This window comes from Strix aluco, chromosome 14 (assembly GCF_031877795.1).
Source record: "Strix aluco isolate bStrAlu1 chromosome 14, bStrAlu1.hap1, whole genome shotgun sequence".
NCBI classification, from domain to species: domain Eukaryota; kingdom Metazoa; phylum Chordata; class Aves; order Strigiformes; family Strigidae; genus Strix; species Strix aluco.
The window spans coordinates 3,902,647-3,970,149 of record NC_133944.1 but is presented as its reverse complement, the minus strand read 5'-3'; the positions used below and the strand labels follow the sequence as shown (position 1 = coordinate 3,970,149).

At 43.2% G+C, this 67,503-nt stretch overlaps 1 protein-coding gene across 1 annotated transcript; it reads left to right on the top strand.

Moving 5' to 3' along the window:
- The first annotated feature begins 7,828 nt into the window (after window positions 1–7,828).
- Window positions 7,829–38,973, top strand: CRISPLD2 (cysteine rich secretory protein LCCL domain containing 2). The gene is made up of 15 exons (XM_074839684.1): window positions 7,829–7,984; window positions 12,002–12,327; window positions 17,648–17,766; window positions 19,773–19,905; window positions 20,030–20,145; window positions 22,120–22,220; window positions 23,805–23,963; window positions 24,814–24,874; window positions 25,478–25,544; window positions 26,514–26,644; window positions 26,793–26,836; window positions 27,749–27,821; window positions 28,516–28,591; window positions 33,354–33,487; window positions 35,544–38,973. The coding sequence occupies exons 2-15, from the start codon at window positions 12,085–12,087 to the stop codon at window positions 35,596–35,598; spliced, it is 1,512 nt and encodes a 503-aa protein (XP_074695785.1). The 5' UTR covers window positions 7,829–7,984; window positions 12,002–12,084; the 3' UTR covers window positions 35,599–38,973.
- The last annotated feature ends 28,530 nt before the right edge of the window (window positions 38,974–67,503 follow it).

Genomic DNA, 67,503 nt, shown 5'->3' with positions numbered 1-67,503 from the left:
AATCGGATCCCTCCCTTGTCTTATGTGAAATCCCTGCACGGTTGTTCTTTGAGGTGGATGTTGTTTAGTTTGCCTTTGACTGAAACATTCCTTTCTTTAGCAGGTTGACATTTTCATTGAAAACTTTGGTAAAATATTTCCTTGATCAGCTTCTTGTTGCCTTCCCTGCTGCTGCAGATGATTAAAAACCCCTATTAGTTTAATCCCTAATTTGATGATACTGGTGCTATGTGCTTATTGCATCATTGGAGAAGTGTTATAAAAACAGGGCTAATTTTAGCACAGATTGTCAATAAAAGGTTAAACTGCACGTACTGTGACCAAATACTGGTCAATGTTTAAAGGTGACATTTAGGGAGGGGAAAAAAAAGTTTTTCTCTGCAAAGCTGTGGAAATACAGTTAGCCTCATTAATTTTACAGGTACCGTGTTCCAATAAATTCCTTTAGAATTTCTTTAAACTGCTGATTTCATTTTACTGTGAACATCTGTCCAGGTGCAGGTGTTTGGTGGGAAACGGTGTTAGCTTTTTCAAGAGAAGGAAGTAGCCCTGTAAATGCCTCGGGTTTCTGCACGCGCCCACTGGCATGGGCTTCCCTCTTGTGTGTTCTGCCCAAGTCAGTCAGCAGTTAGTCACGTCACGGAAGATGGGAAGGTCATTCGTGGCTGCTTCCCGGGGGGAGGCAGAGGTGGAGGTGATAAGTCATGACTGCGGTTTGCTTGATTTCATTGCGCAGGGCGCTTGTGCTGGATGCGCGGCTCCTCTATCGGAAACAAAATCCCTGCGACTTGCCCGGGTGTTGGATGAGCAGTAAGACCTGTTGCAGAAAGTCCTCCTGGTTTGCCCTCTTGACTTTTCTACCCTCTCATCAGATTGTGGAGAACTTGGCCCTCTCCTGCCTCTGAATTGCTCCTGGTGATGCTGTTCCTGTGTCAGGAGTGAGTGCACCGCTGGGGCGAGGCTGTTTGGGGTGGTCCTGTATTTCCTGCTCAATCTTGGGTGATCTTCAGCTGGATGATCTTCTGTTTCCTTCTTGAATTACAAGGCAGTGTTAACTATATCATGCCACGATCTTGATGCTGAGAAGATGTTAGAGTGTTTTGTCAGTTGTTTGGATATCCAAATGTATAGTTACTTTTCCAGTGAGCAGCAAATTTTATTAGTATTTTCTGATCTGAAAATTGTGACTGAGACACTGTTCTTGATTTTGGTGACTTTCCACCAACTCCAAAACAATTTTCTATCCAAAACTTGTTTTGATTTTGGCCAGTTGCAGGGAAAACTCCTGGCTGCTCACTGGGCAGGGTGCCCTGAAGCTGGGGCTACCAAGACAATGTGCCAGGGGGCTGCCGAAGGGCCGGGGCTTCCAGCATTTCCCAATGCAGGGCCGCCCATGCTGGGAATTACCCCAGAGCTAGTGCTGGTGAGACACTGGTTTTGCTTTGAATTTGAAATCTGGAGGGTGCGGGGGTTGTTCCAAATAGGAAAGCAGATTTTGAAATTACTATTCTGTACTGGTTATTATTCATGTCCTGTTTCTGCATCCTGCTTGAAGTAATTTTCTGTATTGCAGAAATCTTTTTTTTTGTTGTTTTTTTTGGGTTTTTTTCCCCTCTTGTGGCTGTGTTGAGTGTTTACCTGTACTTCCAGTGAATTGTGAAAAGGTGTGTTGCTGGTAGTGTAGTCTTACCATAAAATTGCAGGTGATCAGTAATCAATATGTTACTTGATATTGGGTCCTTGCCATGAACTTTGGTTTTGACTGGACAAGATGTTTGGCTGATGAGTTTTGGCCCATGTTACTCAAAAATTATAGGTTTGAGTTTGCAGGTAGGACATTATATTTAGTAGAAACAAAGTGGACCCCTTGTTGGTCTACTCTTGCACTAACGGTGAGGGATTTCCTAAGCTCTTGCTCTTTACAGGTGTCTTAACCAGTTGTGGATGGGTTTGTAATACAGGTGTATTAAAAATACAGGTATAATACAATCATTTTATTTTGGGGGATGGTTGCTGTTTGCAAGCAGCCCTGCAAGGATTTCCTGGGGCTTAGGAATGTGCATTGAAATGAAGTTTAACTTTTTGCTATCTGAAATCTTGCATTTTGTTATCTTTTTGGAAAGGAAACACTGTGTTAGTCTGTCTTCCTGTGAATAACAAAACGAGTCGTCTTGGTTATGGGTGACGTGTCACCTTCAGAAATGACAGTGTTCGACCTGGAGCAGAACCCTCCTGTGGTGGGCAGTTTTGAGTGGAGTCCAGCACAGCAGAAACAGCTTAAGAAGGGTAAAGTGAGGAGGAGAGGAAGAAATGAAGAGTAGGATGAGAAAGAACGAACTGGTGTACAATTAATGAGATTTTAGTATTCTTTCATTTAGCTGTGCTTACGCTTCTGCTGAGGTTTGCTTAGAGTTGCTGAATATGTGATGGATTAATATTACAGTATTTAAATTACAGTTTAATCACCTGATACAGCTTTACCTAATCTAGGCTTGGTCCTAAGAACATCCTATTTGACATCTTTTGCTATAGGTGTGTTTGGTGTTGAGCGGTGCTGTGTTCCTTCGCAGCCAGGGGAGCTCCAAGGGCTTTTCCTATGTCTTGAGCATTATCTCCTCAGGTAAAAGAATAGAAAATTAGTTTATACCACAATTCAAGTTCTGGTGTACAACCTAGACCTTTCCTGTTCATAAAAGACCTATACAGACATCTTACAGAAGTTGTCAGGATCAGAGAAGATGAGAGGAGTTCCTGCTGCAAAAACGCAATTCAGTCTGTATATTGAGTTCTACATTTCGCTTAACATGAACAGGTTACAAGTGTTATTAGTTATTTTAAAGACATGGCAATGAGTAATTGCCTGTTTAAAAAGCAAGTATTGAAATCCTCTTAGTTTGAAATGGAAGTTGTTCAGATGGTATTCATTTTTTGATTTTTCACTAAGGATATTACAAATGCACTTGTTGCCAAAATCTGTCTTCTGCAGTGTATTACTCAAAGGAGAGAAGAGTAAAAAGTATGTGGCAACAGTCTGATGTGAGCACATAACCACAATTTTTATTTTCTATATTAAACTCCTCCCATTGTTGCAAAACAAAGATTTTGCAGCCTTTTGATTATTTGCTTTGTCTGTGAGTGATTATGTAAAAGAAAAAAAAAACCAGCACCCAAGACAATCCTCCCCCTCCAATACACCATAAATCTGGTGGTTGGTTGCTGGTGTTTTAAATCAGGTTTTAAGAAATGTTTTTTTTAAAAAACGCACATTAAGACGTAAAGTTTTCAAAACTAGAAAATTTGGATGTGCAAGACCAAAAGGCTGTTAGAAAAATCTTACACCGTAAGCCAGGTCTGCATGGGGGATGATTTGATGGGGTGGGGGAGAAAGATTATCAAAAGCACAAGGTATTTGGGGTGGGGTGGGGGTTGTGTGGTTTTTTTAGTTAAGAAAGTGTACTGTTTTCCACAAAATCCCCCCGAGATGATGTCGCTCCCGAGGCGGGCTGGGCCGGGGACGCGCTGCAGCAGAGGGCAGTGGCAGCACACCCGAGTTTTGTGGTGTTACAGCTCTAAAGCTCCCGGGCTGTCGGCAAGGGGTTTATCTCCATAAATGTACTCTAAATCTCTCTGGGTTTGAATAGGAATGAAGAGTGCACCTTTGACATGCAGTGGGTGTTACCAAGATGTTCAGAGTTTCGTGCAACTGTGGGTTTTATTCCAGGCTATTTCTGTTGACCCAAAGGATTTTGAAAATCTGTATTAGCAAATAACCAGATGTAACAGCTACAGAGCTTGTGATTGCAATTCACCTTCTCTGTTCGGGAGTGAAATCTTCAAAAATGAGTGTTGGCTTAATATTTCTTAACTGTTTCAGTCTGCACATCTGTACTGCTTGCTTTAGTATTAAAAAAGTGTGTTTCAACATTTCTCGCTGCAGATGTAACCAGGAAATGTGGTGAGCTGCAATAACAAGGTGAGGGGTTTTGTAGTTTTTGGTTCACGTTTCACTTAGTGCCATCAGTGGTGTCCCCAGCATTTTCTGAAACTACTCTTGCTTGTGTGCTTATTTCTTTGTTGTACCTCAATTTTCACCTGGGCACTCACGAAACAGCGCAGGCTTTGGGAAGTTTTGTGGCGAGTTGTTTTCTTGCGTATCATCAGCAGATTAAACGTTTGGGGAAATGTTCTTTGTTACGAGAAGGAGGAAGAGAAGCTGCAAATGAACCTGGGTGGTCACAGTCCAGGCTGCCCCAAGGAGAGAAGCAAGAAAGAATAAACAGGGGTTCACACTGCCCCAAGGAGAGAAGCAAGAAAGAATAAACAGGGGTTCACAGTGCCCAAACATTAGTTGTGTTGAGGAGTAAATCTGTAAATGTCTGCCTTTCACTCCAGTGATTCAGGATCCCCATGCTGTTAATTCATCTGCTGGAGCAGCTGCTGTGCAATGCCAAGGCAGCAACGTGCCCTGCGGTCAAGAGACTCGTGGCATCTTCGTCTTGTCCCTGCAGGAGGGCACGACAGACACAGCAGCAGCTTCTTGGCCACCTCTACCCCGTGGCATCATCCTCCAGTAGAGACAAAGCCCAGACAGGAGGGGAAATGTAAGTAGACAGCAAAGCAGAGGATGGTGCCCCCAAACTCGAGCTGTGCCGCTGCCTGCCCGGTGCCCGTCGGGAGTCACTCACGGGCTGCTGGTCGTCTCCATCACTCTCTCGTCATAAGTGATTACAGCCAAGTTTCCGTGTGTTTCCTATTGCCACCCGGTTTGCTTTGTCCCTATTATCCCCTTTGTACACCCTCTGTTCCGGAGCAGGAATCAAAACCAGGTAGTACCAGGAGTTGGCACTATGGCTTTGAGTGTCTCACCCTGTTCTTCGCTCTGCCCCTGCTCAGATTTGGTGCTGTTACTACTGAGCTACTATTTGAATAGGAAATAAAGGGGAATTCAGTTGAAGTTGAAAATCAAGACATGCTGTCTGCCTGTTCAATTAGGAGGGCATAGTGAAATCTGTGTTTCTTCCTATTCATTGGCTATTACATTAAAAGCCTTCTCTCCTAATATATACTTATATACGCAGCCTGCTTTATGTGGCTTTTACCACATATGAAATGGAGACGTTATAATCAAGGCGGTAATAACGCTGAATGATTAAAAGTAACTTCTGATTGTTTTGGCTTTGGTCAAATGTATGACCTGAAACTGCTGACTCGAAACAAAATGAGGTAGATAAAAAGTCTCCTTCCAGACTGTGCTCATCCCTAAGCACACCGTACTGGTGTATATTAAAAGAAAATAAATCAAATCTTTGTAAAGCAGCAGGGCTGATGGAGAAGTCAGACAGCCCAAACTATCCTACAGGGATTAATTTCCCATAGGAACATTTGTGGAGATTACAGAATACTGAATTTCTCTGAGATCTGGAAATCATCTGTATGTCGGTTCATGAGATTTAAAATGAGTTAATTCAACTTTCTGGTAATTGGAATGAACAACACCTTCTGAGGGCCATGAGTCAGGGCTGTGGAGCTGCGTGGTTTTGGGGTGGCAGCCTGTGTGGGGGCACGATGGTTCACCACTGTTGGCCCTCGTTATTCAGGGAAATTAGGAAGCTGGGGCCTGCAGCATCTTTCAGCTGATGAAATAAGCCTTTTGTAAATACAGCAAATTCATTGATCCAGAGTGAATCAGAGGAGCAAGAAAAAAAAGAGGATACAGTGATTTTAAAGTAAAGCCGTGCAGAACCTCCTGTCAGCCCAGCTCTGTGTGGTCTCTGAATTGCTCATGTTGGTGGCAGCACAGGAGCCTTTTTGGGCACAAGCTGCCCAAATTGCACTGAATCACTCTTAGCAGGGTAGAAGTGCCAGGTCCAAATGATGGCCCATATGTTGTCGGTTCACATACACAGTTTGTTTTGAAGTAAATAGAAACTCTTTGTAAATACAGCTGGGAGAAACGTGGCCAGGGGGGAAGAGCAGCCAGAAAGGGTGTCGTGGCTGTACCAGACTGCAGGACTGGGGCTGACTGGCGAGGACTGTCTCCCCCGTGATCAGCTACAACTCAGTTTAAAAGACCCAGACCAGAAATGGTGCTGAAGATACATCCCAAACGATGAGAATCTGCTACTTCTCGAAAAACTCTTAGGAAAATGGTGTAAGAGATTAAATCAGTAGATAATGTCTTGGAGCTGACTTCAGAGGGGTTGTTTTCTTTGCTCAGTGGAGTTGCTCTCTTCACTGCCAATATTTGCTGCTTTGCTCATGTGCTGTTGAACAAGTTTGATAAATGTCATTCTGCTTTTTGAGCACTGCTGGGGTTTAAACAAGCTGCTCAGCTGCAGAATATCTTGTAAGCTCCCTTCTTGTAAACAGTAAATAAAAGTGGATGGTGTTTTGCTCAACGAAATAAATATTGACTGTTTATGGAAGGACTATTTTCCCAATAACTTTGGAGAGAGGACTAGACAGTGGATTTTGAAAACTCATCCTGCTTTGCTTGGATGTGCCAAATCCAGCAGATGGGTGCTCCCCCGCCTCCGTGCCGGGCCATCGCTGGTGCCCCCTCCACGTGGGGACACCCTGGGCTGGGGCTGGGTCACTCCAGGTATGTGCCACCAGATGTGCTGACCCCACAGCGCTGCCGGCTGGGGACCCCACGGGACTGCCGTGGGGGGTGATGCCTGGACCTGCTCACTCCGGGCGCTCAGCACCGCAGCATCCTGCTGTGGGCTGGTGGCTGCTGCAGCAGAAGTGCTGTAGTACGCTCATGTTACTCATGATACTGGTTTATTTTTTCCTGTTTGTTTACTTAAAAAAAAAAAAAAAAAAAAGGAACTTTCAGCTTGTCTTTTGCTCAATCGTTTCCTTTCACAGTGAATAAAACCGTGTTTCAACAGTAGACTCCGGCATGGAGCTTGATGCAAAAGCTGGGCTTTTTGGGCATCAGTTGTGCAGCGGCAGAGGTGAGCCTTGCCGAGATGTCTCACTAACTTTTTATTTTCTTTATTCTCTGAAACTCCTGCTGTGGCGCCAGAGCAGCAGGGCTGAACCGTGCATGTAGTTGGGGAATGTCAGCACTGGGAGAGCTTTGGGAACAAATGGCAGAGAGTGATAAATCTCCTGTTTCCCAGCAAACGCCCAGCTCTGGAAAAAAGGGGGATTCTATGGGGTTTGCCAGGGGCTGGACCACAGCTGGAACCCAGCTCAGCAACCACTGCCAGAGCTGGGGACCCCGCTTTGCCGTGGGGTCCAGCGGAGCTGTCTCAGCCCTGGAGCAGCGGGACGCGCTGTGGGGTTTTCCTGGGGGGAGCGAGAAATGTCTGACCTGGCAGCTCAGAGGAAACAGCTGGCTTTAGCCTCTTCCAGAAAAACCCCTTTCTTGAATTCTCCCTCCCTCATCTCCAGAGCCCCTCACTGAGGTGTCGTGGTCCCCCCTTGGCAGCAGGGAGGATGCTCCTGTGGCCCTGGGACCCCGCCGGGCTGCGAGCTCTGCCTGAGAGCTGACTGCAGGGGAAAGCAAAGCAAAACCTTTTATATGATCATCTGCTTGCACTCCTCCTCCTCTCCCCCTCCCTGGGTGTTGCGTTACAGCCTTTGGGAGGATGGTCCTAATTTTCTGAGTCCCAATGACTATCTTCAAACTGCTGAGCTCCCAAGCGACACCCCTCTCCTCCTTGCTCCTGCCTCCTTTTCGTGTTGGTCCCCCCCCCCCCCCCTTCTTTTTGTTATAACTACAGGCCCCTTGCCAAACAGGATGATCCAGGGTTGTCCTTTTTGCCTGGAGAGCATAAATACCACTGGGGAGCTCTGTGAGACTGCAGTTGGTACGAGCTGCTGAGCTGAGACCTTGCATTCCTCGCACCTCCTAAGGCTTATTTCATCCTTTTTCCCCTCCTCCTAGTTTAAATATTTCAGATATATAATTTATTTTCCACAAGCAGGCTTGGAGGAGCTACAACTTCCAAGTCCCCAGGAAATACTCGACGAGGTAAGTGTAAGCTTTGGTCCCTGCTTCTGAACTGTGGTTTGAGGGGTTGGGGTGTGTGCAAGAAATGTCTCTATTAAGAAGGCACAATTTTAGTAACTTCTCCAAAAAGTTGCCTGAATGGTATAGAATAGCACAATGCTGTCTGAGTTTCCCTTAGGTATGCTTTGCAGAGGTTAATGCAAGATTAATAAACATTAATCTTGAATGAATGGGAGGAGTTTGCAAGTACAAGGGTGGATTTCCACACAAATAGAAAATATCCAAGGGATGCTGTAGCAGTCCCCAATAGCTGACAACCCATGGGCACACCTAGTCTGCTCCAGGAAGCCTGTGTTTATGCAACTCTGCTCTAAAGTTCTGCCTAAAAGGAATTTCACAGTGTTGCCACATGTTGTGTCTGTTACCAGTGCGTTTTCCATGTGGTTTTGCGTAGAAACTCACCCACTTCAGTTCTGTGGGAGTGGATTGTGATGGAAGATCCAGATGTTTTGGCCCACGAAGAGGCTGAATGCATAGTGTGTTCTGTGCAGACAGCATTATGTCCTGTGTCAAGGAACTTGTCATCCCACTTTTCTTTTGAAGCCAACACGATTCTTCAAAGCTTGAAGCGTGTGTATCTCGGTTAAACAGATGACCTGGTGTTTAATGCATTAAGTGTGTTGTAGCTTTATCACTGGATTTCTTTGTACAGGTTAAAAGCTGTTTCTGCTTTGCTGTTTCAGATGCTTTGCTGGTATCCCCTGCTAAGTCTTGCATTTTCCTGCCTTGTCAGCTTGTTCCATGTATAACTCTGCAGGTCCTGGGATGTTTTAGCTGCAAATGTCATCCATAATCAAGGAGTAGACACCCACTTGTATATTTTACCTGGGAGGCAGTTAAAGATCAATAGCCATAAGGAATAAGGTGAAGTGAGGACATAATGAAGTACAGAAGTCTGCCTGCATGTGGCTTTAGCAGGCAGTGCTGCATGCCAGGCTTCAAATGCTACCAGCTCTTCTGCTTTTTGTGAAATGCAGACACCATCCATTAGCTGGGGAAATAGCTTTCTAAAAATAATCTTTTCCAAAGTCCAGTGCTGCTTTTTAACTTCCTCAGACCCCAGAAGAAGGCCTCCCCTTTGTCCCCAGTTTGGACAGGCTTTACAGCATATTAAGAGGCTGGTTTCTGCTGACTCACTCGTTTCTGATTGCTCCCAGATGTTTACCTGGCACCAGTATCAAGGGCCTGATGTGTTTAAAGGGAGGCTGTTCTAATGCTCCTCTTGAACCCTTGAAAACAACAGCAGAGACTTCCTCAGCTGACTGTCAGCTGATAATTTTCTCCAAATAAATCCCAACTCAAAGGCAGCATTTCAATCTTCCCTGGTGAGGAGTTCCTGATGCAGCCTGGAGGCATTGCCCCAGCTCTGCAGGGCACTTGGGCTGAGCTTTAACACATGTCTGAGTGTTTTGTTGCACCTGGGCACGAGGACATTAATGGATGGACATCTGAAATCAATGAGTGCTTGCTGAAATGTGAGCATCTTTCTGCTGCTCTCAATTAATCTGGCCAGGGAGCTCTTTGCTCCCTGTCCCCCTCTGATCACTTCATCCTTCCTTTGGATGCTCAGCACTCCCCACCTCGAGCCAAAGCAGAGGAAGGGACCTGCACACACCAAGTGAAAAAGAAGACAGTGCCAAAGTGACTTAATTTTAGAGAGGTGCTAGTATCCCCTCGCTCACAAATGGGATACAGGTAAGAACATCCTGAGGAATAATGCACCATCTGTTGCAAGGTTTTGGCTGGATCACGAAGCCAGACGTGTTGGCTTCATTGCGTAGCCGTGAGTGGGGCAGCTCCTCTGGCCTTTCAGATGTTACAGCTGATTTTTTCAAGCTGCCCTTTCTGTAAGTTCAGTGTTTGCCTTAAATGGGTGGTGGATACGGTCTCCTATTTTGCAAAGGGCACCCGGCCAAATGAAGGGGTACAACTGCAGCGTATATTAGCTGTGTGTTCCTGCCTGCTCTACCTACAGGGCAGGCTGCAGTTAAAATTGCCTGTGCTAAATGGTCACATTGTAAACGGCTGTGGCAGAGCATCTATTTTTAAACTCTTAGGGAAGTGCCTCAAAGTAGGAATTGTTCCCTGAATTTAGGTCAGACAGTCTACAAAAGCAACAGCTCGTTTTGCATCCCCTACCACTCTTTAGCTGGGTTAGAAAGTTGGGCTTCTACTTCGGGGGGGAGTGGGTGGGTGGGGGGCAAATGCCAACAAACAGGGCTGAGAAGAGGATGAGGTTAAAACAATATTTGTCCAGACGCCACCGAACGTCCTGTCTTTCAGGTGAGCCTGAAGCTGGGGACAAGGCGTGTGTGTTCGACTTGCTCTGCAGAGCAGGAAATAATGAGAAGCTGTTACCTAAACTGAGCAAATTACATTTCTGCATTGTTCTACTGAGGCAAAGGCTTATTGCTCTGCCTGGAGAGAGGCTGGGGGCAGATGGTTTTCATATGCCTTAATATAGTACGAGAAAGAAGCCTCAAACAGGGACTTTGTCTCTTTTGAGTAGAGAGCAAAGAAGTTTTCAGGGGTTCTCAATGGCCTCAGAGATTTTTATTGGGGGGTCTCCACTTGTGCAAAGCACCTTGTGATTGCTGGCTGTCCTCTGCAGATGCTGTTGTGCTGAGTCTGGGGAACAGGGTTTTGGGACTTTGTGCTCAAGTGTAGCTTTTCCAGCTGGGAGCTTCCTGCCTTGGATGGTTTCCAACTTGTCCAGTCTCGGTGTGCCCAAATCCCATGTCACTGGTCTGAATCTTCTCGGATAGTTCCTGCTAATCTGGGGTTTGTTTCCTGACGCTGTGTAAGAACGCTTTCAAGCGTGTCTTTTAACAGTGCTGTCAAAACCAGATCCTTGCCTGGTGCTGAAGACAGATGAGGAAGCTTTCTTTCAAAGTTTAGCTCTAAGGAGAGAGGATGCTGTGTTTGCACCGTCTGTACGATGTTTATTGCCCCGATGGATTATTCTGCTCTAGTGGCTCTTAGACCCCACCTGAAGAGCGCTAGGTGCTGCAGAGCCATGCAGCAGCACCTATTTCCTTCCCTGAATAGCTCATGATCTAAATAAAATCAGCCAAGACATGCAAGGCTCATTAGATGGAGAAGTCAGGGCAGGGGGGAGAGGAAGGGAGGAAGAGTTTGGCAATCCATGGAGCAGGGGAGGGGACGGGGATTAAATGAAGCCATTCAAACCCAGCAATGACCAAATCAAGATCATCTCTCCAAGCCCTCAGTGCTGATGGCTACTGAGCGTGCATGGGAACACCTAATCTTCTGGCTGGGGGAGGCCGGGTGCTCTGGCTCCTCTCCTAATCTGTCATAATTCATATCGCTGGCCGCGCTCCCGCCCGCCGTAAAGCGATGCGTCAGCGAGAACACCCCGGTGCGTCATTCACCAGCGGGGATTTTGGTTGTTCGACGTTACGCTGACATTTCCAATAAACAGCTGCTTTCACAGAGTCTGGCAGCTGCTCTGCTGGAGTCTATTGGCAGAGCGGGGGCCTCCAAAATAGCTCTTGCTGATGTCTGACCTCTGCGATCCAGCTTGCTGGGAATTTTACTTTCCCTTTTATTCCTATCTGTTCTCCACTTTACCAGATGCTCCTTGGGTGAATAGCTTCAAATGTCTCCCCTTCCTGCATGTGAAGGGATGGAGCTGGGATTATTCAGAGCGGCCGGGCATTGCTGGATGACACTTGCACCCTGGCATCTTTGGAGGAGAAGGCATCCACTGCTGTGCCTGGGTAATGCTCACTCCTGACACAATGTCGGTGGAGTTCCCTGGTGTAGTAAACTGAGTTCCCATCACTTATGGTGGTGTTCAGGTCTTCCTGTCATTGGGATGAACGATAATTGTTTAGACTGTAGGCACCGCTCTTTTCCAAGCAAAAAATCTGGGTTGTGTGGCTTCATTGTTGGGGGACATACGTGCTGAGAGCTTCTCTGGCACTAATCCGACTGCCTTTTCTCCCCAAAATCCAGACCCGCGCTGAGCCACAGGAGACCCTGCAAGAAAACCTACAGTCGTCTTCGTCTCCGCTTCTGCTAGCTGTGGAGGAGGCGGCATGAATCCTGCCCTGCCTTGGATCCTTCCTCTTGGATGTGTACTGCTCCTGACAAAGGCAGCTGAATGCTTTATCTTGCCCAACTCGAGTCACTTGGAAAGCATTCTGAGTAAATATCAGGATGGGGAAGCTCACTCCAGATCCAAGAGAGCAATTTTATTCTCAGACAGACAGGAGATACTGATGCTCCACAATAAACTGAGAGGTCAGGTGTACCCAGTGGCCTCTAATATGGAATACATGGTGAGTCTAGCTCCTGATACCTAACTTTATTATTACTTTTTTTTTGTTCAAATTTTATTTTAATTTTCCTTACGGTGTAAGAGTTGTAGCAAATTTCCTCTAAAGTAATTTTTTCTCAAGAGGTTTCCTGGAACAGTTTCATTCCAGAGTGAACGATGCTTTAGATCGTTGGACTGTTTTGGTTGGAAAGGGCCACTAATGGGTCATTGAGTCCATCCGCTGCATAGTTTCAGGACTGGTTCCATTATTCATAAACTAGCGTCTGGCCCAGCCCTGGACACATCTCCAGTGATGGTAATTCCACAGCCTGCCTCAGCAGGTTCTTCCATTACCTTAATGTCATAAAAGCATCAAATTTTCCCTAGTGTTTAACCCACGTTCTCCCTGTGAAAGCTTTCAGACCGCTGTGACTGGTGTTTTGGGACACCACAGTCTGCTCGAAGAAACTTCTAGTGGTCTTTGAGTTGCCATCAGCTACCACCTAGTGCTGGAGGTAGCATCTGCCCTTTTGTCATACACTGATTGCTAGAGATTAACAATGCGAGCCTAGCATCCCTGATGCTGCTGGGAATCTGCTCAGGACCTTAGAGAAACAGGGCTTGAGGAATGTGGCTCCATCTGCAAAGAATTTCAATCACTGGAAATAGCTGGAAAAACTTTGGGAGTTCATGCGTGGATGGGTCAATGTTACTGGCTTTTTGTAGTTCAAGAAACCAAAATAAAAGTTTGGTCAATGTATTCTCCCACTTCAGAGGGAGAATTTAAAAGTATGAGTTTGAAAAATGCCTTTACCATCAACAATTCAGATGAATAGTTTTTTTTCACCTGATGCCAGAGACCCTACTTTGAGCTATTTTTGATGTGCCATCAAAATATTGCGGGGCCAGAAAATGGTGTAGGCAAATAATTTTTTGTGTGTGTGTGCCTTTTCCCAATGTGCAAATATAGTTATGACTGAAACTAGTCTGACTTCAACTGTGTGCTCCTGCTGACAGATTAAACCATTAATGATTTGTTAAGACCATGTTTAAAAGGGTAGAAGAAAAGTACGCTAAATGTAGTATAAAATTGTTTGCCAGCTGTGCTGAAATCAGTGCTGCAAATGGAAAACCTGCCTTTTGTGACTGTAGGGAAAAGAAAAGAGAGGGCAGAAGACCATAAGGAAGGACAAGTGTCCATCACTTGGTCGCCACGAGCATTCACAGTGCTGGTCTTTCATCCCACTTTTGTCAGAAATGGCATGCCTTTCTAAGAACCGGTGCTTTGTGTATCTCTCAGTGGGCTCTCACTCCATCCTTCAGGCAAGGTACTGCCAGAGAAGAGGTGACTTGATTAATTTCCAGAAAAGTAAACACAAAGCCTGAGAAAGCCAAATGTGTTTTGGTTGGCTTGAGGATCTGAGAGGGCTGCCGTTGAGGACTGTCCACTGGCCGACTGCTGTTTACACTTGCAGCGTGGTTATGCTTTTATATTTGCTTTGCTCAGTGTGCTTTTCTAGTGGTTTTTATGGGCGATTGAAGGTAAATGAAAGGGCCTTATATGCTGTGAAGAAAGAAGCTGAGTATAAGATGGTGCTACTTGGAAAGGCTATAATCAGTCTTTCATGTATTCGTGTTTACCCAGTATTACTTGGAAATGCTGTGTATATTCTGAACGTGAATTTCACTTTAATCCTTTGTTCTGCATAGGACATTTCTCATTTGGACTCGTTTAAGAGGATGGTCTGTCTTTAGTACTGTAGATAAACTTTTCTCTTTTCCTTTGGTGCCGGTGTGGAGAGTCACAGGCAACATGTGGTGCTAATCTGTGGATAAGTAGGTAGAAGTTGTTCTTGCCCATCAATCTCCAAACACTGCCTTGTGAGAGTCCTTTCTCCCAGCTCCATATCTGACATATTTAAGTGATCTAATGTGGCAAGAGAAGCTAATGTATTCCAGGAAAGGGAGATATTTATCTACTACAGGATGAACATCAGTTGGTGGAGGCTGTTAATAGGAAAGCAATAACACAGTAAGTCCCATGACTTATCTGGAGATCAAAAGAATTAGGAACATATGGGATAAAGGTAAAGTGAAGAAATTAAGAAACAGAGAGTTTTGCTGCTGGGTTTGTATAATTAATTGAAAGTTAACACAGGTATTCAGTATTAATGGAAGCTGAGTGAGCAGTGTACATCTTCCTGACAAAGTTGGTCAAATACAGAATTACCTTAACCCCTCTAACAGCTTTATGGCCGACATTTTCACTGTGTGTTGGGACTTCATATCAGCAGTCATGGCAGTGGATGGGTGCCCAGACCAAAACAAACTCTTTGTTAATGAATCCAGAGTAAAAACGACATAATAGTTCCTAAGACATCTTGACCTGTTAAGATGGCTTAGTCAGATGGCTTTCAGCAGAGATGAAAGGCAGAAATCTTTCTTCTTGTGGAGGCCTCAAAGACAGCTGGATAAAACTAAGTCATTCTCAGTACAGATTGCTGGAAGGTAAATAGTTAGTTTTCATGTATAAGGTATGCATCCTTCCTCTAAACTGCAAGGTGGTGACTTTCCTTGTCAGGATGGGATGGTATTTCTGTGTGGGTTAGCAAAGCATAGCCAAGCTTCTGCCAGTACATGTCAGTCCTAGACTCTCATGCCGCTTTTAAAAGTAAATTGCCAGTATTGCACAAAGTCTAAGCTGTGGAGAAAAATGAGTGAGTAACCTGATCACTGCAATTCAGGTGTCTGGGGTTAGGTTTACAAACTATTTAGGCTAAGTAGATTCCTTGTGGGGTATATTATTATTAAATCTGAACCTACAAATTGTAGCATAGTGTGTGTATCCATGCATGTATTTTACATACACAGTGTATACCGTAGTTTGAAAGGCCATTACAAATTTGCAGGAGTGAAAAAGAGAGTCCATGTGCTAAATCACTTGGAATCCCACATACCTGAAGGCTTCTCAATCTCTGCTTGAGAAGGAAACTGAGCATAGGTGTACATTGTCTCTCTGGCTTCAGTAGTCTTCCTAAATACTGCTTTGAATATTGGCATAAAGAATTCTTGCAAGCATAGCTGGGAAAGTCCGAAATATCTTTTTTTTTTAATATGTTTATTGCTCTGAAATAATTCCAGCCTCCTGACCACATTCACGTCTGAGAAGCAAGAGGCAAATAACTGCTCTAATTTAAATGGGAAGGCTTTGTAATCTGACACCTGCAGAAATGAGCTTCTCTACTCATCAAACACAAAGCCATGCAAAGATGTAGCTCATTCCCAATTGCCTGTTGAGTATCTTTTGTCCGAGTTAATTTATTTTATCCGTAGGCATCAAAGGAAGATATAATGCATATGTTCACATCAATTTTCATTTAATGGCCTATTGCTCATAATATCTCTGCATTAAATTAGGAGATTTGGAACATCTTTTCCTTTGAGGCTGCAGGGAATAATGCTCTGCTATGAAGTCTGATGTACGAGCAGCGCATAACGTCTTGGGAGAGGTTTTGTGGCTTATGCGTTGGATGAGAAGGAGGATTGTGGCTGGTCATTGCCTAGTGCAGAAAGTGGGAGACCACAAAAAACTGTGTGTCTAGGCACAATTGCAATAGTCTGCTTGAATAGAGGTTTGGAAATGTGTGTGTGGTGGGTCAGATCCCATACACCTTCAAGGAGCTGGAGGGCTGAGTCGGAAAATGGTTTTATTCCCTCTGTCAGAGCTGTGTCTGCACGGGGTTTTGCAGACTGACATGAATTTGCTTGGCCACTGGTCAGTTCAAAGCCAAGCTGATGAGGTCAGAGCAGCTCTGGGATGTTGGAATTTGTGTTGCCGAACATGCTTGATGATAAGCTGTTCTTGGAGGTCTGCGCTGTTAGCTCAGTTAGATGAGCTCATGTTTGCCTTACGAAGATAGGGTAGACACACCAAGTTCCAGGAGAATCTGTGTTTTCCTGTTGTCTTAGCCAGGGACGTGCAGTCCCTCCCCATCCCAGTTATAACTGCCCGAGACTGTGTTCAGACACTTACTCAGAATGAGCCCTTGACGTTTTTTAAATGTGTTTGAAAGCCTAAATGCCCTCTAGTTCTCCAAACGGGCTCTGACAGGTCCTTTGATATGTTTGAGATCAGAAGTTGCTTTTCTTCTGGAGAGGACAGTATTTGGAAAGACCAGCTGGTTGTGATGGTAAGTGTCCAAAGGGGATATAATCTTGCGCTGGCACGTGAATGGACTGGAGACACATTACAAGACCTCTTTTGCTTTTGGTTTTATTTGTAGGAATGTGCGATAATATTTTAATCCCAACGAGTTATTCTCTAAGGACTGTTCTGAATAGACCAGCCGTCAGTAATTACACAATGAATTCAGGGCACTGTCTACTGGGTTCAGCAAGTTTGGCCTTTCAAACAAGTACACTCCTGGGCAGTGGAGCCAATGAAACCTGCTTTCCTATTTGCCTTTGTATCATATTTGAGCTCTTGTTTGGCTTACAGCTGAGTGATATTCAATGAGGACTGATCTCACACCAATGTCCTTCCCTCAGTGGAAACATAAATGGGATTTGTCACTTCTAACCTGATGTGTGTTTCAGTGAGAGTGATGATATTGGCTTAACAGCTCTGGGACTTTGCCACCTCTGTTAAGTTTGACTGGATCCATTGGTGGACTCAACAGTTATTCTGGAAGGAGAGAGGGAGATGGGACCAGGAGGCTCAGACCCACACCCTTTGATTAAAAGGCTGGGCACAAAAATCTCCAGATGTGTTGGTAGTGGAGAGCAGGAGCACATCCACTGCTGGAGTTCCCCATGATGGAAATGTCCTGATAGGAAGGACAATGGATGGAAAATCATGCTGAACTACATCAGAGCATTGACTGCATGCCGGATCTCTGAAATAGGTGTTATGAGGAAGTGCTGGGATCTCCACCCTTGATGTTTTTGGTTGTTTTGGTTTGGTTTTTTTTGAACAGATTAGAAAAGCACTTTCTAAGAGTATCTTGTGCTTTAGGGTGGATAGTCTAGATGGGTTCTTAAGATCCTCCCAGGTATGTTTTCTGCTGACCTGTGCAAAGCATCTCCAAAGAACCATGGCATCAAGGAGGAAAAATAATAGACCCTTTAGTACCCTGCATTTCCATGGTAGGGGGACATCTTGAGAAACTTGCTTTTGGGTTAGGGCACATCATTGAGATGTGCTGGTTTCACAAGGACAGGCCAGACACCAGGGGTGAGCTGCAATTTAATCTTTCTTTGCTAACCGCTGTTGGTTGAGTCTCTTGATCTAGTAAGCATTAGATGATGAATAACCTGTTCTTTTCTCTCCCCACACCCTGAAGACCTGGGATGATGAGCTGGAAAGATCAGCCCACGCTTGGGCTCAGCAGTGCATCTGGGACCATGGGCCTAGTGCCCTCATCAGGTCAATTGGACAGAACTTGGCGGTTCACTGGGGCAGGTAAGAGTTGAGGTGCTACAAACTCATTGCAAAGAGCAATTCACTGAACCTTCTTTACAGCCAGTTGGAAAGGTTTGTCTTGCTGATGCTTAGAGCACTGGGGAGACGGGAGAAAAGCTGAATTGCTATTGCTGTGGTGAAACGGTTATAGCGGGAACATCTGCAGCCACCTTCAGCTGACTGTTCCCAGCAAACCAACATTGATGTGGGTTGCTCCATTTATTGGTATCTCTGGGTAACACAGCTTTAATGTGCTCAAGGTCACCCTTACTCCTTAAGGAAACAGTTATAGAAGTCATAACCCCTGCTCCTAAATCTGTGGTTTCAGGGGGATTTCTGGCACCATGCTGAGAACCGGCTAAAAGCTGAAGTTTCTCAGGAACAATATCTGGACTCAGCTGCTAGTTCAGAACTTAATTATCTCTTGCTATATTTCTCATAAATATTTATCCAGCTCCTAATTTCTGTTTACTGAAAACACTTTGCAGATTTTTTTTTTTTCAACTTCCTGAGGAAGGCTTTCAACCTAGAGCTGTTAACCCAGCTAGGAAAGCTGACATTAAGGCTTCCAAATGGATTTCCCTCTCCATCTCATGGTGAAATTTGTTTATTGTTAAACCTGTTATAAGTTAAGCCTGCTTTGTACAGTAAACTTTTTGTACGTGCTCAGGAGCCCTAATGGGTGGAAATGCAGTTATGTTTGTTGTAAATCAGGTAGAACTTGGTTGAAAGCAATGGAAATCTACTGGTGTGAAATTAGCCCGATATAAAAATCAGGCCCATCTTTGTTGGCAGGATTAAATAATGATTGGAAAGTAGAATGGTTAATCCATTGGAAACAAAGTCAAAAGATCGTGCTGTTCTTGGCTCTCCTACAAGTGTTCAAGATGGCCATGGGTTACTGATGGAAGTAGATCCAATCTCGTTCCCTTTTCAGTCACTGAGAGGAAAAAGAAATCGCATTTATCTCAGTTTTTTCAGGAACGGGCCATAACTTGATTGCCTCAATTTCCTCTCCTGTAAAATAGGATTCGGAAAGTATTCACTTAATGACATCATGAGATTAATGTTTCTAAAATACCTCTAATGAATGATTCTAAATGAAGAGTTGGCTGAAAGAACAAACTCCAGTTGGTAATGGTATCATTTGTATTTCTGGCTGCTTGCTTCATGTGAGCTGTTGAAAGCAATAAAAAGTAGTGGGTTTGAAGCGCTGCTTTGCTTTGGTACAGAATTTGCAGATCGCTCTGTTTGCTCTCTGTGTACGTAGCATGCAAAATGCATCTGAGTTCCTACAGGTAGTTTTATCACCCTTCGTGTTCCCCCAAACAGCACAAGTAGCATCAGGGCTGCCACAGACTGCAATATCTGGTGCACAGTTTGCACAAAGTCCACACAGCAGGGTCTTGGTGCAGAGGGAAATTGCTGCAATAAAAGGTGGGGGGCGTGTGTAGTGCACTAACTTGGTGTGATGTGAGGGTGAAGAAGCCCACTGCCTTTCAAAGGTCTTACAGTATTAACTGCTAGTGTACTTCCAGATTTAGCAAATTGCCTGGTGGTAAAATAGGTACACGATGGCTTTTGGTTTAAGATGTTTGGCAAACCTTAACTTCTGTTTACTTTCAAAATACAACTTTCCGCCAAACTAGAAGTTTTTTGTAGCTGTGTGGAAAAGTCAGGAGGACGTTTCAGGTCAGCGGCGCTTGAAAGACATGTCAAACCTATAAATAATACAGAAAGTCAGACCAGGCTGTGAATCTTAGGGAAAAAGTAATCTTTAACATTTCCAATTAGATTTTTTTTTTTTTCCCTGTTTGTTAGACCATGTTACTCGGTTCTTTAAGCAACAGCTTCTCAATGAATGGAACTTGCCTTAACAAACTTATATAAAAATTAGCAAAACCTGTATTAAAAAAATCTGGGCTTCCAATATGGCAGGACGCTACAGGTATAGTTTGAAAACTCCTACCAGAACTTTGTGATTTAAACTGTCTTTCCTCCTTCAGGTATCGGTCTCCAGCTTTCCATGTCCAGTCTTGGTATGATGAAGTTAAAGATTACACATACCCGTATCCTCACGAGTGCAACCCGTGGTGCCCAGAGAAATGCACCGGCTCTATGTGCACACATTACACCCAGGTAAAGGAGGTGAAGGGCTTCTGTACCTATAATCTCTGCATCCCCCCATGTCCTGGTTGTCACTGCAACGTGTGCCCACAGTGGGGTAGTTTCCTTATTTTCAATAACTGCGTTACACTTGCAGATAGTCTGGGCCACGACGAACAAGATTGGCTGTGCTGTGAACGTCTGCAAGCAGATGAATGTCTGGGGAGAAATCTGGGAGAATGCCGTCTACCTGGTCTGCAACTACTCGCCGAAGTAAGGCAGATGAGCTGGACTCTCTCCAGCTTTCCTAAAACTGGCAGGTTGCTTAACTAGCCCGGGATCTGGGGAAGAGATTTCAGGCAGTCTAGACTGGTGGTTGTGGCTTTAAATTTTCTCTTTAGACGGCAGCGCAGAGCTAGTTCAAGACTTCTGAGCATTGCCTGGAAAACTGAATGAGGGGCTGGGGCCAGGCTGGAGCTTTGATGTTGCTGCCATGGGAAGGAGGAGCAGATGGCCAGGACAGAGCTGGCGTGGCTGCCGAGCGAGGCTTGCTCGCTCTCTGCCGCTCGGAGGGTGGGAGGGGATGGGCTGGTGATTAATGCTGCTCAGCACCGCTCCAGCAGCAGCTTCTGTGCTCAGCCAGGTAGGCTGCCGTATCACGACATGTCTTCACCCTCCCCCTGCTAAATCTGCTGGTTTAAACACACCACTGCTTCGTGCAAAGCCAGCCCTGCAGCAGTTGCTGGTGGAAGCGAAGCGAGCTGAGGCCGGCTGCAAGGAGCTGTGAAGAGATAAATCCCAGACCCAACGAGCTCCCCATTCTTAAAAAAAAGAAAAGAAATAGCTAAATCTTGACTGATGCAGTTAACTTAATGGTTGGATTAAATTTCAAAGTGAAAAATCCCGTTTCTTGACTACTACATCCAGGAGAAGTTTCCTCCCTGGCAATGACAATTAGTATTTTCTGCTTTAATGGCTAATAGGGGAAACGTTCCCAGTCCTTGGTGATTTGAATCTTAACAACAAAGTGAAATAGGGAAATCACTATATATAAATGGAGTGGCTTGGGAAGCATCTGTCTTCTGGAGATCATAGGGCAGAATAATGCAGGGAGATAAGGTGTGCAGGTACAGAGCTGGCAGCTGATAGCATGATCCAGGCAGAGCCCTACGGGGGGGTTGTCTAAGCCCCTCTCCCCACATTAACTACTGAGCACGTTCTGCTTGTGGTTACCTGCTCCTGCATGGGATCGCACTGTCTCTCATGGAGCTCCTGCAGCAGGCTGGGCTATTTGCACATCATCCATTCAGGGTTGCTGGATGGAAAAATACTCTATTTCTGCAGTTTCTGCTTAATCTTTTTGCTCTGGCATCAGTGCACGTTGTCCTCATCTAGCCTTATAGGTGGAGACAGCTGAAAGAGCAATAACCAAAGGGTTCATAGCCATGGCCTGAACTCCGGCCCCTTCAACCTTCTCAGCCCCTAAAGTTTGCAGTACAGCGCCAAACAGGGCTTTTGTTTCTGGGTAGTTTCTTGAGAAAAATGCAGTAATCCATTGACTTACTTCTGTTTATATAAGATCACAGTATTTATATTGGAGTTTAATGTAAAAGTGATATTGTACGCAATTTATTTAAGTAAAACCTTGAAAATGTCATCTTGGAGGTAAAATGAGGAGGAACATTTTTCTTAAAAGGCTTTCCTAGGCTGGTTGTTTAGTATTTGCTTGGTTGCTCTGGGCCAGGATGGTGGTTCTGCATCCTCAGAGGCAAAATTGGGGACTTGAGGATGGCCAGATTGGGTGAGGAGAGAGTGCAAAGTCCTGCTCCAGTTCCCAGATGATTGGGCATGAGTGAGAGTCTGGTGTTTTTCTGTTTGGAAATGGTTCCAGGTGGAAAATGGAACAGCTTTTAAAGGGTAAGAGCTGCGCTTCAGCCTGTCCCGGGCAGCTCCTGGGGGTGTTGCAGAAAATGGTGGGAGACTTGTGGCTCTGATGAACAAGAGAGGTGAAGACAAGTGTCAGGCAAATAGAGGCAGAGGGCAGAAAGCTGTTGAGCTATCACTGGAGAACAACAGTGGGGATGGAAAGAGTGGGGACAGGTCATCTTTTCCTCATTTACAGCCCCCCATCCAAGGATGAGCGCAGCAGAAACACCCATTTTCCCCACTCCCTTAGTGCCAGGGAGTCTTGGGGTTTGGATGAGTATTTGGGTGTCTGATGGGTGCATGTTGCTCCTGTGCTTGCAGAGGCAACTGGATAGGAGAAGCCCCATACAAGACCGGCCGCCCCTGCTCCGAGTGCCCGCCGAGCTATGGAGGAGGCTGCCAGAACAACCTCTGCTACAAAGGTACGTGGTGGGGGGCTTGGGGCACCCTCCTGGGTGGGGGAAAAGGCTGCAGCAAACTTATGCTGGGAAACTTCTAATTAGAAGCAGCCGCAGCATTATGCACCTTCTAATTAGTCATCCTTAATATTTCGACATCATGACACGCGGTAAATCAGTGGCTGCTGCTGAAACCAAAAAGCCCTGAAATGCTTAAAATCTGGAGCTCGGATTCGGCGCATTTTCCCTGGTGAAAATAAGAGCGAGCACTTGGACAGGGGGAAGCTGCTCTGAGCTTACATGGGTTTGGCTCGGGAACTCCGGCGGGATTTTGAGTGCTGGCAGGCTGCGGGCAGGAGCGATCCCGTCCTCGCGGGGTTTGTTTGGGAAGGGAATGTTCTCCAGCGCTTAGCAGAGGCGACGTGGGTGGGCAGAGCTTGGCCGCCTGCCCCGCTCCTTCGGGGGCCAGGGACGGAGCGTTTCCCTCTCTCCCCACCTTGGTTTTCACTGCTGCAAAATGAATACAGTGATTCGTGTCTCTTGAAGGAGAGGAGGGGATCGTGGACAGTTTTTCCTGATCTGTGGAGTTTTCTCAGAATAGAGATCAATAGCGTGAAAAATATTATTAATACTGAAACCTCCAGCAAAGCTGTGCTATCCCCATGGCACACAGGATTTTCTGGGGTCGTGTATTAAGGGCATTTTTCTTCTCCCATGTGTGTTGCTTCACAGAGAACTGGGCTCTTAGAAACAGGCAGGTTCCCTGGAGACTTGCCCATAGCAGAGGCTTATCTTGCTGCAACGTTGCATTTATCATTTTTTAGCCTGTGGGGTTTGGGGGCAGGACCCCAGGGTGCAGGTGGGCTGCAGAAGAGAGAGGGGAGGGGATGCCCTGGTGATACAGCAAGAGGGAAAAAGCCCTCTCAGAGCCACCATCCATCATCCCTTTATTTCCATCGTTCCTCTCCTCAGAGGACAAGAGCGGTGCAGCGTTTTGGGTACGACTGGGTGAGAGGAATGAAATTTGCTGGCACCAAATCCCTTTGCCTGGCTGCAACAGCAGGCAGCTTGTTCTCCGGCAGAGGTAAAGCGAGGGATAAACCCGCTGCAGGTGCTACAGCCGGGATCACACTGCAGCAGCACCTGTGCTTTATCAGAGGATGGGATGAAGCTGTGCTCGTGGGGTGATTTGGAGAAGCAAACCCAGGTGGGAGGAGGAAAGGTGTCAGCCACCTTCCCAAACACTAGGGCCCTCTTTTTGCACGTGCCCTTCAGCAAATTTGTGTTTTCCTCCAGAGAGAAAGAGCTGTACGTGAAACAGATGAAGAAACGTCAGCACTTTTTTTCATTAATTAGTGGGGATCATTTCAAACCTTTTTTTGTAAGATGCTATAAATGCCACTTCGTGCACAGAGGAGTGGGAGAGGAGCAGTGTCCCCTCCCGCTGCTGTACCTGTCCTGGCAATAGCCCCAGCATTTCTGGGCTTCCAACTATTACAAAGCAGATCCTTGTCAAACTAAATCACCTTCTCACAAAATATGAACCCGTCCGACTTCCCCATCAATGTGAACATGCTGTAATTATTTTTAATCCCCTCTTCTAACAAGATTATCGTTATGAAGATCCCATCATCACCGAGACGGATGAGACTAACGAAGTGGAGATTTCGCAGGTGGCAGAGCAAAAGCCGGTGCGGTTCTACCCTCCGGAAAGCAAGCCCAGCAAATCCATCAAGACCAAGAAAATCATCCCAGACTCCTACATGAGTAAGATGGTCTCTTTCTTTTTCAGCTCCTATAAGTTTTAAAGAACCTCTATGGGAAAAGGTGGGGAAAGCCATGAGAAGGCTCAGGGGAAAAAACAACTGGGAGGATGTTTGAGTGGAGGGGGAGATAATATGTGTAAAAATTCGCTCTTAATTATAGCAGAAGCCTGCCAGATGTGGGGAGCAAAGCTTTCAAAAGCCACTCGTGCCTTCTGCATGTCAATCTGCAATAGTTATTGGTTTTTTTAAACCATCTCAAGGATGTATAGATGAACCAAAGGTCCCCTGATGAGTAATCAGTTTAGGAAATACTGGTTTATTTCCCATTTAAAATACTCCACACTCAGCAGTTACCTGCTTTGCATGATTTCTGGGTGTTTTAGATGATTTGCTTTTTATTTCTTGCCTGGGAAGATTTCTGCAGTTAGTTGTGGAGCTGTTAGTACTTCCTCAGTTGTTTTCTAATCACTGTTAATTAAAAGAGACTTATTGTGAAAACAAGGCGAGGCAAGCCAATGCATCCTTTTCAAGTTTATCTACCAGCATCTGGAGAGTCTGTAATTAAATGGAGAATGAGAGCTCTGGCTGCAGACCTGGGGCTGTAAATCAAAGCCTTCAGCTGTCAGATGTTTCTTCCTTGCAGTTATTTCCAAAGACACCTGTCTCAGGTGAAGGGCTAAAGAGCCATGAACTGCTCCAGGCTGGGTTGGTCTGCGATAAGATTTTATCTTGCTGCACCAAAGACCTCCAGGAAAGACTCACAGTGGTTGCTCATCTCCGTAGCTTGAGAGCAGGCTGTGGCAGTCTCTTTCCTTTTTAAAATATTTATTTATTTCCTTTTTTCTCCCCAGCACAAGTTATTACCTGTGAAACCAAGATGAGAGACAAATGCAGAGGCTCAACGTGCAACAGGTACTGTTTCATTGATATCTCTTGGAGCGCTGTGGGAAAAAAACGGCCTAAAAGTTGCCTAGTTCTTGCAAATGTAGTATAGGCTACACTATTTTTCGTGACTATCTAGGTAGATATCTTTTTTTTTTTTTTTTAAAAAAAAAAAAAGCCTTAATACAAACCCTTCAGCCAAGCCTAGCAATAAGATGACTCAGTTTATTTTACTCAGCCACGATGACCCACAGTTTCAGGTATCCAAAATTATTTAATAAATTTTGGCAGAGTAATTTTTGAGCCTTTTTCATGCATTCCACTGCTGTCCAAGACAGACGAATAATTCATGGCTTGTCCCCTCCCAGCCAGTCAAGAACTTCTGGTTAAGGTTTCTGCAAAGAACAGGACAGTTTATCACTTGGAAAAAAATCAAATCCACAGAATCTAAATATTGGTCAGGCTTTTAAGGAGGGTGGAGAAACTGTTCTAAAAAGTAGCTATTTTGCAATCTTGTTTTTAAATGGAAGAGTTACGTGAAATGAATGGAATGACTATTAAATGAAATAGAGTCAAAATGTGTTTTTCTTGAATTGTTTTTTCGCCACCCTCAAAGATATATATCTTTATTAGGTATTTGTGCCCAGCTGGCTGCTTGTACAGTAAGGGAAAGATCTTTGGAACATTTTATTATGAGAGTGTAAGTACCTTTTAATAGCTCATAGATGTAATTTGTGGGGAGTTAGTGGTAATAACAGAAATGGGAAATGCCAACAATTCTAGTGTAATTTGGCATTTCGTATTCTCCAGTTGTGGTGCTGTAAAATGGTGCTAATAAAAATTATCTATATTTTCCTCAGTGATGAAAAAAGAGAAGCAGTCTGGAAAGGCAAAGTGATTCCAGACATGATTTTATCATGAATGCCCTTAATGTGCAATGAAACCATGGAAAGTGAGGGATGGGGATCAATAGACAGTTCTTACAAAGATCTCTTCTTTAGTGTGGGCAGCTGTCATGCTGAACAGAAACTTCATACAAAAAACACTGTTAAATGTTGCAACTAAATATTTTGGGCTGATTTGCTGGATCTTGAATTAGCAAGATATTTTATAAAGAAAGCCTGGCACTGTTTTCCCATCAAAACTACTTTTGGGGTGAAGAAAGGTTGAAGATAAAAGGGATTTTGTGTAAAAGCATGTTTGCTTTCCCCATTCTCACTGTTTGTGCATGACTGTATCGCCCATGATACATATTTGCCCTGCAACTTCTGTGATTGCAGACAGCCGCCTCCTCCAAGTGGTTTCAGCAGAAATATTTTGGGTTTGAATATTTTGTTGAGAACTGGAAATATTTCATACTGGTTGTTAATTTCCAATGCTGTTTTTCTTCTAAATTGTATCTAAATGTACGGTTTTGTTATTTAAAAAAAGATTGCCATTCAACCAGGCAGTGCTTAAAATAATAATAATAATAATAATAAAAGAATACGGCTGTGTTGGGAGAGTAAGATTTAACAACCAGATTCCAAAGGAGTGTACTCAGCTTATTTTCCATTTGGAGCTTTGGTGGCGGTTTCATTTCTTCTTCATTTTTTGCACAGTGGTTGGTCGGTGTTGCTCTGTGAATGAGATTTACTTCACACACTATTTGTGTTTGTGCTCTTGTCAGTCATCAAGCATATGTCGTGCTGCGATTCATTACGGCATCCTGGACAATAAAGGAGGACTGGTTGATATCACGAGGAAGGGGAGGACACCAGTTTTTGTGAAGTCTACCAGGAACGGTGTGGAGTCTTTTAGGTACTACCTTCATGAAAAAGTTTTTGTATTTGCTTTAAATGTAAGCAGATGTTCAGTCATCTTTGTTACTCCTAGGTAGACATAGTGATTCAAGTAATTCTAGTATGCTTATTTTTTTAATAAATGTTTTTGTTTGCTTGTTTTGCAGGAAAAGTAAGCCTTCAAATGCATTCATGGTTTCCAAAGTCACAAGTAAGTTTTAAAAGTCAGGAAGAAACCATTGTTGCTAGAGTTTTATGGGATACTTGAAAACATCATCGTTCCTTACAGTGCTCTTTTTCATTTTAAGTGGTCATGTCAAATGGTTCAGTACCACAACTAAACCCTAGAGTGGTGATCCATCACCCGCTATGGGCAATTCCACCATCAACCACCTCATTTTTCTGTGGAGATCTAAGAGGAAGGTACAGAAAAAGGTGATAATGGGCCATTTCCAGCAGCATCTCCCAATGATGGATCACAGTCTGTCCAAACATCAGTGCAGTGTCACAAGCTGCTGATAGTAAAGTGATGGAAGATGAGCCATCCTTGTATGAAAGCCTCAATCTAGTGTGAATACTATAAAAAAAAAAAGGTACCTAATATCATAGTGCAATAGTATAATGAAACACATAATACATACGAAATCAGTTTATAACAGTCAGTCGTCATATTTATGATGAGTATATAAATAAATACTGTGGAGTTCTACTTTTTAAACAATCCCCATTTTCTGAATATTTTTTCTTCTCCTACATATAATCATAATTTTGATTAAATCCACTTGAGCCATTTTTAGGGAAAACTATAGGTGTCAGGTCATTTGGACTCCACATCTGAAACTGTAGCAAAAATACACCATCATGTGGATCAGCTGCTTTTCTCTTTTGAAAGCTGTGACCTTTTTAAGGCCACATTGTAGTATGGTAGCAGGATTCCTGCTGGAGAGCGGGTCAGCCCTCTCCTGGGTGCATGCTGCTGGTGAAGGAGCGAGCAGGTTTCCTCCTGGTGCCCTCAGCTGGACGTGGGTCTCACCAGCTGCTTTGTGTGACTGTGACTTGTGTTTTCTGCAGCTGCCTGAGCTATTAGGTCTGGTAACTTGCCTGTCCATATTTATCTCCGCAGCACAGACGCTGGATTGCTATACTACAGTAGCTGAGCTGTGCCAGTTCAAAAAGCCGGCGACCCATTGCCCCAGGTAACACGAGCCTGCTTATGTTCAGCTTAAACCCCCTCTGCTCCGAGCAGGGACAGCTTAACGGAGGATGCTGAGGTCCCCAAATCTGAGGGCTCGCAGGAACAGAACCGATTTTACCAGATTAACTGGAGGAGGGAGTTGGGAACGGCATGTTTCCTCCTGCCACCGTGCTTTTCTTGGCATCACGATAGAAAATTCATGTTAAGTTTTTGAACCGCTTCAGTAACATCTAGTCAGGCTATGTGATCCTGTTTCAGCACACCCCTACGTATGAACGTGTGCCTTCACACTCTGCCTTTATTCTCCTGCACTTGCTGGGTTTTGGGTGTGGTTTTTCCTTTCCACCTTAAAACATGGAGGAAGTGTGTTCTTGAAAGCTACTTTGTGCAGGTGTAAGTCGTGGCAGGGCAGGGAGGCACAAACGTGTAAATAATTATGTGCGCAGCGTTGTGCAAAAAATATAGGTACTCCCCTTTGAAAATATTGTAACAGACCAATCCTCCTTTTACAGGTCTAAACCCCTTTATCTGCAGTTGTGCAGTAACTATCAAATGTCATCTGAGGGGAACAAATAATTAAATTCACTGTTGCCACCTGTAGACCAGATGCAGGCACTTGAAATCTCCCAAGAATGCAGCTTGCTTTCCTGTTGAGCCTTGATATAGAGAATAAATATGAATACATTGTTTTCTAGGATTTATTGCCCAGCCCACTGTAAAGACGAGCCATCGTACTGGGCACCGGTGTTTGGCACAAACGTTTATGCAGATGTGAGTATGCTCCTTTCCCCAACGACCCGTGTATCACATTGGCTGTATCGCAGAGCCAGGGCCATGCTCTGTGATTTAGAGAAGGCAGTCAAAGTCTCCATGAACATTGCAATGTGGGGATGGGGTAAATGCGGATGGAGGAAGAAGTAGCACCAACAGCTATGGCAGCAGGTTGAGGTCAATGGGCTTGGGGAGCCCTTCCACTCTCTGACACTGACTTATTCTTATGTACTTGGGCATGTCACTTAACCACTCCGTGCCTTAGGGGCTGTGCTTGTAACGATGGTAGCGCTTATCTGCCTTTGCAAAGTGTTTTGGGATCTACAAATGAGCACCAAAGGGCTTTTCTTAAATACTATCGCACTATATAGTTGGCAAAAATAGGCCTCCTTCCCCTGTCCTCCTCTTTCTGGGAGCAAACCAGCATTTTTGAGCAGTCGGGACACAGTGCAGAGCAGTGGAAAGAAAGCATGCAAGTTGGTTTTATTGGTTTGTTTTTCTAAACTTTGCTTATGGGGATGAGCAGAGACTTGATGCTAAAAGTAGGCAGAGTCATTTTTTTGAAATCTCTTAATATTAGGCCTCTAAAACCTGGATTTCAAAGTTTTTCCTTTTGCGGGTGCCTCTTTTTTTTTTTCTTTTCTTTTTTTATTTCTTTTTTTTTTCTTTTTTCCTTTTTTTTTTCCTTTTTTTTTTTCTTTTTTTTTTTCTTTTTTTTTTTCTTTTTTCTTTTCTTTTTTCTTTTCTTTTTTCTTTTTTTCATTGGAGATTGTGTTGGGAAATGCCAGCTTCCTGGCTGGTGTGTAGCCTGTAAAAACGTGCTTTTTGAAGGCCAAGGGGAAGCAGCTGGCAGACTGTCGACCTGCAGTTTGGGATCACCGTGGAGCTTTGCAGGCTCCTGAGAAAAAGCATCCTGCAGAAATCATACAACAATTTGGAGCAGGCAATTCTGAAAGCAATTTATAAAAAAAAATTCCTAATTTATTTTACTTGAGACTACTTTTTTTTTAAAGGTAGAGCTGCACAAACAGGTTAGCCTAGACTAGCTCACATGCAAATTCATCGGGCAGCTGCCACCCTACACCTGCCTCTGTGCATGCTCCAACCTGCAGGAAATGGGAAATAGTTTTCTCTCATTTACTGAGGGCAGAACTACCTCGGATTACCCCCGAACAGGGCCTGCGATTGCAAAGGTATTAGGCGAGGACCAGCATCCCAGGCTGGCATTGTGTCCTGATTGGTACTGACGCAAAAGGATTAGTGTCCTTTAATGAATCGCAAACTCCATTTCCTACTGTACCCCCTGGGTATTGTTTCATAAATGGGGCCATGGACTGTGATTTGGGAGAGAAATAAAATAGGAAGGAAAAAAAAAATATGTATTTGCCCACTCCTAGAGGGTTTAGTTAACCTTCTTCTGGACTACTGTACTTAGAGGGTGGTGTGGGTGTCATAAGGAAAGCATTTGGGTTTTTATGAGAGTGTGAGTTGGTAGAAAAGCAGGTGAAACCAGCTCGGGAAAAAAGTTTGAGGCGGCTGTGAAAATGCTACAAAGGGACAGGGGTTGATGCCGAGAAATGCTCAGGCTGGAAAGCTGTGAAGAGAAGCAGGCATGCCGAGCAGGGAGAATTGGGCACAGGCTTTTCCCGGGGAGCGTGGGCTGTGCAGGGTGCTCTCCAGGAGGGGATGCTGTGAATTAACCCGAGCCCGCGGCCGAGGAGTAATTAAAGCAGGCAAAAAGCTGGATGAGACAAGTCCTGCTCTTCTGGGAGGGCTCTTTGGCTTCACCTCTAGAGTGGCACCTTCGTTGCCCTGGGGGGAATCGTGCTCCAACTGTGTCTTCTTAAATAAGTTATCTAAAAGAAAATGAAGCATTTTGCCTCATTGCCAGTCTGCACTCCCCGCAAGGTACCCTCTGGCCTTTTAGCACCTTCTCCAAAACATCCATTTGCTAAATGCTCTGGCAGGCAAGGAGTTGATAATCCAAGCTGTGATGACAAAAATGCTAGGCTAGTCTGTGTAACGACCTGATTCGCTGTGCTTTTGGCCTGAGATAGCGTTCACGTGTACACGATCCCAGGAAGGCATGTGAAAATTTGTTTTGCCATGAAGAACAAAGCTGTAACATGAAGAATTGGCACTTTTTATGAGATGAGTCTGGTTGTTATTCAGGGGGCATAGGCGCCACTATCTCAGTTTGAGTTAAGGAGTTTTTACCCGCTTTAGATGCATTCAGATTGGGTGGGTTTTTTTACTCATCATTATAAAATTATCTTGGATTGTGTGTTTGTAAGATTATCTCCTGGGTACTCCTGGTGGCTTAAAGTACAAAGAGATATTGGCAGCCTTTGCTTGAAAAATCAGTGCAGGAAATTGTTCCTGGTGAAATTAGTAAGACTGTGGAACAGGGACATAGAGGAGCCTTAAATTTTGGGGTGAATGAACAAAATAGAAAATATGCTATGGGAAAAATTGATGCTCAAATCCCAGGTCTTTCCACTGAACGGCATTACTGTTCGGTGAGAGACTTGCTGCCTGCATGCAGGGTTTGCAGATTGAAGTGTCACGTGGGGACACTGGGGGAACATATCCAACATCTTCCCAGTGCTGAAATTAGTAGCAAGAAGCAGCTGGCAGGGGAACAGAAAATTTGTTGCCTCTTTTCCCTGGTGGCACATTACAGCAAAGTTCTTTACACTGCCATGTAAATGGGAAGAAAAAAAATAATTGTATGAACTCATGATTGTGCCTAGGAAATAGAACTCAGCTCTTGCAAATGTGGACAGGACCAGTTCTGGGGTAATAAGGGACTGTGTGAACATCCAGGGGTCTTTATCGAGGCTGTAAAAGAGCTTCTAAGTTTCAGGATACACTGACATTTGTCACTCTGCCTGGCTCCTAGTGTGACACAAGGCTGCAAGGGGAAACCCCATCCCCATCCCTGCTCTGGAGCTGGGAGGGAAAACAGCTCTCTGGTCTTGAGATAAGGTCTTTTGTCCATAGTTGTGCAGCAGTTAGTTGGAGGAGGATAGATCACTGAAATAAGGAGGCAGGTGTTTATCACCAGAGCCACCCAACTTGGTTTGCTCTGCTCTCAGGAGATACAAACTTAATGATTAAACCAGTCATACTAATGAGGAAATTATGGGTGATTAAACTCATAGTCACAGACTATTGCTAATAGCCCACTATAAAAACTAGTGTCATTTTATGGTGTATGCCTCAGAGTCCCCTTTGTTAGGAAATACTCCCAGGCATCCCATGGAAAGCCGTTGTGTTGTCCATACAGCTGTTGTATTTCTGAATTTGAGGGGAAGGCCTTATTCTCATAATGTGTCATCTTCCAAAAGCTCTGCAATCAATTCATCAAAGTGAAGCCTGGCCTGGGATGTAAGAGGGCTCTAATCCAACAGAGTGATAAGAGGAGGTTTGGGGTGAGACAATAAAAAGTCTGTTGGTCAAAGCTTTGAGTAAGCGGCAGAACAGCAAGTCCTGGAAAAAACCAGGAATGCCTTGAAAAGAACATTGTTTAGGATGTCTCCCAGCGGAGAATGTTGCAAATTGATTCAGGACAGCTTAATTTTATGAGCCAATTTTAGATTTACAGATTTCCCACCGCATAGTAGGGCAAATTCACAGCATGTCTTCCAAACGCGACGTTCCCTTGCTCCCTTGACCATATATAGAAGCAAAATACCAAACTGGCACTCAAAACTCCGAGAGCTGCCAAGAGATAGGCCATCCAAAGTGATAAATATATAGGGCACAAGGCAAACCTCCCATATATGGCTGCGAGAATGAGACAGCACGGTCCATGTTGTACGTAGGCGATGAGAATATTTGCCCTTGGCACTGGTTTTGTGGCGCTTTGATTTTTAGCGATCAGGGAGTTTATGGGGTTGGGATTTTCACCTGCTGCAGTTCCCTCTGCAAAGCTGGTTTTTGCTTTTTGTTATTCCAGTTTGCTGTATGTAAATCCTCTAGAGAGCTGATGGCCAAGTTTATACTATGCCTAAGCCCTCTCTGCTTTTGCTCTGTTTTCTGGATGCTTTGGGAGCTTAGTCATCAGTTGTTAGTGTCTTGTGTTCCTCCAGCTCTTCTGACTCTGCACATCTTGGAGAGCAGGGTAACGGCGCAACGTGCAATAGGGAAACTTTAGTCTGTTTAGAAGTGTTAATCTCCCTCCATATTTGGTGTTGTCTTATGGGGTAGTGCCTGTCCAAAAACTACACCGCTCAATGGATGCAGTCCTCCCGCTTTTCCTAGAAAGAAGGACATGAACCGTCCTGGATAAATGGTGGTCATTTACCTTAATTCAGGAAAAGCGTCTGTTTTTCAAGCAACTGGGTGAATAAACTTTGCTGAGGCGGCTGGTCACTAGCAAAGAGTTTTACCACAGCGGTTTCTCTGGTGCAGACCCAAGAGGCACTGGCTGGAAAGTTGTCCTTGATTCAGCTTTGGCCCTGGATAATCTCCCAGGCACAGCTCTGCCGCAGACAGGAGCAGTGGAAGGGCTTCTTGTCCTCTGCAGAGGTGGTGGATCTTCTTACAGCCGGGGCTTATGACAAACCTGCAAGATCTGGTTCATGACATCTTTTATCCCTGGTCTGTCCATAAGAGGGACACAATTGTTTCACAGCTTTTTCACTCTTCTTTTTTTTCTTTTTAATTCCCTGGTTTTCCTTGATGCTTATGGAGATGGTAAATCTCCAGATATAAAACACAGGCAGTTTGTAAGTCAAAATAATTAAATATTTTTCAGAGCTCCAGTATCTGCAAAACTGCAGTGCATGCAGGAGTGCTTCCAGATGAAAGTGGTGGTTTTGTGGATGTGATGCCTGTAGAAAAGAAGAAAACTTATGTTGGCTCCTTAAAGAATGGAGTTCAGTCTGAGAGGTGGGATTTTTTTCTTTGTACTTTCTTCTTGTTCTTAACTGTGTGTTCAGCTTTATGTCAAAGTCAGCAGATATCAGCTAGAAAAGCTGGTGGGTTAGAAATATGTGACTTAACAGTGTCACTGGGAATTTTGAGACCCAAACAAATAGAGCGTGTTGTCCTACTCTTACCTTCCACAAGTGAGGAGCTGCTTTCAGATTGGTGTGAACGGTATGAAATATTGTTATTAAGGATTGTTTTATTTTATTGCAGTGTGAGTCCATATTAATGTTTTGTTGTGTGTGTTTAACACATTAGAAGTTAGGCGTGGTTATTTCTGCAGCTTTCAGCCTGGGTCGTGCTTTGAGGCTTATAATTGGGATTTCCATTCAATTCTGGTGTGTGGGATGCATTTGCATTTGTACTTGTTAACTGTTTTCCTCAGTTCTCTTGGAAAGAAGCATGAGTAAATTAACCTCTTGAGAGATGGTCAGCTTTTAAAGATGGATTTGCCACCCTTGAAATTTTTTTTGTAGTTTCTTTTAGGCCAACCTTGCTGATTTCAGTGAACAATTGCAAATCAGTACTTCCAAAATCCTGCACCTCTGGATGATCGCAATGATCACGTTGCAGGCCACTCAGTCCTTTCTAATTTGAATCTTCTGTTTCAGTCTGTGATGTATTTTTTCAGATATTGGTGTGATAGTACTGATTTCTCAGAGCTATCTTTGCAAACATAGAATTTCCCACTATTATGGGACTTTTTTGTCACTACTAATGTGGCTCTGTCTGCTCTATGTAGTTCTTCTTTTATAATTATGATAAGAAATCCAAACAAATTTGCTGGCTTTATTCTAATAATAGATATCCCAGAGTGCTGTAGAGCAACTCAGAAAATAAAAATAGACTAAGACAGGAAAGCTATAGGCGTTAAATATGGGCTTTTTTAGTATAGATCTATCAGGGTCAACACTTTGTAATTGTGTGATTTGCAATTTGGTAGATTGGATTTAGGTCACAAACCTCCTGTTTGTATGCGTTTTCTTCTCTGCCTTGCTTTCACTTATCTTTTATGCTAACAGACAACTTTTTCCTTGGATGGCAAACTCTGCCCTAGCTAAGAATAAACCCTACCACTAGCAGTGACATGCAATATGAGCACCAGGTGCTGTTCTGGGAGGTGAGGGAAACCAAAGACGTTCTCGCAAGCAGGGATGAGCGTGAAGATTTAGAAAGTGTTATTTACACTTAGCAATAAGGAGCACCTTCATGCTGTGAGATCCACTGGACAGTGAAATAACTTCTCAAACATTAACATGAAAACCTTACCCTTTAGGACACTGGAAATAACCTTTAGTAAAGATACATACCCAAACAGGTATGGGAAAATGTTGCCTTTAAGATTTACTGAGACTTTACCCTTGTTGGAATGTTTATTTTGTAGGAATATGAAATTTTGCCTCTTTCCTGGGGTTTTGCAGCCCAGCAGGACTGAAGAAATAAGGGCTTGGAACCAAACCAGCCCCTTGTCCCCATGCACACAGCCACCCCCAGCAGCTTGGAGTCAGAGCTGTTGGGGACACCTCTGCAGGTTGAAAATGAGCATCCATAGTTATTGTCATTTAACATGAGCTGATCTGGCTACTCCCATAGCTAGCACTAGGAGAGAGGCCAGACAGGCCCTGGGAACCTGCCAGCCTGTTTGACAACTGTTTTTTAGGAAAACGTTCCTCTTTATGCCTGAATCTCTGCATAAAGGAGCACAGTGTTCCTTGGATAAAAGCTAGCACAGTAAGCGAGGCTGTTGCTTCCCAGCTCCTTTTATTGGCATTAGCACTGTAGATTTGGACCAGAAACATAAACCAAAGGTGAACTAGTGGATTTGTGCCTCCTCTTTTTCATCCTTTATCTTTCTCCTGCTCCTGGTAGGGCCTCATCAGCACAGAGCCAGTGTGCTGAAGCAATGCACTCCAAAGAGATTTGGAGTTGCCTGTAGGTCTATTGCAATGTGAATCCTGCAGTGACTGCGTTTGGTTCATTACATGTGTTTTTTCTTTCTTTTTTTTTTTTTCTTCAGCTTGAAGAATCCTTCAGATGGAAACGCTTTCCGAATTTTTGCTGTGAAGCAGTAAATTCCCAGGGAAGGTGCAGGTTTCTTTGGGAGCATGCTCTGTTGATGTCCAGAGACAGGAAAGCTCCTCTGACAGCATCAGCTCTGACTGTACCCTCCTTGCTGATCTCTTTCAGGGAATTAAAAAAGAAAAGGGAAAAAAAAAAAAAAAAAGAAAAAAAGACACCAGGTTCTGACTCAGCTGTTCGCATCTCATCGCACCCGTTCAGCGTTGTATCTTTTCGTTTCATGTTTTGTTTCTCTAGGGGCATTCAGCAATGATAAACTGTTCTAACTTTCAATTTATGGGGGAGGTGTGCTACACAGAACGGCGGTGGCTCAATGTACAGCAGATGTAGGGATCTCGGCCTGGCCCTGGATGGCATTTTTAGGGTGTGAAGCATGGGCGTGAGGACGTGCACTGCCGAGCAGACTCAGAAGTGAGCGACTGTCCAGGCACTGGACCCTTTGAAATGAGAAACTGTTCTAAAAGTTGCATCTTTTGGGGAGAGGCTGGGCTTTGATAGAGTGGTTTTGTGTATGTTTGATGTTTTCTGTGAAAAAGAAGAGAAAATTTGGTCTTTTCCCAACAAGGTGGCACTGCTGTGTAAGGCTGCTGGGGCATCATGCTAGGCTACGTTGTATGATGGTGTCACGTTTGGGAGAGGATGTTCTTGTTGGACTTTTTGGGGATTGGAGTAGGGCGTGAAATGGTGGCAGAGATCCTTGCTGCAGAAAATGAGGCCACCAGATAATCAAAACAGCAGGTTTAGTGTTTGCTGGTCAAACATTCCAGGTATTTTGCAAATCTGGCAACCTATGAGAAGTCCATGAATCAGGGCTCCTGTGCTGGCACATCTCATCCTATACTACATGCCATTTCAAATAAAATTTCAGTTAAATGCAGTGTATTGTTTCATACAGCAGTGCTGGTTGTTTTATCTATAGTAGTTAAGTAGTGATAAAGTTAATCTTATTTCTGCTAGGAATGATTGCATCCATAGGAAGCATATTCACCTTTGTGAAGCCCTTTGGTGTGTGTAGTTCTGAGACTTTAAAGCTATGGCATAAATTGGGGTAGAAAAATTTTTTCCTGTTCAATTTGGAACACTAACAGATCCCCACTTGCAGTGTAAATGCTGTACCCATGAGCATTTGGTATCCCAGATGGTATGTTCTGCAAAATGCATAGGTGTTGTAATGATGTTGTTTTAATATTTTGTTATTTATGTCTCAACATGCATCCAAAGGCATTTCAAAGCCAAGAGAAGAGCCTAGCATGACCAGCTCTTTTAAGGCAGGAGAGTAGTCTCTGCTTTATATTGGAAGTGAACTTTTAGAATTGGTCTAAACACAAATCTGGTTGTCTTTTGATGCACACACATCCAGTAACTTCATTAGTCATGAGAAGGCAACGTAAACTAGTTCTTCAGTTCTTATAAATGCATAGTCCTTCTGCTCAATAACTTGATTGTAATATTGTGTAACAAATGGGAAAATATTTCCCTCAAATTGGCAGATGTCTCATAGATGCTCTTATGCTCAGCCTATGTTTGGTTTAATCTAGACAGATATAAAAGCCATCTCTTCAAGCTGTTTCAAAACACAGACCAAAAATGTTTATATGATTAAGCACTTCTTTAATTCTGTAAACACCATGAAATCATCAAGCAAGTAACTTTTATCACTCAGTTTGTCCCACCAATGGGGCTTCTTTCTCTGTGAAATCTGAATTTGGTAAGAGAGCTTTTGTAAAATATGAAATTGGAGCTGCTTTGCATGGTCTCCAAAAGTGCTGCACAGCAAACCTACCTTTGGGGTGGATAGAGAGAAAGGACTCTGTGTTGCCGTTGTTGATATAGTATTGTCTTTCAAGGTGTACTTTTTTTTTTTTTTGCTTTACATAGGAAAACAGAATGACTTTTTTCTTACTAGGTAAATTGATATTAAAAACAGCTGGAACAAATCTTAGAAAAGCTGCTGGTTGGAAGTGCTAGAGATCTTGGCAGTAAGATAAGGCTTCCCTGTCTCTGCCCACTGTGAATAATTATGCTATACATGGTCTGGTTCAAGCCCATTGAATACTGCAGCATGAATCTATGACCACCGTGGGCCAATGGTAGCCACAGTGCTATTTATTGAATTGGAAAGTGTAAGAGATGCAATCAGGTATGGGGACTGCAAGAGCACATAAAATGCCTCGATGCTAACCTAGGATCCCACCTCTAATATGCTGTCCATGATAATTACATACGCTGTAAAATGATGGAAAAAATTGTGAGGCTCATGGAGGAAAGTCCAGGGGATTATCATGAGCACATAAAAATCCAAACAGCTTGGGATGTATGTACCTGATGAAAAGGGAGCGAGGGAAGAATTATTATTCCAACAGAAATATCCTAAAATGCTTAATTCAAGTTACAATTGCATATTTTTATCTTCAGCCAACTGGTTTGGATTTTTAGAAACTGATGTTAATTTAAGTCTGTATCTGTTTATTTTTGTATTTGTTGTACAAAAGAGAAATTGTGACTTTACTACACAAATATTATTCGAGGTCCTGGGTGCTATTAATTTAAACATACCTCCACCAGAATTAGGGGCGATCAGGTCCTCCAAGGCAGTCATGATATATCAAGTACTTGCAATCATGTGTGCTAGCTATTCATATATAGGTGGGACAGTACCAGTTTTTAGCCAAATATTTGCTGATTTTATTTCTGATACCAAAACATTTCTCAGCCTAATATATTTCAGTGCAGCTTAAAGATGCAGCACGTCTTTATATCACCAGATCCCTTTCTCCTTAGACCCCAGCTCAGCAGATTAGTAACCATGTGCCAACTTGAAGCACCTGAGTGTAGCCTTACTGAAGTGTTTGGTTAAACCCCTGGCAAAGCTGATGCTGCCTGGTTGTTCTTTCCCAATAAATTTATTTTTGAAACCAAGCCTGCCAGTGCAGACACTGCCATTGCAGAGCATCTGGCTCAGCATAGCCAAATCTCTAGAAAACACAACCAGTGTGAAAGCCGAAGCACGGCGCTTCCGCAGCTGCCGGTGTGCTGTCGGGTCTGTTGGCTCCATTAATTTCTTCATTTTAAGATGTTCAGCCAACAGCTGATTGAGGAGTCCCCAGTTGGTCGGTTGTGCAGTCTAAATATTTAGGGCCAGTTCATAGAGTTGCTTTTTTCTATGAAAAATGATGTATTTTACTTCCTATGTATAAAAGTTTCTTGTAAATTTTTGTGTGCCTTTGCATGTTTTTCAAGGGGCTGTGTGTTTGTTTATAAACTATAATTTTTTTCTAAATACAGAATTGTAAAATATCTTCCCCCCCCCCCCCCCATTTTCTTTTGATTTCTGAATTATTTGTGAAATAAAACCTTCCCAGAATGAATGCTTCCCTTGTCTTTAATGCTCAGCCAGAGCTGGGGTTGTATTTAGAAGTGCTATTTGGGATTACTCCTGGGGACTAGAGTATCCCCTGGAGAGCCCCAGTGAGATCGGGATGTGCAGAGTCTGTTCCACAAACAAAAAATAGAACTGCCCAGGTCCGAAGCATTAAAAGTCAACCTTCACCCCATCAAGAATAAGATGTATCTTTTCCTGAAACATCCTGAGAGTAAGGGAAAATCAGTGATTGTCTCTTAAGCCCCTGCAATATAAGGGCTAAAGTAGATTAATGGGTTGGAAAAAGTGTTTTATGAAGTAGTGGTGCAAAATACAACTGAGATGAACTCCTCCTCACCTGACTAGGCTGTTGTAAATGTAACTTTGTTTTTTTGAAGGGAAAAGTATACAGATTTTTTTTTTTTAAATTCCCCTTAAAATTTTCTCCAAGTTCATACTTGCTGACAGCATCACAAATCAAACCAAGTTATTTCATGGTAATTCAACACCATCTTGGTTAAAGAGCAACATGACAAGGAGGTTTACAACTCAGCCTCCAGGCAATGAGCACCATATGGCTTTTGACCAAAAATGCAGACTGAGCCACGGGAGGGAGTCCTGATTGACAAGGCAGCCATGAAATTTTATGTTTTCCATTACATATACAACAATATCAACATAAAATGCAGAGATGTTTGCATTATTCCAAGGCTGGTCTGATACAGTTATGGTTGAATGGTATTTACTTGTAAAACCCAAACCAAGGACTGACATGGTAACATGGGTATTGAGCTGCCAATGATTTCTGCAGAAGGAAAGATTCATGGCTATTGCATGCTCTCCAGCTATAAACTGCTCATTTGAACTTGCTCATGCTCAGTTTGTGCCTGCTCTCCCCCACCTCTCACTGCTGCAAAAATATCTCCCTTGCTGAAAATGTTGGAGAAGATTTTAATGAGCTTAAAAGTAAGCAGAGAGGGGTATTGAGACTAATGCTCATGGTCATGCTGAGGCTGCTTAGACCATTCTATTAATTGCAACACTTATTTGATTTCCTATTTGCTAACGCGACAAACTGTCTCAAAATATCATTGCAAAATTTAGGTCTGGGCTGTCACAGGGAGGAAAACAGCATAATATCCAAAATTTAAGGCTGATATTCCCATCCTTTGTGTTAGCTTTCATCCCTTTGGTTCTGGCTCTGGTTTTGCCAACTGTTGTCTCTTCCTGCTCAAGCCATGTGCTTTACCCTAAGCTTGGCAACCAAAAAAATGGTGTTATCAGGAGTTCTGTGTGTGAGCAATGCTGCAGGAAAAGCTGTGTCTTCTTTCCATACAGCAGCTGTGCAAATCAGGTGAGTGAAGACGTAGAGCAACTCAAAGAGGTAGGAGCAAAATTTATTTTTTTTTTTCCCCCAGATAGGTGTGGGATTCAGGTTCATGTTTTAGTGAAGAGGACGTAAAAACTGGAAGCCTGAATATAAATAGAGTGGAAAGGAGAGAGAAACCCACGCGGATCTGAGTGAAGGTAGCAGTCTACAAAAGGAGCAGACCTGACAACCCTTTTTTCTCACTTTGCTGGTAATCCTCTGGGATCAACAGGATGCAGGGCTCTCCCTCTTGCTGTTTCAGGTGTCTTGTTGCTCTGCCTCCTGCTGCCTGCTCCTCATCCCATGCTGAGCTCATCAGAGGCTATGTATAGCATGGGCTTACCTTGGGATGGGTGTTCTTCCAAAAACCCACATTCATTTATAGGATGCACCCGGGTGATGTTTTCAAAGCCATTTTGCAAACGACAGGGTTGGTTCTCATTTATACTAAGGACCTACTTTAAGGCACTTAGAAAACATTTATGCCACTTTAGGGTGTGGACAGAGCAGTGTAAGGAAGCCTCAGAAACCACCCTTATATCTTGTTGACAGTGGTTAAAATAGGGTTATGGAGTTAAATCAACAGACAAGGTCTCCCTTATGCAGCACTCTTCTCTGCAGTGTTTGCTCCTCACCTTTCGTACCATGTGAGCAGGCAAGGGCTATACAGAGTTTCCCTCATCCGCTGCATAGCCCAGCACAGCGTAGTGCTATTAAGTGTCAAATTGAATACAAGGCTATTTATAGCAGGCTAAAAGTCAGGAGGCTCGAGTGGAATATTATAGCTGAAAGCTGAAGGAGATGGGAGCACAAGCTTGTAAATTAAATTCAGTGCTTGAGAATGCCTTACTTATAAGTGTTCCTTCTTACAGGCTTCAGGCTCCTCTGGTTTAGGGGCTGTGGGTGACCACAACCCCAGGAGAGAACCTGCAACACACACATTGTCCTGAGAAGTGCTTGACAGTGATCTTCAGGTTTTTATTTCAGTAGCTGTTTCAAGGCTTATTTCTGTACATCCATCTTTAATCTGTGAACTGTGCCAAGGGGCCAGAGAACAAGTTTGTCAGAAACAAATCTTAAAAGCAGTCTAATGTCCTTCTCTACCAGCTTAACAGGCCTTGTGAGTAGGAAAAAAAAAAAAAAAAAAAGCAACAGTAAAACCTGATACAGATTGACTGTAGGAGCGCTTTTTGTTTCATCTCACTTACTGTGCTTTTAAGCAAAATATGGTTTAGATGAATGCAAGGGTACTCCAAAACTGGATCAGTAACTATGTCTGGAGAGTAATTCTCAATTGTTCACAGCTAATATCTGTTTTGTTTCATCTATTTAAATCTAATAATTTTATTAATAATCTGTGTGGTGTAACAGAGAATATGCTTATTACATCTGCACAGGGATGGATGGCACAGAGCTGAGAAGGACTGAATGTATGTTGAAAGGTAAGGCTGGAAAACAAAAATCACTCTAAAAGCTGGAGAAACAGTCTGCAAAAATAAGCCAGCACTCAGGAGAGAGAAATACAAGGAATACTAAAAGATGGAGACCAACCAGTAAGGCAGTAACTCAGCCCAACTGAGATAAAAAAGTCAAAAACATCACATTATTGCCAAGGAGATAAATGTCATTTCAGATGTGCAGAGAGGGACACAGTCTGCAACACATGTGAGAAACCTTTCAGTTTTGCTTCATGCTGTTAATGAAAAGAAAATGTCTTGATGGCCCTCCCAGCTGTAATTTCTGTAATTTTCAAGGCTAAAGGAAACATGAAATGACATGGGAAGTGTTATCATCTATTTGGACCAGGATGGTGCAAAATCACGGATCAGCACTGTCCCCTGGGTGATACAGATGATGACCTTCTAGTAGAAGTGGCCTAGGCAAAGGTGCTCAGCGTCATGACAGTATGGATTGAGATAACAAAAACTAGTCACTGCTCTCCCAACTGTGGTTCAGACTTTTTTTTTTTTTCCCCTGTAGATCTTCTGGGAGACAAATGAATCCTGTGGGATCCTGAGGCGGATTTGCAGATGGACCCGTGGATCTCCTGCCGCGTCTGAGGTAAAGTACTGGAGACAACCCTAAAAAATGCTGATCTGAAATGCTGGCAAGGGCTGATTTAGGGTATCCCTGTAGGGATGTCACTGAGCAGAGTAATATAAACTGAGTGTTGGCTGTTGGAGAGCAGCACGGACCACTGAAATGCGGAGGAGGCATCTCATACCAGTGCCAGGCATGTAGCACCATCTGAGGACAGGCTTTTGGTGGGAAGATGGAGACCATGGAAATTTTCTCATCTGCAGAGTCATGAAACAATCTCAGGCGTCTGGGGGCAGCTGGCCAGCTCAGCAGGCTGCATTTGCCTTTCCAAATACATGAGTGAAGTCAAGCTGTCTTAAACTGTTACAGCAAAACAGATGCACGGAGCAAAGTAGCCTACTGCTGGTCAAGGCTTTTCTGGGGAACAGCTTCTTTATCAGAAAACAATGATTTTTGTCAATCCAAAGCACTAAACTGGAATTTGTTTGGGCACTAACAATTTTAACAAGAGCAATAAAATTATGAAAACACTTGAGTTTTGATGAGCTCAAAATGCCCTAGTCTAGATGAAGAAAAGAACTTAAAGAGCCAACTCTAGTTGATATTGTGGACAGTGCAGGATTCAGTTCCAGAAAATGCTTGTGATCCTCTTTTGAGGAGTTACTGGAAAAATGGTCAAGCCTTGGCCCCTTGGCCATGTGCACAGCGCGGCGTGATGGTGAGGGCTTGGTGAGGAGGGGGTCCCCGCCCCCTCTGGGTGTCCCACGCTGACGCAGGAGAAACTTGTGTGAGGTCTCTGCTCTTCTCTTATATAATCCATGACTTCAGATAAAATTAATGCCAAGTACCCAAAAAAGGGATTGTGTGTGCTCTCGCAGCCTCTTCCCGTAATCTGAACACTGCGTTTGACTGTGACAGTTTTGCCAGTAAAAGAGGTTTTTCCTTTGCCTTGAGATCCAGATTTAAAATTAGCTGTGTCTCAGCAGAGCCATCGGCAGCGATCCTTGCCAGCCTCAGTGCTGGGCTTTAGAGGTTCAGGGCCATAAAAGAGCCCAGCAACCCAGTTTAAACAGTGACCAGAAAAGTTTGTTCAGGGAGGGCTCCCTGGCCGTTAACAACAGGAGCCTCCATTAGCTCCTACGTCGAGAAAACCAGTCAAACTTTATAAAAATACTTCCTAAAGCAAATATTAGTGAGTCACAGATACTAAATATTAATAATTCATATATTGGGAACAGAAATATTAGCAGAATCTGTAAGGCATTTTTTATGTGCAATATTACAGAACTGGGTATGAATTTCTCACTTTTTTTTTTTTTTTTTTTTTTTTTTGTCTTGTGTGTGCCAACCCTTCACGTCTGAGATGCAGGTTTGGAGCCACTCCGAGGTCTTGGGTCAGCAAAGCTGGTTGGTGTCTAAGTCCCACGAGAGGAGCAACTTGCCTGGAAGGGACCCATGCAGGGAGGGTGTTGAGCAGTGTTCCTTGTCTGGTAGTGGGGCACTCCTGGGGAATTGGAGGGTTTGACTCCATTCTTGAAAATTACAGATAAACGAGGATTTCTTTTTTCATTACCAGACTGACCTCTGGAAAAAAAAACCCAACCCCAAACCAACCACATTTATGCAAAGTTTATGCAACCACCCAATCCCCCAAAGCACTTTTGTCGCATTAAGGAGCAAGATGGAGCAAGAGCCACCCTTCATTTTTCTAGCAAGATGGTTTTAAGTGAAAAGTGGTTTTGTTGATCAAAATGAAAAAAAAAAATATCAGCGTTTTAAAAAGTGAAATTGCAGTTATTTCAGTCATTTCTGTTCATGTTTGAAAGCATGATTTCTGAAATTTTGTTGGCACTGAAAAACATTAATGGAAAATTTTAATCAGTATTTTTTATTTTTTATCTACCCATGGTGTATAACCGGCATTTGCTGGCTCATGGTGGACTGAGGTGTTGCCTGGGTGAAGAGGGGAGCAATTTTTTTTTTTTTTAAGTTGAAAAGGAGTGTCAACTGAGGAAAAAAAAAAAAAAAAGGATGTTCTGGTCAGAACTGTGAAGGAGAAAGGCTTTTCTCAGAGAAATGGAGCAAAAGGAGTGAAGAGCAAGGGGCTATGATGAAGACTTGAACTGGAGTCAAAAGGGGCTATGATAAAGACTCAAACTGGAGTCTAATGCCTTATTTTTTTAAAATCTGAGGCAGTTTTGCCTTGGACACTGAACAAAAGCCAGTCCCCAAAAACCAGGAAGTGAGTGGAAGTCAGTATATGAGGTGATCCCGATGTTTTGAACCACCACAAACACATTTTCCTCTTCCTCCCAAAAGAAAAGCATTTTATTCTGCCAGTTATGAAAGACTCAGTTTCATCATCGGTGCCTAATTTCACGATGTTGTGCTCTGGCTCTGCAGCCCATCCTGCCGAGGCTGGTCCAGTGCAGCAGTGGGGAGCTTGCTGCCACTTAGGTGGTCCCAAATTACTTCTTGTTTTTGTTCCTCAGCCCCTTTAAGCCAAACCCCAACTTTACAAGGACTCTGTGAGAGCTTTTTGCATTGAGCAGTTGATTCATTAATTAGCACACACGTTAGCTTGAAGGTCTGTACCTCTCCGTGGTAGCTCTTTGGTCCTGTGTGTCAGTGCAGGTGGAAGTCCCTTTCCAGGAATGGATGTTCCTCTTCAAATTTTGCTTTTTAACCCTGGATTTGATCCAATGCAAAGAGAAAAGGCACACTGTGGCTCTAGGGAAAATACTGCTTACTAAACTGAGATTACACATGGAGCCAGTTCTCTTTCCTCTTAGCCTGAGTGTCTCAGGGGTGTAGGAGATAAATCCGTGTCTTGCAAACCTGCTCAAGACAGTTTGTACTGGAAGTTCTCACATGATGCTGAAATTGTCCAAAAATGCTGAGGACATCCTTCACCCTTCCCCCAAAAGCATGTGGAAGAGTACCACTATTGGCTTTGCCTTGTTCCAGGAAATCCATCTTCTGTGAGATACCAGATTGTGATACTCTTCTAGCTAAAAGAAATGTAAAGGAAATTTCTCACTAGGAAGGGGCAGCCACAAGCAGCCTAGCTTTTCCTGAGCTAACGTTTGGGCATTCTGGAAATTAATGGGTGGCTTTCCAGTTCAGTGGGTGGGCAGACAACACAGCTGTTGTTTTTACCTCTTCATATCACTGGCTTCCCAGTGGGCCTTCCTCAGAGAAAATGAAGTGGAACAGCTAGCTCAGCTGGTCAAATGGCACATGCAATCTGGAAAACTGCCGAGGATTACAAGCTGGACAAAAGCCCAAATTCTGCTGTTACACTAGTGACAGATATCATTATTTTTGTGTTTGATCACTGACGAGTGGATGGTCCCTTGTAAATACTCCCTTTGTAGGCCTGGTTTAAGCATCCATGTGTTGAGGCATGCTACTCTGCTCCCTTGCTGGGGTGCAGCGAGACTTTGTGTCTTGGTAAACTGCATCCCATCCGTGGGAGCATCTTGGTTTTTAGTAGATGGGTAAAGGAGTCATTCCCACAGCTGAGAGTGTGCAAAACAGAGGGAAATCCTGTTCCCACCAACACCTTTTACCTACCAGCCCTCTGGGCACAGTAATCTTGGCAGATGTGAATTTCTCATCAAAGCCTCGCTCTGTGCTGAGCTCTCCCGTCCCTTCTTATTATCACACCGACCAGTCTAGTCGTCTGTGATCTCTACCTTTAATTAAAAACAGACCAGAAACCCCTGGGACTTTCACCCTCCGCCTCTCCCTTCCCCGGTGGCAGAGAGGGGCAGGCAGGGCTGTGTTGAGCATGGAGGGCAGCAGTGGCAGCAATCTGTAGACACAGGCTGTGCTCAGAGTACGCTGTCACATTAACAGTGGGGGAAATCTTTCCTGGGAGAGCAGGATGGCAAGAAAACTATTAGAAGAGGAAGCAAAAATGAACCACTGATTTGTTTTTAATGACTGTACTAAAATTACTGTAGATTTCAACATGTGTTTTGACTGGGACAGGAATCCAGCATTGCAAAGGGTGCAAAGACAGATCCCCTTTCTAAAAGGAAGACTCACAAAATGCTGTCAGGATCTCATTTACGGAACCATTAAGCCAGGGCCTGAGCTAGTCATCACACTTCTGCTCAGGTCTGCCTGCTTAGCATTTGCACATGAACACCAGTTCTGTACAAATTAGAAGCTCTAAACCAGACAGGCAGGAAAATTTTCTGCAGCGGTGGCATCTTGGTGAGGGTGTCTTTACAGGACAAATGATTTCCACCATGGAAGAAGCAGGACAGCAGATGGCATCAAACCACGCCTCTGGTTGTTGATGGCTGTGCTGTTACAGCTGGCATTAAGGAAAAGGTGTGGGCAATGTCTCCTGTGGGTATCCACAGGGCTGTGGGAAGGGGTCTGTAACACTGGCTCACCAATGAATTTTCTAATTAAAGGGTCATGAGTGGTTTTTCACAATTTGTTGGAGGATATTGCATGGCAAAAGAAGAGGCAATCAGGCACCATAGGAAGCCCACAGGCTTGAACCGCAGCTGAGGAAGTCCTAGTCTGCAAACTGCACTGCTCTGATTCACGTATACATGATGCACTGTTTGGTAACAGCCGCTTACTAAATCACAGCTATCTTGATGCTCATTTCCTCGCTTATTTTATTGAAGTCTGCTTTAGGCCCATTGTTAAAATAACTGTGGAGTGTTGGTGGGCTGATGTGGAGCAATGTCGGGGTGTTGCTTCATTTGGTATTTGAATGAGTGTTTTGCACAGACGGTCCCCTCTGGGCATGGTAGTACCTCTTCCTGAGCATAATCACCCCTCGTTAAGCCCCATTAGTCTGCTGGCAGGGCACCAACCCTCAGGAAAGTGAGTCAGTGGATGATGAGATGGCGTCACACCTTACACTGCCACCCCATCCCACTGTGCAATGTGAGCTTTTGGTGTCTTAACCTGTTTTATGGCAGGAACAGGAGTTATGGAACAAGAAAGGTGTTCACTATTCCAAATCCAGAATCAAGGCATTGTGAGAGATGACCTGTGATGCACAGCAAAAGCGAGAAGGGTGTTTCCAAGTATGTTTTGACTTCAGGCACAGGATATTACTGTGATGAGTCTGACAGCTGGTTGCACCCTCTTAGACATCCAGTCACTCTTCCTCCTCACACCAGCTGGGACAGTTGTCCATGAACTTATTGTAGCAGGGCTTAGAGTTAGTGCTCTAGGGACATGGGTATAGTTTTCTTTTATTGGGTAGCTAATAATAAGACAGGAGGGAATAAAATGAACTTTTAAGAAGAGAGACTGTATTTTGATGAAATATATATGAGAAAAGCAAAAAAGTCTCAAGAGAGTGTGACATAACTATTGCAGTTCTTGACTGTACCAAGAGGATACAGTCATGGAGGTTTTCATGAAGTGCCATGGGAAATGGGCCAGGAGGTAGAATCAGCCTCCAAGTACTGACTGTCAACAGGAGCCCATATTGCTCTGGGTCAATGAGATATGGATTCTGGACAGGAGGGCTGGGAAGAAGAATGGTTGCTTGTCTCCTTATTAATGAGGCCAATTATTCCTTTCCAGAAGTAGGGAAGGCAGATGTGAAACATCTTTCCAACAACGTCAAAGATGTTATTACATTGTTTGTAGCCCTGTTTGGCTGATTCAAGGTTTCCAGTGTTTGTGCCTCATCACAATAAAAGCAAGAGCTGCTCATATCCTCATTCGCCCAGAGGAACCAATCTTAACCATGAGCATTTTTTGAGCCAAAGAAACTAGGGCCATGTCCTGAGACGTAGAAAAGGCAGCCACATTTTGATGCTTACTATATTTTCTTTCATCGTGCTTTTACTCATGTTGGATCCCTGTACACAGCCTGACTCATAACTTTGGGGAAGAGAGAAATAGGCATTGCCTGCTCAGAAAGCAAACTGCTAGCAAGACACCCAAACCACCATGTTGGACTCTCAAGTTCCTTGTGTGGATGATTTCCAACTAAAACTTTCCATCAGTACTGATCAAAGGATACAGACAATAAACAGTTCCATACTGCACATTTCACTCCACCAGTCTTGTACTCTCTTTCACCCCTATCTTGTTCTCTTTGACACAGTGTCCACTAGTATCAATCTGAGATTTATTTTTGGAATGAATATAAGATTGCCTGGGACGTCTCCAAAAACCATGTTAACTCAGGACATTCTTTTGATCATAGAACAGATAAATATAACTCTGCGGTCTCCTTTATTAATTATTTGCCCCGAGAAAGCAACTGGGTTTTCGTCAATGGACAGCAGAGCATGCAGTAGCTCTTTGTATAGCACAGAGCAGGGATGCACAAGTCATCTGGAGAGCTTTGGTGCCCGTTCTAGCAATGTTGGTCTAAGGCGTGGCCATTTTCTGATCAAAACTTTTTTGGTGGGAAAGGTGAACTTCTGACATCTGAATCTTCTGGCATTTTAAGTAAGAAGTTGACATTTTCTCTGGAAAATTTTAGTTGTCTCATGGGAATATGAGAGCATGCCCAATCTAAATACTAAAGGAAGTTACATATTGCTTGAAACACTTCTTCCGTGCTCCAGGAAGCTGGTGGGCAGTTACCATGTGTTGTTCTTTTGCTTTACAGAAAACTCCTGCAACCTGTCCCATAGGTGTGTCACCCTGGCTTCTGACATTGCATGATAGGGATTTGGACAGTGGGAGAGGGAGGTCATGACCATTACTAATGAACATTATTATATTGGGGTACTTCTGATTTTGATAGGAACATGTCCTGATAAGACACAATTTCTCTGTCTTGTGATAAATCTTTTGATCTGTTTTGATGTCTTAGAGAATCTGTATAACGGGTCCCAGGTATCTGGGAAATACAATTTGTAATCCTACTTCAACTTCTTAGTCAAATGAATGAGAATCTTAAAGGAAAGTTTCATCTCGGAAATTTCTTTTTCCTTAATGAAAGAAAACTGATATTCTGCTTTGGATTTGCAGCACTTGAATAGCTGGCTCAGACTGCGTTCTTGTCCATAAGTTATCCCTGAAACTGTAAATGACTTGTTTAAGGTTTGAATGGGACACTCAGTTTTTTCAAGGCACAGTAAACCCTCACCTGCAGTATCTGAGGTGGTGTAAACTGGCACAACCTCACTGCAGCTGATGGACCTACTTCACATTTTGGCTGTAGGTGTTCACAGCCTAAAAAAACCACACACTGTTGCTGCTAACAGAGTAAGATACATAAAGTCATGCATGTTAAACCCAGCCCCATATTCAGGGGCAGTTAGACTAAAAGCAATCTCATCACTGTCCAAGATACAGAACATGACCTGGTGGGGCTTGCAAGTCTTAGCTGTGAATTATGCCATTGCTGATGGTGGTTTCCTGTTAGCGTTGGAAAGGCTGCATGGATTCAGGCAGAGCTGCCCTCTCCCAGGGAATCACATGGACCTGGAAAGAGAAATAAACTCCACATGGCATTTCTTCTAGCTGACGGCTTGCTCCTCTGAGGTATATGGTGTATCTAGAGACCAGCATCAGCAAATGCATCACTCTTCACTTACTGTAATGTTATTTCTAGAAGTTTGCTTGGTTTAAAAAGAACAGAAACCTGATAAAATGGTTGGATGAAGCACAGGATAAATTCAGCTGTTCTACAGATGTGAAATGATAGAAAGCCGTTTGGTTCTGTCTCTTTTTAAAACAAACCAGCTCCTTCACTTCTTCAGCATGCAGTCTCTTAAGAACTGTCACAGCCTCTCCACCCCAGTAGAAAGAACAAATATCCTCCCCATGCTTTCACTGTTGGAAACCCATCTGCAAGAGATGTGTTTTAGGCTTTATACGAGAATATTTTTTTCATAGTCTCAGAGCTCTTTGTGGGTAAAATTGCAAGTAAAGCAATTTTGATGAGCATAAGAGTTGTAAATAAAATGGTAAACTATGTTTAATAAGAATAATTTAATGATGAACTTGACTTTCTTGTTACTGCTCTGTTTTCTCAAGCTGAATTTCTGCAAAGAAGCTGGCAAAGAAGCTGTCAAAGAAGTTCAAGGATTTCCTGCATGCTTTTGTCCACTGGATGAACTCAACTCTTCTCTTGGCCTTCAGGTTTCTTCACTTTTCCTGATGTGCCCAACTGAAATTGCAGGTAGATATCATCAGAGACTCCCTTCAGCTTTCTTAATGGAACATTGATACCTGTCTCATGTCTCACGATTCCTGGGCATATAAAACTAAACCACATTATTGCCCTTTACCCTTTTTATCTTTTGCAAAACTTCTTGGAAATACACTCTATTTCCTCTTCTGTTCTGCTCTCTACATGGTGATACACTGGAAGATATTAAACAACAAAACAGCAAAGAGGATATGTTTTATATTATTTTGTTTATAAGAACACTCTTGACTGGTAAATAGCTACACCCTTCATAAATGTTTTCAATTTTCTCTTTGAAATAAGAAGCAAGTAATGCTTTCAACAAGCAGCTCTTCTTTGTCAAGTATTTTTCTTGTTTTAGGATACCCAAATAGTTTGAAAATCAAAATGTTTCCAGAAAACATGTTCTGGGCACACTTTTTTTTTTAAAAGCCGTGCAAAGTTCAAGCTGTGACTATAAAGACATGACTGTTCATGATGCTGAATGTTTCCTGCTGAGCAGAATATCTTTCAGTAAGGGAACCAACGTGTGATCTGTAAAAAGGCCCAGCAACCTTATAAAGCCACTTGCATGAGAAACTTCACTTGGTTTCTTATTAAATTCAGCAAAAAGCATCTTGTATAACAAACCAATAGCTTGAGATATATAGGAAAGAATGGTACCTTCAGACACACGTCAGTGGCCTGGAGTAAGATATTCTTGTGATAATCATTTCTCGGAAACGATTGACCAGACCATGGCATTTCAGTGCCCCTGCTATGTTGCTCCCAGCAGCACAAATGGTCACAAAAATCTCTTATTTACCAGCTCATGCCTTTTCCCTGGGAGAACTTCTGAGTGCATGCCTGATACTTGGTCCCTTTTCCCAGCTAGGGCACAGAGGCGGGATTCACCATGAGAGACCTTGAAAAATTATGTCTGTAAATGAGGTGGTCCAGACCCAACTTATTCTAGGTTAGTCTTACATGCTTATGAAAGGCTTTTTGGTCTTGTAGTTGCGATGCTTTCTTCTAAATGTGCTGTATTCTGCTGTATTGTTCTACACTTCCAGAGAGTGTTATTTCAACCAAGTTTAAGGTTGCCTTGAGAGTGGCTGGGCTTGGCACAGCTGATTTCTAGTCCCAGGACTTGCTGCTGACCTTGAGTTGTTGGCTGAATACACTAAAGTCTGAATAAACTTTCAATTAAGGTTATAGTCAATAAGATTCTAAGGTTAAAGCAGTTTATAGCAAAACAGGCTCTTAGGAACTAGTCATATTAAGAGTAATTATTTGATTAGAGAATGAGAAACAGGACTGGGAAGACAGGAACCTGACCTCAGCAATAAAATGCGCATAGTTGCTTTTTATTCCTTCTGGTGTGCAACGGTACAGTTGAACCACATGGCCAATATTTCAGCCAGCCAATGCAAACGGTTTGTGCTTTCCTGACTCCGGGCATCTGCACAGAGTTTTGCTTTGTTCTAAACTTTTGGGCCAAATCCTCTCACTAGCACGCAGCACATAGTTTGCAATGTGAGGGCTGGTGTTGGGACCCTCCACTGGCTGGAGCAGTGGAGGTGCCTGTGGAGGTGAACCGACCATGCTGAACTGCAGAAGTTTTTGGCTCTTCCAGCTCAGGATAAACTTTTGGACACTACCAATCAATAAGAGTCGAATTTAAGGACATCTGCAAGCAAAATGTATTTTGGAAGAGCAACCAGGGCAGATAGCCTGGGTCACATTGCTGGAGTTTGCTGAAATTGGAGTTGGAGGGAAGCGGAGGGGGAGACGCAGAAGCAGCCAAACACCCCCACAACTCCAGCACCAACCTTCACTGCCTTTGCAGTATTTTGTTGTTTCCTTAGAAAACCAGGCTAAACTCCAGCAGCAGATCATTTTCAACCTCTCAGTGTCTGAGTTAGAAAGGGAAGACTTTATCCCAAAAGTGGATACTTCCAGTATCACTGGAAGTGCTAATATTTGCATTCTTGTCATTCTTTCTTCTTATCTTTCTGCAGGAGGAAGCCTGTCCTGGGAGCAGTAGTCTTGGATCCTACTGATGAAATGCTAATGAGGTGTCCTCTGGTTTGCTCTTGAGGATGCAGGATGCAGCCAAGAGGGCTGGGAACCAAAGGCATAGACACAGAGAGGATGCATCAGTGTGGACTGCAGCTCTGTTCCTGGTGGGAGCCCTCCATGTCTGTGTGGAGGTCCCCGGGGCAGTACTGAAGGAAAAGGCAGCCTAACCCCCACTCAGCTTGTGCTGAGGATTTGCTCATCCTGGCCCGTTCAGTGGGATGCAAGCGCAGAGAGGCAGCTAATACAGTGGGAGGTGATAAAAGAAACAGACAGAATTCACTCATGTATGACCTGTTATCTTTATCCTAGCAGCTACCCCATTTAATTATAGCAAGGTCTGTAGAAGGCTGCCATCAGCCCTGTAGCAGGAGAGCGAGATGGTGCCTTCCTCTGCTGCCCAGTCCTTGTGTGAGTAACCCAGCTTCTCTTCCAGGCCGCATAACTGATGGAAGAGCATAGCTCAAAGAAAGTGTCTTTAAGGGCAATGTCTGCAGATGGGGCACTGTGGTGGGACAAACGAGTCTGTTCTTGTTTGCACATTGACAGTTGGCTTTGGCAGCCTCAGAGCCATTGCAGCCCATGAGCATCAAGGGGTTCCTGTTTGGATATGGGCAGACGAAGCTTTCCCGAAGGAAAAAGCAGGGCCACATTATTCAAAGTAGTTGTGAGTAATTGAACAAAGAAGCTCGGTGCCTTGCAGGGGAGGTATGGTCACCATTTCACGTCTCATCATTTCACATAGAAGTTGCAGAAGACTTGGGTCATGAGAAGGCCTGCAGAATAAATACTCATCAAACATAAATTTGCAGTAGCACATGAAAGGCTGATGAGAAATAATTATATTGTATTAACTCTGTTATTACGTATAAGACCACTAGTGCTTTAATCACAAAGGTGGTTGGTGATACTGTATGTACACACTGCAAGAGACCCCTCCTTCTCCAAAAAGCTGCCAGAAGAAAGGCTGTAAGGAAGGCAGAGTATTCCTGTGTGGCTGTATCTTGAGCACTGTATTAGTATAGAGTTTGCCATTTGGTTACTTCTCCAACCAAATTACTTGGTCTAATGAAGTATTATTATTTATCTTCCTACAAACCTGACTTCATTTACCTCCTCAGAGGTTTTTAAAGGCTCTTGAGTCCCAATGTCTGTCATGTTTCATGTGAGGCAGGTGTCAGCATTAGAGATAGTCACTAGAAGAAACAAACCCAACATGATCAAGCACAACAAACTGAAGATATGTCTGTCAGGGTTGATAGTTGCACATAGGGAAATGTATCACTGGGTTGTGATGATTGTATTTCTGGTAGTGATTTCAAAGCCAGGAGGAGAAGCTGCACGTGCAGGTAATGTGTCTGTGTGCTTCTGGAGGTTCATGCAAGAGCTTGTCTTTCAGTCGTGCTTTGTGCTCCTTCAAGCAGCAATATTTCAAGGGTAGCTGAGCTGTCATTCAAAAGGCAGTACAAGGCAAAACCCATCCTCTAAGGCTCCTTTATCTTCTATTGAGTGTTTCTCCAAAACCCTTGAGATGCCAAAAGCAACATAGTTTTCTGCTAGTTGGAAGGGTAAAAGTAATAGTGACAACACAAAATATTTCGTGTGTTCTTTGTGCAGAAGAGGTAAACAAATTGTATAATCCGAGAAGTCATTGAGCCAAGTTTGGCTGTTATATTCTAAAATATGATTGTGATTGCACCAATTAATTTGATGGGGCTGCAAGATAAGATCTACTGAGTCAGCAAACATTTCCATTTATTTCACTCAACTTCTTTACTGAAGTATTGAAGCACTACATTGAAGTCCATGTAATACAATCTGAAGAAATTTAGACAGAATTTAAACGTGCTTTTTTTTAATGTATCATTGGCAAACACTGAGTAATAATTCCACTGGCCTCAGTAGAAACGTCCTAGTCTGAACACAGCATTTTTCAGGTCAAATCAGCTGTGTTTGTGGAAGTTTTATGCCATTTTGCAAAGTTTATTTTCTCAAATGAGAAAGAAACATCCAGAAATATCATGATTTCTACAGAAAACAAGTTGGAGTAGGCCAAATAAAACGCCAGTCTCTATTTGGCAAGGAGAAGAGATGATGCAATTAGCTAATTTTTATTAAGACATGAGTAAAAAGGTATGAATTTGATATATAACTTTTTTCTGGCCAGAAATATCACAGTGTACACTGCAGAAAAGATAAACAGCTAAATGCTTTAGCAAAAATGACCTGTGTCTATATCTATAGTCAGATAATGCTCAATTATAAGACTTAAGAGATGAAAAAATAGACTAAAATAAATCTCCTTAATTTATTTTCCTTTTCTGTTCTACCACTTTCCAGTTTCCTTCAAATCTGTCTCATTTGCTGAATTTTTGTCTGGCAGAAATCTGGCCTGGTCTTTTGCAAACTAGAGCAAAAGGAATGCTTTCAAAAATCACAAACAGATAATTTTCTCTTTGTTCTTTTCTTGAAGATATTAGAAAGCACAAGCTGTTTGTGTGAAATATCTGCTACTGTGAAAATGTATAAAGCAATCAGGGTATACTCCAGAAGAACCAGAGCTGATATGTAAAACTCAGAACAAGTAAAAGTAAGGAAAAAACCCTACTGAGGCTTTGAGAAAACCTGATGTCTCTACATTTACTTCTGGAGTTTGTTTTTGATTTTGTGTTTTTGTTGGTTTTGGTTTGGTTTCTTTTTTCCATTTTTATCATCTAAACAGGTACTGAAATATGGAGGAGAAAGAAAAAGAGGTAGTTGTGCTTAGGTCAAATGGAGAAGGATGAAGCTTGCTCTTATGCTTGACCAGTTTGCAACACTCCAAAGCACTAGACAACACCATGATAATTTCCACTGGTTTCCATGGATTATTGTCACATGTTCCCTGTTGAAATAAGGGATCTAAAATCTGGCACCCATCACCCATTCAAGGCTTTGGTAGACACAAAGTTTTAGACAACTGCTCGAGCTTCAGGGGATTCACTGAACCACCAAACCTTTTAAAACAATGCCCATTAACAGTGAGAAGAGCAGTTTGGTGACTTAAGCAAACTCAGTAGCAGAAGCATTTATTACCAAAGATTCCAGGACGGTGTTGTAACTGCACTTGCTATGGCTTAGTGGCCTGGATGGGGATTCACAAGATCATATATACTTTCTAGCATCTGATGAGAGTCAAATGGTCTGTGCTGAGTATCTGGGCTCCCTCTGCATCCCTGGAAAAAGACAGACATCCCTGAGGACCCCAAGGCCTAAGAGACCAGAGAAGGAGCACAGCTCATTACCTTAGATGGGATCTCTCTTTTTTTACAAGCCACTTGAAGACTCATCTTAAAGAGGTCAGCTCTAAATTGAGGTAAGGAAAGTCTGTGTTATGGGACGAACAAGAAGGTGAAGCCAGTTTAAACTGGTGTTAAGGGCAGCCACTAGTGATGTTGTTATTGGACCTGGCTGTCTGAGAAGCACCAGGGGACATACAGGGTCTGTAGGGATCCCACAAGCCCCTCCAGGTCCTGCCATCCCATCTGAAAAATGGGTTTTGATATCTCCAGGTGTCATCATTGCTGCTTTCTTGGTAACCAAATCCAGTAGCTGTTCTGCCTTAATTATAGATGTATGGGTTTAAGTATGTGTCTTTATGAAAATTTTTCAGGACCGTGGTTGACAAATCATCATGTGTGGCTGACCCAGCAAAGCTAACATCTGTCCAAAACTGTATTTTCATGAGTGTGAGTACATCTGTTCTTGCTGCTACATCTATTTTTGAAGGTATATCAACAAACACATTCTGATTTTGACCTCACAGAAGGCCAACAGTATAGCAGTCATCTCTTTCATTAATCAACCTTACGTCATTTGCTTGATTTAGTAACAGTTTTATTTTGTTCTTTTTCTCTTTTTCACTGGTGAGTTGCTGAAGCAATGTTTGCAAAATATTTGGGTTACATGTGGCAAAGCGTGAAATGCTGCTCAGGGTGAAGCCCAAGCTGGCACTGGTTTGCTGCTTCAGAGATCTTTGGAGCACAGTCCTCTGCATGACATCTGCAGATGAAAACCAGAGTTGTCTGAGGTCACATCACCAGAGGTGACCCTAAGCATTACCTTATGCTGAGGCAGCTTCTTCTTTTTATTTATTTTTTTGAGGTTCTCCTTGGGACTATTTCTGGTGGCATTGCACTGAAGTCTTCTCAGAGTAGAGGTGCTTTGCAGTGCTGGATGTTGGAGCCGGCTCTGGCAGCACTGGTGAGGCTGGGTGTGTGGCTGCAGAGCTGTGCTGACAGGAAACTTTTTGAGAGTTTGCTTGAAAGTGTTTTTCACATTTGGCAGCTGGACAAAGCAAACAGATACAAAACATCATTCTCTTGACCGTTATAGCTGGTCCATCTACCAGAAGCTGTTAGAAATGAGAATAAGTCCATTGTCCTGAATGTTTCTCTGTTTTAAGCCTGGAGAACTGATATCATTTATTTCCTGTATAATTTCTTGACCAAACCATACTCTGCACAAGATCTTATCATTTCCTCATACAGTAATAACCAAACCTTTTCAATTATATTACATTCCTCTATCAGTGCAACCGACATCCTGTTTGCCTTCCGTGCTGCAGCTGCACACGGAGTTGAAAGCTTCAGGAATATTTTCTACAAGCTCCTAAATCTGTGGTATAATTTGCTAGCTGCAGCCCCTGTCAGCTTTTACAGCACCTCCCATCTAGATCGGGGGATAGATTGCTTCAGGAAACATTGCCCAATGTGGATTTTTTGTCATAATAGTCAAAACTTGACTATTTGAATCCTGTTGAGGAAAGTGGAGCTTTTTCTATGCTGGGAGCTGGGTTTGTCCCCTGAGGTTTGCCTGGCGCTGCAGGAGTGCAGGTGTTGCAAGAGTTTTGCTTCTGCAAACCACAGGCACAGCAGGGGACAAAAATCAGCATTTTTGGGTGAGACTTGAAGTTTGTGCAGCGGATGCTTTGGAGGTTGTTGAGGTCACTAGTGGGGCTTCAGGGGAGTTTCAGCTCTTGCCTCTGTGATATATTTTGTCTCCATTCAGTTAACAAGGGTGCAAATGTCACCCTAGTGTCACTGTGCTCCTCAAGTGCATTAGCAGGATGTGCTGCAGGGTAGTCATGAAGGACCAGGCAGTGTCCATGGCTGGCTGGTGGACCTTGCTCTTCCACCCGGCATTGCTGCTCATAGTCTTCCCACTGGGTGCAGCAGGGCTGCCACGCTGCCTTATTTAGCATTGCAGCAAATGTGGTTTCTAGTTCTGTATATATTTTTAAAAATAAATAACTCTTTCCAGAGGAGATCACACAATCACAGCTGAATCACAAACCCTAAAGTTTCTTCATACATAAACAGGAAACACAAACACAAGTTTTTGCTTTCGACATTCCAGTTCTGAGTTGCAGGGTAATAAACGCTGTCTCCTTCCCCTTCTGATCCACTCTTAATTTTCTTAAAGATGGATGTCTCAAAACCCTAAGGAGAATCAAAAACATATATTAATAAATATCTGACCATGAAGTATCACTCATGCTTTGTGCTGCTTGGTACATTTGGACCATGCGTTCTGCACAACACAAACCAGCGTTGCATGTTGGTGCCAGAAAACTCAATGTGTAACTCGTTGCTCCTTCAGCTACTGGTCCAAGGGGACAGGTATCATATTTATTATGGGCTCAGTACAAAAAGTGCTTTGAAAACAGTGTCCTCAAGGCAAAATGGACCACGTTCTTCCTGAGGTTGGAGTGTCTTTGCATCTGTGCCAAATTGAAGTTTTTGTAGCATTTCTATGGTGCAGGTGACTAAGCTAGCATGTTGTTAATATATATATTATATATTTTATATATATAAAAATATATATTAATATATATATTAACTGCTGCCTTTAGGATTTTTGGGGTAAAGGGGGGGGGGAAAATCCTATCAAAGTAGCGATTACATACAGTGCTTAAGGCCAAAGAAGTGTTCAGGGTATCTGGTGCGAATAAAGCCAATTGCTTCATGTGCTCCTTGCAGCAGTTTGGAGAACTGCTGGTTTCTGTTTCCTTGATAACGATCTTTATGTGCTTAGCTGTGAACACACATTTCCCATCTCCTGTTGCCACTTTCTAGTTTAGACAAATTAAATTCTTCTTCATACACTGTGTTTTCCAAAGTCTTTTTTTTTTTTTTTCCCCCAGCTGTTCTCTTCTGTCTTGTTTTGAGTTTGTTCTCATCACCTTCCCATTCCCAAACAAAGGCCATGGTTGAGTTTGAGAGCCAGCAGCACTGAGCAGGATGGAGTAACCCTGGAGCAATCACGTTACTGCAACCCTGCACAAGGTTGGCTTTATCTCAAGCAACTTCGTCCCACTGACTCATTCAGTCTGCATCTCCATCTTCTCCTGGGTTTTTTACACTCAAGTACAGCCCCTGCCACCAGTTCCAGATTCACACTTTGTTTCTCCTTTCTAAGTTTGCTCTTTGTACAGTTTGATGATTTTAATTTCAGCCCATTTCACCAGTTTTCCAAGAATATTTGGAATTTAATCTTGGCTGGTAAACCTCTTGCAAACCTTTCTACTGCGATACAATCTCAGCCTTTGCAAGTTCATTCTTTGTTTTTTTTATCCAAGTCCTGAGCACAAACACTACCTAGAACAGATTCATGGGTCTACCCCAAAGACCTGACTCTGAACTGATAAAACTGAACAGGATGTTTTAATTAATTTCACATTCATGTTAAAGGGGTTTTGTCTTCACCGTATTTACCCATGATAGCTAATCCAAATGTCATGCAGAGTCCCAGTAAGATTCCCAGGGAAATAAATCTCCAAAACTTTGTTTCTACTCCACACTCACTGGTGTCCTGCTATGAACATTATCTAACTCTTAGCTAAGGAATGCCATATTTTTTCACCTCTCTTGATAAAAACAGTAGTTTTAACCCAGGTCTTTTCTTCACAGTGTTGATTCTGTAGTTCTCAATGTGTCCCTTTTTTGAACAATAACACTGTTTTTACTTTATTCAACACAGAGCTGTCATCTACTCCATGCTTCACACAGCAAATGAATCCCTTTGCTTTTGTTAGGGGAGAGAGAGAGAGAGATTAAAAGCTTCAGCAAAACAGGAAGCAATGAGAAGATGTGGATTTATTGGATTATTAGCCCTGGGGCATGAAGTTTGCGTGATATGGTATTTTAAAAGTAGTAGCATCCAAAGGTCACTAAGTGTCAGGCCTGAGAGACACGTTAGACTGATTTCTTGAAGTTCAAGCACTGGATCACACGGTTTATTGAAAGTCATATGTTATCAACATGAATTATGTTGGCCTGAATTATAGGCATTTGGTGGAGAGTTTGTTCTTGTTATGTAAAATTTATTGTGCAATTTCCTTTGGTAATTCAGGACCCCACTGTCAGACTGTGGACTCTGATGCAGAGAGATATGTTGCAGAGCTGGACTGTAAAGGTTTCAATTTATATTTTCTGGGGTAGAAATCTCTGCCTGAGCAAGAACTGCTAAAATGTGAACTGCATTTGAGATTTTGTGCAACTTACACAGGATCAGAGCTCATGCAAAGAGCGGTTCACCCACAGCAGTTCAGGAACAAACTCTGAATGAAGGGAATTAATTGTCTGGTCCACAGATGTAGTAATTAGATGAGTTATAATCTCTATTCTACTTTACTTGGGCTTTAATACCTTCCGAACATGGGAATATATTCCCAGAAATACTTGACATATATGAATTCTGCTCAATTTGGGCTAAGAATTTTTTGAGTAAACCACAAAACCAAAGGACTCTCAATTTCTATTTCCATTTCCTAATTACATTTTATTATGTAAATGCGATTAAACTTGATAACAATGGAACACAATGTACCAAACATTCAGGGAAAAAATGAGATTGGAAAGAAAACAAGCTTCAACCTTCAGTAGAATTTGGACTTTTTCTCTTTTAAATAAAACCATCTGTATTTATATTTCAAAAGTTTGTGAGGGCCAAATGTTGACAAACTGTACTATTTCTTAATCTGTAACCTGGATGGTGACCCTTTTGTGTAGCCAGGCATGTCCTTAGTCTTTCTATACAAATCACGGTGTAAGAATCCAAAGAAGGAATTTATTTGCCAAAAATATTTAAGAAAAATAAAGAAAAATGAAGGTATGTATGCTACTGGGATTGGAGCCTTAGAAAAAAAAAATTAGTAAATAAGTCATTCATCACTGTTGCAATAAGGTTGGCTCAGCTAAACTAAAAACAAGGTAGACTAATATTCTGTAGACTAATAAACTGTTATCACTAATCTGAAATATTTTTTTTCTTGATTTCAAGCACAAACTTTTTAGATTGAAGCATGAGCTTTCCTTAAGCCTAAAGTGTGCTTGGATCCTTGGCTTGGTTCATATCTACGTGCTGATTCTGTTTTAACTTAAGGTATGTTTATACACATACAGGAACAGAAAAATATGTTTTTAATGACAGTTAACCAATTCATATTAATTAATGTTAATGAAAATGAGGATTAAGAAAAAGAAGGAAAAATAACATAGGCGCTCACTCAATTCAGCAATTTGAATTCAACCCCTACCTAAAACCCAAATCACCTCTTTGACTGTTGCTCATAACTGAAGAACCTGGGGTGCCCACACAGCAGGTTTAAATCAACTAAGAAGCAGTTATTTGTTCCACAGTCCATTATCTGACTGAGGAACTCATTTCTGTGGGATTGGGACCTCTGACTTCAAACGTTTCTAAAGCTGTGGGTTTCTAAGGGCTGAATATGGTATGGAATTAGTCACTGCTTCCCATGCTTACATGTTCCTCCCTGAGCATATAAGGACGTTTGATCTGAATCAGTCCATACAGTCTTATGTTCTTGTAGTCTTTTCACCTTTATTTTAACCTAAGCTAGCTCATTGGGGTTGACCGAACTGAAATAAAAACATTTTTTTCTTTTTGGAGTAGACATAACATCAGGCATCGTTGTTCAAACAAAATCCTGTTAAAGTGACGGCAATTAAACTGAGAAAGGACATGGGATCTGGTCTTTATTTTTAAGTTCTTGCCTCTACAATGATTCAGATTGGCTTGGTTAAAAAAACAAAAAAATCCCTCCTCCTCCTTTGCCATAAATCAGTGTGTTCTGGCTTTTGTCCCCAGGAAGAGACTGTCTGTTCTGTTGCCAGGGTTATTCCCAGTTTTCTGTCATAGTTATAGGACTTGATTATCTTCAGGGACAGGCAGTTGCCTTGTGGTCCTTCTAACAGTTTTCAGAAGACTGGGAAAACCTTCAGGTTGCAAGTCATCTCCTTCCCACCTCTTCTTCAACCAAATCATTCTCTAGTATGAACTGAGATGCAGAAGGATTTGTGTTTTGGAAATGTTTGCGATTTACTGAAATGTGGGACTGATGGGACATTTGGAGCAGAAGATGAGGCAGCTGATGCAATAACACTGCCTGTGCAGCACATTCATTTATGTCCAGACCCCCCAGCTTCCCACCCTCTGGTCCTCTCCCTTTTTAATCCATATCTATGTCCATCTTACCCTTCCCTCAACCTCCATCTCTTCCCAGCACTTAATGTCTAGACTTAACATTTTATACATTTTAAAAGCCTTCTTTTGCTAAGGATACAACAGGTAGTATTTTGCTCTGGAAACTCCCTGTGTCAGGACACCAAGGATGGCTCATTCAAAGTACATATCAGGCAGTGTAAATACTATCAAAATGATGCATATTAGAATATGCAAATTGTGGGCTTGCTACTGCCAAAAATTGGAAGCCCCATATATAAGACTGCAGGCTATTCTTCCTCTGTGAGAAGGATGTTTTTCCGTTTCTTTGGCTTTTTTGTTTTCCTGTTGAATGTCATCTATCTGAAGGCTTTAGAAAGAATCCAGAGGAGTTATAGAGTTTCAGTGGTTGGTGCAATAAATTAAGTAAAAAAGGTGTGTGGCGTTGATAGGGAAACAACGTGAGTATGGGCATAACAAAGTGGGGTCAGTGCCTCAGAGAGTGTAAATCATCATTGCTCCCATGAAATCCATACAGTCACACTGGTAAATGTAGGAGTTTGGAAGCTCATGTAGAAAAATGCTAAAGAAACTAAACTCATTTCCAGACCAGGCTTGGAGTTATATAAAATCTGATTGTAAAAAATGTCTTGGTTTTAGTCCATGGCTTTATCAGCAAGTTACCCACTAATACTACATTTCAGGAATGCACATAAATGCATGTTTAAATACAGTTAAATTCAAAACAATGTGAAAAATTATTTTAAGTTCCATTAAACTCACACAGAATATTTGAGGTTGGAGGGAATCTCTGCTCAAAGCAAGGTCACTGAGCAGGTTGCTCAGGAACAACTTAGGTGCTGACTTTGTTTAGTATTTTTTCTGAATCAGGACTTCAGTTCTTCTTTTATGTCTTTGAGGTGAATGGGACAACAGGGAAATTGTGTTTTCTCCTTTCATCTTGAAGTCATTTGTCTGTGTCAAATGCAGTGACAGTTCAGCTGATTTGCAGACTTTACGCATTATTGCCAAGATGACAGCAATCCTGACACTTCAGTAACATCGGAGAAGGAATCCCCAAAAGAGTGACCATGGCAAAACTAGCATATTCTTGACTTCTGAATAGTTTGAGTCCATCCATAAAGGCCTCGTTTAAAATTTTAGTTAATTCTGTCCCCTTAGGACAGAAGCATCAGCTCAGTGCTGATGTGTCTATGCAATGTACTGTCTAGTGGGAATAAGAATCAGCAGGGAGTGGTGATGCTATGTCCATATGAGAGTTGACAATGAGAGGTGGCTACTCAGCAAGTGTGCTCAAATGCTGAAACAAAGTCTTAGAGAGGCTGTGAAATCCCCTTTTTTTGAGATTTTCAAAGCTTGGCTGGACAAGGCCATGAGCAACCTGATGTAATTTAAAAGTTAGCCCTGTTTTCATTGGGGAGTTGGTACTACCAGAGGCCCCTTTGAACCCACATTGCTCTGTGAGGCTGCGTTTCCTGCAGCCGATGCCTGGAGGTGTTTGCCGGCTGCATGGTTTCACACCTCCTCAGTCTAAGATCTGCACCCGTGCCAGAAGCCTGATTTTTTTGCAGGACTTCTTGAAATGCTCCACTTACATTTGATCTCCTCTGCTGTCTCTGAATGAAGGCAGGCTGGCTGGCAGCTGGCAGTGGGGATGGAGGGGGTTGAAGAAGCGGAATGTAAACTCCAGATCATTGTCTGGACTGGCTCAAAGTGCCATCAGGTGTGAGGCTTGGATAGAGATTTGTGGAGTTTGATGCCTTGCCCAGACAGAGCTTGAGTTCAATCACTTAAAGGCATGTCCGGCTAGACACAGCCATTGTGTCGGATCCTGGAACAGGCATATCCTGCGCATTTTCAATCAGAGCCACAGAAGTGTTTGGTTTTACAGGCCACTTCATTTGTTTCTGGCCCCTGCCTATGATAAATAACTCCGTCTATTGCACTCGGCTCTTGCAAAACTGTTTGTTCAATGCCTGTAGGCATTCAGATATACCTGAGATGATTTTTGGCTTGGGTGGTCCAACCCCCAGACTGGGAAGTCATGCTTTGTGAGCTTGGCATAAGTGGTATTTATTTGAGTCTGCCCCTGTGCTCTTTAGACAAAGCCTGTGGTAGAGAGTGCATATCTTAGCAATGGCATCGAGAGGTTTTATTTGGAGACAGACTGAGATTTAGAGTGTCGCTTTTGACTGTTATAAATTAAACTGTTTTCTATTTGCACCATTATTTATGCTGTGATAATACTGCATCTGTAAAATATACTGCTTTGGCTGTATAAGCTCATGATCCCACCTGTCTGGGACTGTGGCTGCAGCTCCTCCATCATAGATGCTCCGTGACCTGAGCTGTCACTGCTATGTCTCTCCTTTAGTCTTTACATCACAGCAACAGCCACTGTTGGGGCTAGAGCAAGCAGACAGCCCAGGGTGACTCCCAGAATGGTGGCTGCAAAAATATGCAGATTTTTTTAGCTGTGCCAAATCACAGACTGATCCATCAGAGTCATCCTGCCTTCTCTGGAGATCAGTGCTATCACCCCACCAGCCGAGGTGCAGCATATATCCCCTTCTTGGCAACACATCTGAGGGGGCTTGTGGCCTCCTGCCTGCTGCAGAGCTGCCTTCAGCAGAAAAGTGGGGTAAGTAGCAAAGTATGGCCTTTTTTAAAGGCCCGGAGAGGCCAGAATAATCCTACCTCAGGCTTGGCAAGACACAGAATTGCAGCACATTCCTTCACCATTGTAACTCTGGGTTGGGGCTGTACAGCCAGATGATACTGGCAAAGCAATGGAAGTCTAGTTTGTGTTTTTTGGTGGGGGAATAAAGATCAATACCACCAACTCTAAACTCAGGGTGGGGGAGTTTTAGGAGAACAAATATGTCCTGACTCTGAATTGTGCCAGAAATTAATATCCCAGTTCTTGCAAGAAATACAGTGTTGTCTTTCCAGTATAACCAGGGCCTAATAGTTACCTCTCCTCTGAAAAGAATAATATCTCTCAGGCAGCATATCTGATCAGACTTGGATGGTTTTGCTTTTATGTACAGGTGTCTTGACTCTGTTACTGAATCCACAGGGTGGAAGGAGTCCAAGGCTGAGCAGAGCATCATTCCCCAGCAACTCGTACCAGATGTTAGAGAAATGAACAGAAACCAAAGTCAGTGTTCCCTGGGACAACGGTATCAAGGTATTTCCTAGGCTTTCGTTTAATTGCTGGAAAGCTTACACGTGTCCCGTGTTTTGGTTATTAATGGACTTCCACTGCATTTTGAGGGGAACAGGTGAACAGTTTCCTCTATAGTTGTCTCTGATTAATTAAAATGAGGGGATGACAACATTAAAACCAGAAAGTGTGAGGCCTGTCTGAAGGATGAGTGGTAGGAAAAGTGAGGTGGTTAATGCTGAGTCCTCTGTTTGCTGCCTGTCAATCACCAACCTGTCAATCATGGCTATGTCTGTGCAGGCTTTGACAGTGATTGCAGTAGGACAGTGCAGTAGTTCTGCCTCACAGCTCCTTTTCACCAGCCCCACCAGCATGTCACATAATTGTCTTAGTTTTGTAAAGTTGTCATGCTTTCCATGATCCTTCTCAAATAATTTTTCTGCTGGTCTTCAACTGGTTGGTAGAACAGTGTGGTTGCTTTTTGTGGGCTCGTCAAAAAAGCTTGGAGTTGCAAGGTACTTCTGGTCTCATCAGTCCTTCAAACTAACCAAAACTGATTGGGAGAATCTTGAGTAGAATTTGCTTGGGACTGGATAAGTGTGCCATGACTACCCTTAGACATACTGTTTTAAGTGCCTCTGAACCAGTATAGTCCTGAATACAGCATCCTACCCAGGATATGGAAGAGAAATATATTGACTATGAGTTAAGAACCTAAAAATGTGCTACTGAATTCTCTATTGCGATTCAGTTACCATAAACAGTAATTAAAATAGTTATTGGGCTGTCCACTGGCATGAAGAACATTATATACTGTTATGTTTTCCACAGGCAAAGAGCCAAGCTCGGGCCAGAGTCAGTCTTACCTTTTATTTCATGCAAAGGGAATCACAAACATGAGACTTTCCTTCAAAGCCCTTCAAGGACTCCCCCAAGGCATTCCTCACCCGAAATCAGGATGCCTCCTGCTCCCAGTGCTCTGCAGCACGCAGTAGGACCTGCATGCTGCGGAGTGGGGGCAGACAAGTGACAACCCCTCCAGTCCTTGGGACATGTTGTTGCAGCCCTGTTTGTTCCCAGCAAAGCAATAACTTCTGTTTGCTTAAACTTTTCTCCCCTGTGATTGGTGCAGGCCTCTTCCCCTGCAAATGTCTTCCTATCTGACCTGACTCAGACTTACTGAAGTGACCTCAGGTGCTTTAAGTTGGGAAAGAAGGAGGAAAAAGTTAACTAAGCTTTGTAATATCCCTCTGGGAGAAGAGAGTTGAGGTCATTAATCCTCCTGCCTCTACTCTGAATTTTCTGAGCCTGCTGTTTCCACCTTCAAGGGTAACAAGAGCAGTACCAGCCCTCAAATTAATGGTTTAAAAAGTAATTTATTTTTTAAATCTAATAATTTTTATGTTCTTACTAGATAGCGTCTTCTCCCTAGGGAACTATTAGTTTCCCTTCTTTCATGCTTTTCTTTTAAAGCCAAGGAAAATCTCGTTGCAAAGAAAAGAACCCCAAAATCAAACCAGCAAGTGTTAACTAATTTGTTCCCAGAACCTGGAGCTACACTGATGTGCCAGAGGTCCCAAAGTACCTGGAAGGGTCATGGGAAGTGATGCCAGTGGGAGTCTCTTGCTCGCCTTTTTCTCCAGCAGGTTTGCTCCCTTGTGTTCACTGCAGCTGAAGGGCCTAGGGACATTCCCTGTGCCAGAGCCACTGGGGTTATGTGACTGTGAAGGGTGAGGATGGGCTGGACTGAAAAGACTTTTCTCTCATTGGAGTATCTGAAAAATATTTTGGATCTCAAGCAGTTTCAAAATCTGGATGTAAAGTCCTGAAATATCTCACACGTTTTAGCTAAGTATACTCCTGAGCCGATCAAATGCTTGTAGAAGTGGTGGATAGTCCTCAACTCAACAAAATCCAGCCTCGAATGCATTCAGGGACCTCGTAGGGAAACTGAGGCATTAGGGGGGTATGGACAGTGGTGCCAGCAGAATAAAGGGCTCAAGCCCAAACTCCCTACTCTAGCTGCTAGTCTTTGCATCTCCTAGTGCTGTATCTGTTGGTGAACACATTTACAAGATTTACATGTAAAGGTGCTGCAGTGAGAAGGTTCATATAAATAGATTAGATAGAGAGGTTTGCTTAAAATCAACTGTCAGACTCTGAAGGTTAATATTTTCCATCCTGAACAACTGTCCGAGCGTTGAGCTCATACAAATCTCAGCTTCATGTACAACGCTAT

Bases quoted from the DNA above. Each gene is read 5' to 3' on its own strand.
- CRISPLD2 (XM_074839684.1), top strand. From the start codon at position 12,085: ATGAATCCTGCCCTGCCTTGGATCCTTCCTCTTGGATGTGTACTGCTC. The intron at 23,964-24,813 runs GTAAGATGGTCT...TTTTCTCCCCAG, and splicing joins CATCCCAGACTCCTACATGA to CACAAGTTATTACCTGTGAA. The intron at 26,837-27,748 runs GTAAGTTTTAAA...TTATCTCCGCAG, and splicing joins CATGGTTTCCAAAGTCACAA to CACAGACGCTGGATTGCTAT.